General features: G+C 43.9%; 4 protein-coding genes across 7 annotated transcripts in view; 3 read left to right on the top strand and 1 right to left on the bottom strand.

Annotated features, from left to right (window-relative positions):
- The first annotated feature begins 9,263 nt into the window (after positions 1-9,263).
- On the top strand, positions 9,264-36,701 carry LOC105461239 (zinc finger protein 704-like). The gene is made up of 7 exons (XM_011707741.1): positions 9,264-9,340; positions 9,667-9,881; positions 10,242-10,549; positions 13,179-13,250; positions 34,667-34,767; positions 35,977-36,238; positions 36,330-36,701. The coding sequence occupies exons 1-7, from the start codon at positions 9,264-9,266 to the stop codon at positions 36,540-36,542; spliced, it is 1,248 nt and encodes a 415-aa protein (XP_011706043.1). The 3' UTR covers positions 36,543-36,701.
- Positions 36,702-49,145: 12,444 nt separating this feature from the next.
- LOC105458344 (ankyrin repeat domain-containing protein 13D) lies at positions 49,146-54,841 on the top strand. Its single transcript, XM_011703584.1, has 13 exons — positions 49,146-49,402; positions 50,683-50,818; positions 50,933-51,057; positions 51,278-51,323; positions 51,480-51,623; positions 52,193-52,373; positions 52,465-52,690; positions 52,765-52,893; positions 52,976-53,126; positions 53,219-53,380; positions 53,468-53,568; positions 53,670-53,758; positions 54,111-54,841. Exons 1-13 carry the CDS (start codon positions 49,304-49,306, stop codon positions 54,343-54,345), a joined length of 1,824 nt encoding a protein of 607 aa, XP_011701886.1. The 5' UTR covers positions 49,146-49,303; the 3' UTR covers positions 54,346-54,841.
- Positions 54,842-55,292: 451 nt separating this feature from the next.
- LOC105458299 (protein lin-37 homolog) lies at positions 55,293-57,766 on the bottom strand. 4 transcript variants are annotated; one of them, XM_011703511.1, is made up of 8 exons: positions 57,600-57,766; positions 57,396-57,514; positions 57,148-57,253; positions 56,940-57,075; positions 56,660-56,863; positions 56,132-56,315; positions 55,690-55,838; positions 55,293-55,613 (listed from the first exon to the last, which is right to left on the bottom strand). In XM_011703511.1, the coding sequence occupies exons 3-8, from the start codon at positions 57,221-57,223 to the stop codon at positions 55,592-55,594; spliced, it is 771 nt and encodes a 256-aa protein (XP_011701813.1). In that variant the 5' UTR covers positions 57,224-57,253; positions 57,396-57,514; positions 57,600-57,766; the 3' UTR covers positions 55,293-55,591. The 4 variants fall into 4 exon arrangements, with proteins under 4 accessions (XP_011701813.1, XP_011701824.1, XP_011701804.1 ...); XM_011703522.1 differs by having other exon boundaries at positions 57,148-57,223; positions 57,588-57,765; XM_011703502.1 differs by having other exon boundaries at positions 57,148-57,223; positions 57,600-57,765.
- Positions 57,767-57,910: 144 nt separating this feature from the next.
- LOC105461230 (multiple inositol polyphosphate phosphatase 1-like) overlaps positions 57,911-58,833 on the top strand; it is a 2,163-nt gene continuing 1,240 nt past the window's right edge. The window contains exons 1-2 of the mRNA XM_011707735.1: positions 57,911-58,276; positions 58,374-58,684. Coding sequence (XP_011706037.1) covers positions 58,111-58,276; positions 58,374-58,684 — 477 coding nt within the window. The 5' untranslated portion in view covers positions 57,911-58,110. The remainder of the gene's footprint in view (positions 58,277-58,373; positions 58,685-58,833) is intronic.

Genomic DNA, 58,833 nt, shown 5'->3' with positions numbered 1-58,833 from the left:
CCCCCCCCTCCCTCACGTGACGTAATTCCGTGCACTCTCCGCGAAACGAACGATAATCAACGTGCCGGGCGGTTTTTGTACTTTTTCGGCTCTCGCTCGCGATTACACCTCGCTCCGAGCCGCTAGTCCGTAACGAAAACAATCGAGCTTGACGACGAGGCGAGGGGAAAAATAGCTTACCCCGTAATGCTCGCGACATTCGCATGGATGCCCTGCTAATCCGACTCGTACGTTTCCCCTGGCGGGATACATTTTTAGCCGGTTTGCACACGTTACTCGCTCCCGCGTACATCGATAAAGAGCAAAACGCGAACGTGCGAGGAACGCGAGAAACGGGGATTCGCGATCGGTGGGAGAGGCGCGCGCGCGGAGAAACGCGAAAACGGAGAGGAGGACGATAGCCGCGAACGACGCGAATAGATACGGAGGATGTGGATAATCCAAAATATAACTCCGCCGACTGAATAACTCCCGTCTCTCCGCCTGTGCGCCACGTCAACGAGCGCAGTGAGTCAGTAGGTTAGCTTACGTAATTTTCGGACGGCAGTTCTCCTCGGCGCACCGGCGAGGAGGCGGCCCCCGACTTGCGGTGTTGGGAATTAGGTCGATCAATACCTACGCGGCCGCGCTATATAGGTCAGGTGCACTACCACGCTCCGCGTATGCGACGACGAGCGCTGTTTCCATCCTCCCCTCCCCTCCTTGCCGAGCACCTAGCAACCCCCGCGTACCACCCACCCCCTCCGGTCACGAGCCACCCATCCGCCGGGACAAAACCCACCACTCCCGCTTTCAACTCAAAACTCGGCCATTCCCTACTTTCGTTTCTCTCGCGTCCCGCTCCACATATACACACGCCCGCGGCGCGTTTAACGCGTTAATTGACTCCAATCAGCTTGGTCCAGCTGGTTCTTGCGAGAGATCGAATTGGGTGGTCGTTATTTCGGTCGTTAGTGCCGTCCGGAATTCGCCTGGAATGCATGAGGACTGCTTGTATCCCTCTTCATGCCGGCTGGTAATCGGAGAACGCGGAAGTGAAGAAATTGAATAAACGAGGGCGTTTCACTCGAAATCGAACAGATCACCCTGATGATGTAGAATAATAAAGAATAAGTTTCTACATAAAAAAGAACGTCTATCTTTAAAAACGTTCCATTTTTTATATACCTCGGGATATATCATTTTGAATTTTGTTTGAAAACTAACAGCAAAGCGTGATATTAATTAAATATCAATATATTTATAAAATGCGCTGAATAAATAATGATAGTACTTCATCAAATATATATCCAACCTTCGATCGAACGCACATGATTGCCTGAAAACGCTTTTGGAGGAGAGACAAGAAATGCATGAGTCACGTATGGCTTCGTATACGTTGTATACTTTGTGCTAAGACTGCTAAGTCGCGTTAAGCTATTTGCTCCATGACCCACTATAATCGCCAAGGTGTCGGGACGCGGATGGAGGAAGCGTTTTGCAAAGCGAGGAGAGTTTTCTCGCTATACCCGAGCCGGATATATACGAACGTTATAATTCCTTGTCCAAATTGCTCTGCCTCTGAAACGCGCTAAGTCTCCATATTCGGCAATACCTGACCTAGACCAACGGCGTTCACCGTGGGCAAACCGAACCGCGCGAGGTAGAGGTGCCGCGAGGCCGAAGATAGAAACATTAGAGGATTGTCCGTAGCCGTCCGCAACCTAGACACACACTCGCCAAGGTCCCGCGCGACAAAATACGCGCCGGCACCAAGCGCGCGCGCGATCTTGACCTACACAGCAACGCCGCGCGTACATGCAGATGTCATTTTGATCATGTAGCGGCCTCGTGCGCGCGAGACGAGAGAAAAATGCAGATTATACGAGGGAATTATGTAAAACTGCGCATGTATTATCGGCATTCTTCCCCTCATCAAAAAAAAAAAAAATACTCGTAAATCCGAAAGCTGGGAGAAACACCGCGTGACGGCTGCCGGCGCGCGCGGTGGAGAGAACCGGTGCACACACGCGCGCACGTACACACATACGCGTACGCGCTTGCACACACATACACGCCTCGTAGATCATTCCGAGGCGTGTAAGCAGCAAGGTGTAGTGCCGGTCTTATCGGCGTTACACGCCGTTTCCACGCCGCACCCTCATTCATATTTCACCGTTTCGCTATCGCGTCGTGACGTCACCCATCGACCGGAGACAGGTGGACGCACGGCACGCTTCCGGTTTTACCGTACGCCATCATTTGCCTCTCTCTCTCTCTCTTACGCGCCTAAGGAAATTTGGTGACGAGGTGGAGTCGCTCGAGACGTCGACGTCGGCCCCGCGACGGGATGCTCCGAGGGTGTCGTGGCGGCGGTGGTGATATGCGGCGGTGGGTGGCTAAGGTGGCCAAACAAACTGTAGGTCGTGCCAGACTGGGGGGCCGCGGATCTAGGTCGATCGATACAGCTACGTTACCTACCGGCGCACCGGATAAATGGGTCAGGTACACGGAGGGGCGAGGAGGGGTACACGCGCTTCGTTTTCATCCCGCTCGTTCTCGTTCCCTCCGCTTCGTGTCACCGTGTACGCGGGCGCCTTGCATTTGCGCGGTCACGACGGGTCGCTACTTGTTGAAGAAGAAGGGAAAGCAAATCGATGAGGAAGACAATATTAAGGGCGAGCACGAAGGGAAGAGAGGAGAGAGAAAAAAAGGGGAGAAGAAGAAGGATTTTCTCTCGGACAATTCTCGGTCCTTTCTCCCCACGCGGCGCGCTCGGTCAAGGGGTAGGTTGCCGTCTAGCCTAGATGGCGAATCTGGGACAATGAAACCGTTACACGTGCACCAACACCGCGTTGCAGCGCGAGCGTGTGCACGTTGTATGCACAGCGGTGTGAAAGATGCGAAGACCTTGTCCGGGGCGAAACTTTTCTTACGAGGGGGACCCCGCCGGGGCGGATAAAGCGATCTCTTGTTTGCCGCTAAGTGAGTCTACTTAGGTACGAGGGAGTACTCTTCAATACGTTTACAATAACAGTATCTCTCACCTAGCTCTCGCTCTGGAGTATATTTTCTTCATGATAAACTCCTTAAGGTGGATCTTGTTGAAATTAGCAGCAACGGTATCGAAGGCTGTCGGAGAATCTTTCTCTCCGTCGCTTTGAGAAAGCGTCAATTGCAGTGCCCGAGTAAAATTGGGCAAATTGTACGAGTCGTAATTAAAACGTCAAATGAAGCTGTTTTATAAAAATTTTATTCACAGTTGGACAATTCCACCGCGCACTTTTATGCATTATGCAGATGCTTATGTGTGTAATTGTATTCAACTTTAGCCGCGCTCCGCTTTGAAGGTTACACACATTCTATATTTTTACATTGTCACCTGACATTGAGCTCTTTATTATCACATCAGTAACTAGTTCTAGAAAATTGATTATCTTCGAGGTCAATGATAATTTTAATCAGAATGCCTTACGAACGAAGCTAAGTATTTTACTCGAGTTTAAAGAAGTATATAGAGGAATAGAAAATGAAGAGGGAAGAAAAAGGGAAAGATCCTGCCTTCTCGTCGCATAATTCTTCCTGTTGGGGGGGGGGGGAGAGACGGGAGAACCGCGTCGTCGTCCCGTGCTGGTAACGTAGAAATCCGTGCGCATCCCGAGTTCGCTTCCGCGAAGAGTATCAGGCGGGGAGAGAGAAATCCGGCGATTCTACGCGTGTCCTACGGGAGAAAATGGATTTCTAGCACAAGGACGTCGGCAACGGGGCCGAGTCCTTCGAGCGTTCCCGTAACGTAAAGCGGGGAATTGGGTCGCCGCGTGAGGCCGGCGAAGTTGAAATCAGGTTGGCCGGGTTGTCCTGACGCGAAATCAGGCCGCTCGATACAGGCCAGCCGGTTGCCGCGTTCCCGTATCCAACGCGACTGACCCCCCGTTGCCACGACTCCGTAACCCGGATATCGCCGGAAACTGGATCACCCCCGTACGCGTGCACCCCATATTCCGTACGCGCCGCGCGTCTCCCGAGGGAGAGGAGTCGCGCCGCCCCCGCCGGCCTTGCGCTCCCAGGCGAATCCCCAGGTGAGCGGCGATCCACCATCACCGACCGCTTCACTCCACGGAACGGTGTCGTTCTTGCGCACGCGAAGACTTAAGGAGGGCGCGGATCTCGGGTCGCGTGCCCGCACGGTATTTGCACGGTCCCGCTTCGTGCGCCCGCGGGGGAGACGTTACGCGTACGGAAACGGGAGGCGATATGTACCTTAAGCTGCAGCCATACACATGGCAGCTTGTACGCGCATCCACATCATATATACGCAAACCACGTCGCGCACGGTATCGCAACGTGGTTGTATTTTACGCACGCTGCTCGCACGAGAAATGATAATTCCTATTAGATAAGTTGGATGTTAATTGAATTTTTTCCCTGGCGTGCTTCGCGAAAAGTCAGAGTACTACTTCCGAAGCGTGTGTAAGAACGAATAAATATTATAAAAAAACTAATACGTTTATTACGGATAAATGTCTATATATATGATAAATGTCTATATGACGCTAATCTTCGTATTATAGATAGCAACATACATCTTGGTTTACTGACATGACGTGATTATATTTAAAGTTTTCATTTGCGCGAAAAACGTGGACGCGAATGAATGAACAAACAGGGTAGCCGCGGAGCTAAAACGCTTCACAAGGTATCGCGTCACATACAAATGGCGCCACATTAATCCTTATGTGAACGATACTTAACGGCGCGAACGGGAGACCTCCCACCTCCCTCTTCTCCCCTCACATGCACACGTGCGCGGGCTCCATCGGACCGTTGGATGGTAACCTAGTTTTGCGTGCGCTGAAACATTCAGCGACCCAGTTACCCCGCGGCGGGGAGACCGCGCGGCGAATACGGATCAACAAGCTTCCCGACCTATATAACGTCCCCGGATCCGCGGGGCTGCATTTCCGAGCGCGTAAGCGTGCGCTCCGCCGGGATCGATCCCCCGTTCCCACATTGCATCGAACGTCGCGGCGCGCGCGCCGTCGCCGTTCTCCATCCTCCGTTTTCGTCGTCCGTTCCGTCCGCATCCGCTGGACGGCGCATGGAAAACTTTATCTAGCGACTTTCCACGTGAAAAATCGCGCGACCAGCGTGAAACTCCGCAGTTCGGCGGAGATTGCAAAAGCCCGTCGAACTGCGAGAGAGAGAGAGAGAGAGAGAGAGAGAGAGAGAGAGAGAGAGAGAGAGAGAGAGAGTTGAACTCGGAGTATAGAATCCCTACGGGATGTAACTTTTTTTTACGTGCCAGTCCAACTCCGATGCGAACTGAGTTTGTTACAGAGGAGTTACCGTTAACAGTAGCCTTCCCGTCTAACGTTACGTTACAACGCGGAGCGTCGTCGGCGGCGCACCGGTGATTTGCGATTCGAATCTCCAGTCCGCGCCCGGAGACAATCGCTCGAGGGAAAAAAAAGGAAGAGGAGAGAAATTGGCGGACGTGCGTTTAACGATCCATAAACTGGGCGGCCCGTGTGTCTGATGTTGCTGCGTGTATAACGCGTAACTCACGCGCTCGTCCTCCAACTGATCGCGTTGCGTAACGTTATGTCACGACGCTAATAGCACCGCGTGTACACGTCGACTATGCAGGCGCGTGTACCACTTTACGATTTCCACCAACGAGCTCGATTGACTTGTCAGAAGAGGTGCGATACGTATCGGCGCGGCGGCGCATAGCGTGGCGGCACATAGCGGATAGATACGCCGTACCCATGAAGCCGTTCCCGCTAATGACTTTATGGTTTACCTCAGACTCTACTTGTGCAAAGATATATCGGACGTCAATATTCATTCGAATAGCGGATTTCCTTGAGAAACGAATATCTTCACCTTTTTTCTAGGACTATCCTGCATATATTTGTGTAAAATCATGGGAAAAGAAATTATGAAAAATTATGAAAAGCATTTACAGAGGACAACTTATAAGTTTTATGAATTTATAAGTGTTGCAACTGTAAATGTTGTAAACTTCATAAAGAAGAAATTATTAGATATCAAAAGACCCGGCTACGTATTAAATAAAAAAAAAGATTGGAAAAACAAAGTTCTCTGAAAAACAGAGTAAATAATTTTTTTTTTTTCAAATGAAAAAGAAAATATTTCCAAGTTCGTCGTGGCAATCTTGCTCTCTGATTTCATTGAAATTTTATTTTTAATTTTATTTGATAAACATGACAAATCTTTTGCATCGATCTAACATTAAAATTATTTGGACATGAAGAAAAATTGATTTGACGAGTTTGATTACTGATGCGATTTCTGGGTCTCTTCGTATTACAACATTCTTGTCGAGCGAAACTAAGTCGGGAAATGTCGCGGTGAGTGCTACAAACGTGCCTATCGTTCATCGTACATTCGGTGTACAACGGAACTATAAAGAGCAGTTGCTCGCAGTTGCTCCTAGTTGACTCACGGACGCGAGTATATTTGTCTCATTGGAGTTTTATTAAAGCGACAATCAGAGTGAAGGAAAGGAAACGAGAGGTTCTCATCCAAAATCTTAATTCTCACGGTCCAATTTTTTTCTTTACCGTTCGCACGCAATTTGCACGCGATATTCGAAGACGGATACGTCGAAGGATTGGTTCTCGCCTACCGTTTACCGGTACGAATTAATCCATTTAGTGACAAATAAATAGGACCGTGACGAATCAATTTCCTCCTCGTTGTAAAAAAATTCCGCGGTCGCGGTTGACAAGCCTTCCGCCTCGCCGCGAGGACACATCCCGACAAGCGAGATCTATATATGCAACCCTTTTTTTCAGACGGCTATCTAGCTTCTCGCATCGTGCATTTATTAAGGCGTGTTTTTTTTTCATCCGTGTTTTCAAGTTGTTATTGTTTAATAATTGATATTACGTGATGGTATCGTGAATAATCGGTATTATATAATACGATGACGGTGTATCTGTAACGAACCGACTGGTAGGCGTGCGTGCTGTTTTACATGCTAATTTTCAATGTCAGTCCGCTGGAAGTATTCAGCGCTACGTATCCACGTGTCTCTCCCTCACTCTAAAAGTGATAATCCGAAGAAGGTCAGGTTCGTTCGACTTCGTTGGTTGGATTTTCGGATACGATCAGTACCGTGAACTCTCTCTCTTAACGTGTCTTTGTGCGACACGTGCGAGAAAAAGGAAACCGGACTTTGTTGGACTGTGAAATCGCGCTGAAACGTAATTCGCAGTCAAGCGTACCGAATGCGCGCACAGCAAAGACGCGAGCGGAACACAGCAGGGTTAAGGGGGATAGATAAAAATCCGATCCGCGGGAGTGCAGTAATGGACGGAGCTCGTCCGAGTGAGCGGTAAACGATGCGTTTTCCGGCGGTTGCTTCTTGTTTTCAACTCGAGGCACTCCCGGACGAATTAAGGCGCTGCAACGCCGGTGCGGATTCCCTCGCGCAAGAAATGCCGGTTCTTAATTACCACCGTGTGCCGATTATCTCCGCGGTTCAATCCCTCAATCCGTATCGGTGTAATTCGCGTATATACCGCGGGTAACGGTAACAGCTTCGCCTCAAAAGTAAAACGGCTTCGACCTCTCGCTTCCCCCCTCGCGCCTCGAGTTCCAATTAAACTCCTTGAATCTGCCGCTTCCGCGGCAATCATAAGGCGATCGTAATCTCGCAATTAGCGGGCAACGGTCGAGTGTATCGAGTGTATCGCAAGTCCGGGAGACCGTGAAAAAAAAAATACGGGAAAGTCAGAGAAATGAAAAATATAGTGAGCGCGAAGGTTGCCTTTCAAAGAAACTTTTGGAATTTCAAGCGAACAGAACAGAGCGCGCGCGTGAATTGGCGATATTTATATATCGGACGATCGTTCAAGTAAAAAAATTGTCAAATTCGAAAAAAAGGGCGCAACTCCGACTACGAGACGGTTCGCAATAGTCGTCGCGCTAGAGAGACCCGAGCGGCGTTTCTACGTTACTGCTGTGTACCGGCTCGAAGGAATAACCTTCAAGCCTGCCTTCTCGCCTGTTCTAAGTGGCGCGACACATATAACGGTTGGTACACGAAGCAAACGGGACAGCTGTGCAGAAGTGTGTGCTTGGGAGGTGTTGCTTTCGAAATACCGGCTGGTACGTGCGTCATTCTCTATGCCGGCCGGCGTTCTATGTTTCACTTTCGACTCTCAGTGCACCGCTCCCCGAGAGTGGAGCGGGCTGGCTTAAGTGCGACGACGACGACGGCGGCGGCGGTGGCGGCGGCAGCAGCGGCCTTGACTACATCGTCGGTTTTGCGCCCCCTCTCTAGCGTTTTTTGTCCTTCGTAGGCTCGAGAGGGCCCGTACCACCTTCTCCGGGCGAGCCCCGCTATTCCTAGCAGTGCACGATAATCGTCTCGAAAGCTGCATCGGCAACAGCGATGTAAACGGCGCTTCATGCGCTGCCTTCGAGAGAGGAAAGATGGGCGATTCTTCGTCAAGAATTGCAAAAGTTGTTCGGCTGAACAAAGTTCCTCAAAGTCCTGCGAGGACTTTGTGTCACAAGCACAAGATTAACTCGCGTAGAGTCAGACGAAAAAAAGTTGCCGTTAAAAACGCAAGTGTTTAGCATTTATATATAATTGATACAATCCTTCTATTCTTGTTCCCTCTTTGTCGTCTTTTATTTATTATCCTATCTCAAAATAACTTGAGAAGGAAAGGGTATATAATGCTTTAGCATCAAAATGTTCTCTCATGCCAATATAAGTATAATATACCAACTATAAGTATAATACTATTGAAATGAGAAGGCACAATTTTCAACTCCCAATTTTCTAGTAAATTTCTCTAGTCCCGAGACAGATTGTGTCGCATTGTGTATTCTCTATGTCTCTTGTTGATTTACGTTGAGCACACATTTCACCTGGTCACTCCGTCCGGTCGGAGAAAGCACTAGTAATCGTGGAGGAAACGACGTCGACCCGTGCGGGCGTCTATATACGAACGGTACATACTCCACGTGCAGTATTTACGCGGAAATCTATAGTCCTTCCCGGAAAAGTGACTATATCGGCTTATAGGTTCCCTGCCACCGGGTATTACCGTACGACAACGGGCGATCTCGCTCGGGCGCTCCGAAGTGAAACGGAGAGATGCGCGGCGAACGTATCATTTTATGCGGTTTCAGGAAAACGTAATTCCAGAAACGCTGCCCGTAACTCCGGCGTCGATTACCTCCTATGCTGTTATTCGACGTGGGCTCTTAAGGAAATTACTTTGGGCCCGTTTTGCTGCAAGATGTATTCTGTCGCAAGATATCCTACCGTTGTGCCACCGTTCAAAGGCGTTGCCGTCTTCGGTCCAAGATCGACGCTGTACAGACGCGCCCGATTCTGGCTCCTCGTGAAATTCGCGCGAATTTCCTAAAATTAATTGATTCCGCTGAAAAAGCGATTATCGAGAAACCGAGGCGGGTATCCGTTTTCAGAACACACGTGTTTCGCGGAAGAGTTTCCTGGAATATTCATCTCGGCTAATCGAAATGAAATCGAGGAAACTCTTTAATTCGCCATCGGGGAAAAATGGATCGTGCTTGAAGTAGGGTAATAGTGAGTTCAGATTTGAATGTGTGACTTGCGGATGTACGCACGTATGCTATAACATAGCGAGACTATAGCACATGTGGTAATGTATATTTCAGATCCAGGAAACGACGGCCAAGCTCGAACAATGATTCCGAACGGACGTACAGCGGTTGGGGCGGGGAGAGGGTGCTCTGCGGACGTGAGGGTTGTCGCACCAACGAACGCGGTGATTGCATGGACGAATGCGCTGCCGCCCTGGTCCTTATGTCGCTCTCGTGCTCACCTCACAGTCCTCACAACCCCCCGCCACTTCACTGCCAATACAATTACGGTACGGCGTTTATTTCCTTCTGACATTCGCACAAGTACTATATATATAAGCCGTTGAAAGCAGGCACAGAATAAATTCTTTTCTTTTTATTTGTAGTCTGAGTTTTTGTAATCTTTGAGTCTCTCTCTCAGCGTAGCTTTTTTTATTTCAAGTAAGAATTCCTTACAGCAATCTGTTTGTTTTGCAAGTAAGACGATTCTTTAAAAAAAATAATGAAAATATGTGTCAATAAATAATTTTAATTTTTATTTGTTCGTCGTGTTATTACATACGTATAAACACAAAGACAGAATTAACCGCGCTTCCACGATAATCGGCCGGGCCGAAATGAATATGGAAGAAATTGGCTCTGTGCGACAGGTTCCTGGGGGAGTCGTGGAGGCGGAGGTGGCGGCATGATCGCCGGCTCACCAGGAGTCGGCGGTATGTCAAATAGCAGTAGCAGCAGCGGGGCTTCCTGGCGAAGCGGCACCCCGAGTCCACCCCTCAGCGAGGAGGGCGTACCGACGAGGAGTTCCCCGTGCCCGGCGACCTCGCATCCCTCGCACAATCAGCCGCATTATCCCTACAACGCGTCCGGCTCGTCGTCGAGCAGCACCCCGGGCTCGACCACGCTGGACGAGGGGATAGTGCCCGACTATATCGAGGAGCAGCACCCACGTAAGAAGGTGAGTAACCTTTTCTGGTGTTCGTTCACCTCCTCCGTCTCGACGGAGACGTGTCGCGCGACGATGTCGATAATCCGCATTGTCGCACGACAAGTTCGTTGAGTGTGCTAATCGGTTGCCCGGAGTGACGGAGGAGGGTGGAGGAGTGAGAAAATTTCTGGAATCTCCAGAAATTTGTCGGGGCAACTTCCACGGGATCGTTTCCTCGTCCCCGCAGCCGATTAACACACAGTCGCCGTACTTAACCGCGAGAAGCTTATTTACCTCGCGACCGCCCAGTAAAGTATTAGCGACTTCCGCCGCCTCTCTTTATCAGACCACTACCGTGACCTTTGAAACTAGTTTTCAGAGTCGCGTGTTCGCGCCACTTCTGGCAGCCGAACTGCCCTCGCCTCGCCGCGTCTTTGCGCCTTCATTGACCTTAATCTTCGTGAATAATGTACACAGTCGCGTCAACGCACGCCCAATTCAGCTTGCCAAGTCTCGGTGACGAAGACAAATGATTTTTATGAAAATCAATTTTGCTCACCGCCGCGATTCTGCATCAGCGCGCGCAGCGTCGGAGAATTTTCGTCTCGCGATGCAATTGTTCGCCGACGTTTCGAACGGCGTTTCGTCTCGATTCAAGATGAACGTCATGAATTTAACGTCACACGCTGATCGGTTTCTTCCATGCGTAAGCCGTAGCTGTGAGGTTTGGCGCGCATTGATTGAAAAGCGTTTCTCGCACCTTCGCATTAGCGACATAAAGTATGACTTCCGTGAAGCTTAACATTACAATCAACACGTTCGAGCGACCTTCGCGATGGAAAATACAAGTTCGCCGTGATAAAAATCGAATGGCCTTCGGGAAGCCTCCGTCTCCGTGATTAATTCTTTTCGTGTCCGCATGTGTGATAGTATGCGGTAGCTTAATTAACGCCAACGCGTGCGCGCAAATATGATAAGTCTATTGCGTAAGACATTGGGGCACCAGGGTGAGCCTTGCACGTTGCCACGCGTACATATCGTTCGATCTGAATTAGATCTGGATTCGTTTTTCCCCGGGATTTTCTCTCTTGTATTACTTACATATAAGGATTGGAAACCGATAATTGCAATTTCAGGCTCGAGTTTAAAGTCGATTTATAAATTCGATTTACGGACGAAGGATATAATTTATCGCAATCACATCGATCGCATTGTTGTGAACGGTACATAAGTAGAGAATTTGTATCGAAGATTATTTCTGTCGATATTTAAGAAAGTTACAAGTTATATTAATTGGCTTCAAATTCTGTTTATATCAAATTTTGAAATATTCTTTCTTCGAAATAGGTATTCTTTTTATATTTTGTGGCATTATTTGTGCATTGTTTGCACTGTTTGTGGCATTATATTTTCGAAATTGATTTAACGTCACTTGCAAGATAAATACCATATATAGATTTGAAACACTGCAAAGGAATAACATTTTCGATACAATGAACAAATTCGACAGATTTAATCGGCATTGACGAGTAACGGGCACGAGCTTTCGAGATGACGGCGAACTAGTTTTCTCTTTTCGAGTGGACGAGCCAGTGAAAACGAAGTCGCTTTCGATCGTTTCGTAATGTGAAACGGCCGATTTTCCTGTAACGTACTGCAGGAGAGAACGGAATCAGGAAGAGGCCGAGACGTCACGCGTAATTTGACATCTCTCTCAATCTCTGAGATCTCCGAGGACTTCCATTAAAGCAAATATGTACGTCTGCGATTTTTAAGGAAAATAGAATTTAATTTTAAAGTAGCATTTCTATTTTTATTTAAAAAGTATATATAAGTTCTATGTATTTTGCGATTAATTTCAATCACTATATATTAAATTCCATGGTACATTGAATGTATCTACATATATTTCCCAATTTTGTTTCTCGTTCTCAAAATTTTTTGTATGTAAATATTTCTATCTTCTCTCGGAGTCTCCCGAATTAACCTATTTGAGCCAAATGTCTTCCAGCCTCGAAACGGCTGAAAATGCAGAGTATTTTTGTGCAACGCGAATAGAATAATTTGCATATCGCTGAAAATCGGCGAGAGAGAGAGAGAGAGAATACTTTGGATTGTCTCATGGATGTAAACCGCGCCAGTTGCTGCGCGTGCTGGCAGTGATGGCAACGTCCCTGACCGGTCAGAGATGCAGGCGAAAGAGGCTTGCAGAGGCGGCCGGAGTCGTCTTCATCATCATCGTCGTCGTCGTCGTCGTCGTCGTCGTCGCGCATGCCAAGCCCGCGCGCATGATGATGACATAAGCGCGCCGGCCGAGCCAAGGATGTAAACACGCGCGCTGCGATTTTTTGGTATTTCGTAATAAGACGGCTAACAAGCCGGACCTTGAGGTATTATCGCCCCGCGCTAATCTTAGGTACCGGCAGCGGCGGCGGCAACCCGCGCGCTTTTGCTGCTTTCGGCCTGCTTGCAGGGACGGGAAATCGCGCGGCTCTCCGCGCGACGACGACGACGACGACGACGACGACGACGACAGTGAAGCGGATGGCGGCGTTCCGTCCGCTCCCGAAATAGCCGCTAAGATGAGCGTGTGCCCCTTAACTTAACTAGCGGCCGGACTCGCTAAAACATGCCTCTCCATGCTTTATGGCTTTTTCAGATTCGAGCGAAAGTCAGCCAGGACCCGATCGAGACGGAGCCAGGCGCTTGCGCGACTTTCGAAAGCGAACAGGTAAGCCCGATTTCCGCTCTCCGCATAATTGGACACTCGCTTGGGGATCTCGCAGGTGCGAAACTGCAGGCGGCGAAACTCCTCCTTTTTAACCCCCCTAGCAGTGTCGGGTTATTCTCGCGCAAATATCGGCGGGAGGTGGGCGAGGTACTTTGCGCGCGCGCGCGGTGTCAAATCACGTTTCTTGTCGTTAATATTTTGTAACTTCATGAGTTCGTAAAACAAAATTTGCTTCGATAGAAAGATTATTATTTAGTATTTGTATTTCTGTTTCAATAATAGACGATCGCAAAGTATACCTCCCATTCTCTTAATCGTTCCAGAATTAATTCCCCTTCGTTCGCATCTTTGAACGTATCAATTCTTGGAGTTAAACTACCTTTAATACTTCTTTTAACATCGAAAGAACGCAGCGGAAAGAATCCCGCGATGCAATTTGCATTCGAGATACTTTGTTGTTACTACGTCCGTTATCTGACTCGTAACAGAGATAAGTAATCTCGCGTACCCATCGCAACAACAGTTATATTTTTTCCTCCAAATTATCTCGGAGAGAGTGTAGCAACCTGTCGATATCTCTGCAGTTGAAAAGGGAAGCATCTGCGATCGCCGCGTCGTCGTGCGTAAACTGTATATAGATACGACACCCGGGCAAGCCTCATTGTTATCGAAAAAAAAAAAATGTGGAATCGTTGGCGAGCATCAGTCTCCGCGTGCAAACGCGACTCGAATCCACCACTATCCCACTACCACCACCACCACCATCATCACCACTACCACCGCCACCTCCTCCTCCTCCTCTTTCTCCTCCTTCTTCACCTCCTCTCTCGCGGATCAATATTATTCGTAACCCAGTTTACACCGAAGGTTCCTACTTTCACCGGTGGTCGCGAACGGCGATCGTTTAAAGTCATTCATCTCAATTCAATCGACGTCGATGATGTCGTCAGACGAAAATACGCGCGTCATTCGCGATACTGTGGACAGCGATCGTTGCGGCGGCGTCGATCAGGTCCGCCGATGTAATTTACGAAGTCTAATGCACGCGGTTTCGACTTTCACTCGCGAATACCCACATAACGTGGAGCAACCAGATTTCCATGGACGCGTGCCCCCTTTTCTGAACATCGTTCTCGAATCTTTTTTTTTCTTATCCTTTTTTTCTTTTACTTTTTTTTTTCTTTAGGTTTGTTCCTCTAGTTTCGCATCTCAATGCATGATTAAACAGTCAGACGTGACGTTTTCGTCGCCTTGCCTTGTTAAAATTTAAAAATTCCAAGCGAAACGCCGCTGCTGCCAACGCAAATTTCATCAAAATTTATACGTTCAGCGAATAGAAAAAAAAAATTAACTTCTCGCGGAGTAGTCTTGATAACAGAGATTTGAAATACACGTATAGACATTTCGCTCGCGCTCTTTAAAAACTGGGGAACGTCCCAGTTTTCTTCTACCCCATTGTCCCAGTCACACCCCAGAGAAAGATGGCCACCCTACCTGTGAGCCTCGCGCGTATCGGCGCACCTGACCCAATTGACCGGCTTGATATCTCCGCGAACACGGCAACCAAGGTCGTCGGCGTCGTTCCCTAGATTCTCTCATCGCTTAGCGCTCGTCATCGCGAGAAAGGTCACTCGATCGAGATAGGAGAGAGAGACGATGCCACCGTTCCCATATCGCGGCATCCATGAACGGCGAGATACCGACAGGCGGGGAAGGAAAGAGAGATGCGAGAGAGAGGGAGAGAGAGAAGGAATAAGAGGGAGGGACGGTGGTCAGGAAGTTCCAGCCGAGTGTATTGCATTGTGCAACGAGTGCGACAGAGTACTACGCTTCCTCCTCGCTCCCTCCTCCTCCTCCTCCTGCACGCCCGTCCTCCGCCCGCGTGTCAACGCGCGCGCGCGCGCACGCGTGCACGTACGCGCATCCACGTGCGCAGTGCCGTAGTCGAGCGTATCGATGGGAGTATATCGAGTGCATTTTGTGCCGGTGGAGATTTTCCTTTGTCTCCGTCACGTGCCTGCGGCCGTAACGCCTCGCGCGATCGAACATTTACACAGGCATGAGATCACGATCACTCGGCAAGAATCTCCGGGCAGCACACAACGATTTTCAAGGAATTATCCGATGGGCGGTCAAATGAATCAGGCCATATATCGTTTCAAATGAGGAATTTGTATGCTAAAAAAAAAAAAATTACATTCCATCCCAGAAACCTGCGTTTTTCCCAGTGACACGGTTTTTCGGAGAAAAATTTCCCCACCGGTTTTCTTTTGTGCGCATTTTTGTCACTTCATAAACCTCTTGCAATTGACACGGATTAAACTCTATCGAAAGGTCGTGCACGCGCGTTGCGCGACACGTGGATCTTCGAACCACGTGAAAACTGGTTTCTTTTTTCGACGTTAGAATTGAGATCCCATTAAGGTATAGGAAACTTAGGATTATAAAGCCCAAATCTTTAAATATATATGTATAGCTTAGATACGCTTGGTGCAGGTAGGCTTTATGGTCGACGATTTTACCGTATCTTATCGATGTTCTATAATACATATTTCCCAAATTCCGGCTGAATTATCGCCAAAGTGAACGAATGAGAGATGAAGCGAACAGCTTCTGAATAGGAGTTTCTATAAAAATCGGTCCCGCTCGGCATTCGCTCGAAATTACCTTCTCGTCCGCGCGTGCACACGTACCGGATCCAGGCTGAACCCTTAAAAAGTGCGGATTGTGGCCGACGTGAGCCAAATTCTATTAAAACGTCGCGCACGCGCACGCCGGAATATCCTCGTCCGTCGGCATACGCCTGCACATGGACCTAGATCTCGGAGCGGTAACACGCGCGAGGACCCGGCGGCGCCGTTGGTGCATCGCGTCGCAGTGCACACCACGTGACGTCACCACGAGCGGCACGTGCCCCCTCCCCTGTCCGCGCCCCCCGGTGCCCTCGAATGCAGTATCGCTCGTCGGCGAGGGGGTGGGGCGGGGCAGGACGGGGGGCCAACAACGAGAGGGGGAGGTAGAGGTGCGGAGGAAGGTAGTTAAGGTCACCGTGGCCCTGACTGCACGCGCGCGAAATAATATCGGTGTGCTACCGTATATATATATATATGTATATATGTCTCTCTCTCTCTCTCTCTCTCTCTCTCTCTCTCTCTCTCTGTGTGGGTGTGTGTACGCATGAGTGTGTGTGTGTGTGTGTGTGTGTGTGTGGCGTGCGTATGCCACGGGTATGCACGCGCGCATGCATGTGTGCAACGCGCGCGGAGAACGCACGGAAGATTTATTTCTAGTTCCGCGTGCTGCCGCTTTTCTAACCAAGGTTTTGCCGGTTAGATGCACGAGTCGCACGAGTGTGTCCCAATGGCGGACCTTGACCGTCGGCACCGATATGTTCGGACGGTCGTCATACCGTCTGCTGGTCGTCGCAGATCTTCGTAGCGATATTACGGCGAAGTTTTCCGATTATCGCTCGCAATACGTAGCCTACTGCTCCCAGTCATTCGATACACTGTTACGACACGCGATGTATCTTTCCGTGACGAGGTTATTATTTCATCTCAAAATGAGCTTCCCTTCCTCGAAATCAGTAGAATTTAAAGAGAGAGGACATATTCGCGATGCTCGTCAGCATAATCCTACCTTAATTGAAGGACGTAGCTACTAGCAATGCGAGTTTAAATCCACCGGCAAATATTTCGAAGATGATAATTAGAAGTTTGAATGTTTAATTTTGTATTGCTATAAAAATATGAATGAAAAATATAATTTAAGTACTGTTTTTACTGCTTTCTCGTAGTTACATCCATAATATATTTCTATTGTCCAGGTAGAAAACAAGTGGATCCAATGTCTCTTGCGGTCGAAATTGAGAGAAAGAAAAAGGGAGAAAATCTTCAGGAAAGCTTTTCTTTCTTTTAAAAGAGGATTCTTTCCTTCCGTTCCTCTTGCCTTTTTTAAGGTTTCTTCTGGGAAGAAATTTCTTTTAGATTATTTTTTTTTTCGTTGTATTTTCTAGACACAGTTGAAAAGATTTTTTCGTCTCGATTTGTGTCGCTCACGTTATTTCATTAAAATACAAAAACAGTTTTACATAAAAACACGTTCATTCAGAGAAACGGATTTACCTGATTCTTGCTCTCTTATCTCGGATCGCTGCACAGTTACAAGATCTTAAAACAAATTTATTCAACATTTTTCGCCTTGTATCACTATTTTTATTCGTGTTTCGACATTTTCATTTCTCGGCTTCGTCTTCTTTCGCGATATTTATTAGATTCATCCATATAGCGTAAATCTTACATCGCATAACACGTTCGCGTGTTATCTCCCGGCGATATCATGCAAATTGCGGCAGTCGCGAGGCGAGAAAAGAATACTCTGACGCGTACAGCCTGAACTTGAAATATAGTGTCCGTGTATCGGGACGCATCAGCTCTCGACGCCGGTCGTGCCGGCATTTGCGTGCATGCTCCCGCGAGTTCTGGGCCGCGCCGGGTCGTATTCTGATACGTTCGTCCACCTTACGTAATACGCGTTGCGTAAACTTGACGTTAGCCGTAATGCTCGCCATACATATTTCCGCGCGCCCGGCAACAACCCACTGCGGCCGTGTGGGGAGGGATCTCCGGCGGCCTTACGGAGCGACGTAATCATACCCTTTCGTATCGCTTCCGCGCTCTCCCGGTCCGATCTTCATGATGCTCGCCATAAAAACGGATGAACTAGCGTTTAATCGCAATTGGCGTGGTTCTTCTGCCGCTGCGATAGTTAGCTTTTAATTTTTTTTTTCTTTTTTTTCGAGCGATCGGGTCTCCCGCGAAAGCAATTTTACAATGCAAAAGTGTCACGTGCCGGCGACAAGCTCGGCAATAACAATAAAAATCCGAGTCGACAAGTCGATTGCGGAGTCGTTGATAACGCCGCTAAACTAGCGGAGAATTGCGAAGAGTGAGAGAGAGAAAAATGAAATTGATTAGAAATATCCACGTGTCGAGTAGAAGCACATATTCTCCGTGCACGCTACCGTCCTCCGTTCGTGTTGTACAGATTGCAGATATTATCTGCCGCGCGTGCAGAGTCAGGGCCATTGCCTGGCAATACGAGAGATTTCTGATTATATCATTTCAAACAATATCTCTACCGTGTGTAGGATAGTTCCTGATAAAAATTAAGAGAGCGTCACCTTCTCTATTGTTACGAATTCCCGGACCTGCGTCCTCTCGCCGTTCCCACAGCTGACGTCTCTTTTCTCGGTATACGTAATAGCGTAATAATAACACGCGCGGAGATTCCGCGTGTGTCATTAGGGAGGATTTATCGTCACGGCCGGGCCTGTTTCACGGTCCGAGCTTCGCGGTTATCAGTAGTAAACGTTTTTATAACAAAATGTCAAACAGAATGATTCCGTTCGCATGATGGCGCGTAGGCATCGCATGACATAAGTCAGCGGCCATGACATCGACGTTACGTATATAGGAAACGCTCGCCGTCGCGTCGTCTTTCTTCTCTTTGTCCGCGCGCCTCGCTATTAATTCTCGCCAATATAACGCGTAATTGATTGTTTTCTCGAAACACGATAAATTATCGCGATCCCGTCTTTAGCTTCTCATATCGAAATTCGACGAATTTATTTAATTTTTTTTCATACGCGTTTGCGACATAAGGAAAATTTATAGTTATCCTTTTTATGCAACGTCGATGAATCGAGCTCGATTTTCGTCTCGAGGAAATAGAAGCGAGTTTCCGTAGCGCTTTGTAGACACTGGAAATTTCGATTGTTCGCATACTTGAACGGAATAAAGTGAATGAAATCGCGCGTCTCGGTTTGAACATTCTTATCGACATTTTAGTTTTGAGTTACCTCTGGCATTGGATTTGGCACGTTCTGCAATCTCGCTAGAGATTTTCGACTAGAAATAACATTGGAACATCTCCGTCCAAGGTCACGATCAGAAATAAAAAAGAACCGTACTGAGGAAGCAGTGTCGTGTATCATATATTGTTCCTCGGAAGGCCAGCCTCGGCTTTAAGTGCACTTTTAACAGTCCTTAATGACTACCGTTTCGACGACCTTGCTTGACGTGGTAGTCAGTTGGATAACTAGAGAATGGGCACCCTTCCCTCCGAGACCGAGTGACGAGGAGAGCCTAGCAACGAGGAACAGGACTGCGAAAGGACAGCCACTTTTCAATACGAACGAGTTCTCACTTAATCAATTCGGCAGGCCCTATATTACGCAATCCATTGGCTTCGACGAATATTGATCGTCCTCCGTTATATGCCATCCATTCGCATTCGCTTCGCGTGGCCTAAACAATTTCAAATAACAGAATCTCCTCCTTTCTCTTTACGTTAATTTCGAAATGCGTATCGATACTCATCATATTGTTACGAATCGTGGCGATCGAAGATATATATTTTTTACTCTCTCATGATGTATGCTTTCAGTGCCACTTTCAATCAAATACAGGATTGTTCTCTTAATTAATTCGGATTATTGACTCAACGAGCGCGACAGAATCCTCTCTTTCCGCGGAAGAAACGGAACTTCGCTTCGCGGAAAGTTTATTCCCGCGCGGACGCGCGACGGCGGCGCGTCCGCAAATTCGGGGATCGTTCTTATCGCACCCGACAGCTTTCGCGCGAAGAGAAACTGCAATTGTGGCGTCACACATCGGAAGTTCTCGGGGAACGGGTTGAGATAATCCCCGTGCGGCCGCGGTGCCCATATGCCGCTCGCGTACGCGAAACTTGGGATTCCACGCGCGACTCGGATTCCTACGGCGACGAGTATTAGGTAGTACTCGTCGTCGTCGTCGTCGTCGTGTGTAACGCTGGCGAAAATACAATCGACCGGTCCCCCGTAGCTGTCCCGGGATGCCGTTACCGGCCGTGCCGGTTACCGCGCTTCGTATCGAGCGCGGGACACGTATAAATAGTTCACGGAGGTCGTTAGGAGGGACGGCACATTAGGTAGGTAGGTAGGTGGAACGGAATTGTCATTCCGCCGACGGACATTCCGGACTGTCGCTGTCGACGGAGGTATGTCCCGTCGAACCGCCGCCGCCGCCGCGCCGCGCGCCGTCGCCGTGTCAAAGAGTTTCGACAAACGGGATTGACGGGTGTCTGGCGTTTATAATAAAGTTCTCGGCGCGACGGCCACGTGACGTCACGGCTGTGGTAGGCTGAAACTATCGGAGGTCTTCTTTTCGTCATACAATACGGCTCGATGACGTCATATCGATTATTTTTTCTTTTCTGCCGTCATGACGTCATAACTGAAGTGCCGATCTCTCGACAAGATAAGCAAAGATATTCCTATGAAAAAAAATTATATAATATATAAGATACAATTTAGATTCGAATTCTTTAGAAAACGTTAATATGCATGACAGTTATGATAAAATGACGATAATAATTCCATTATAAAGACCATATTGTAGAGCTTATCTGCATCTTCTTTCAAAATATCCAAATGGTGTCAAAATCCATTAATGTTATATTAATATTATATTAATCGTTAACAATACATATTGTAAAAAAATATTAACGGATGTATCAGGCGAGAATGAAAAATTTCTTTGTGTTGGTCAGTGACTGTAGCAATAACATTGACACTAGGATGCTCAATTATTTTAGCTTTCTATAGCGTCACGTCTGGAGCATTGAGCTCTTTATTGCAGTCAATGTTAGACCTGGTGTGCTCTTTCTCTTTCCCTCTCGCTCTCTCGCGTTGTTAGAACTTTTCGGCCGGGAGGAGAGTCAAGGACGCGCGCTCGCGAATTTCAGCTGGCAACCGCCGCGCCGCCGGTGGGGATGAGATACCGTGCCGCGCCGCTCGGCGTGCCGTGCCTCGCCTCTCGTTGTCCTAGGTCCTGACTGCCTTTTTTTACGCACGCCGAATCGACGATAAAAGTACATCGTCGTCGACGCCGTTCGACAGTATGGAGAGAGGGAGGGAAAAGAGGAGAAGGAAAAAGAGAGAAAGAGTGCGAGCAAGTCAGCCTTCTTCCTTATCGAACACGATCGTAACACGACGAGGCCGTATATTCGACGTGTCCTCTCACAATCAGAGAATTCGCCTCTGCTTTAATGAGAAATGACTTAATGGCACAGTCGCGTCCGAGATGAGTTTCGTTACGTCACGAAGTCATCCAATCGAGATCGTATAGTCATGAATAAACTTTTTACAGTTTTACAGTTCTTCGCATCTTATAACTGTTCAACTGAAATACGAAGTATCCACGACGTGTCCCCATTTTTTCTTTACTTCTCGAATCGCATACGGTGAAAGTTTGAGGAACGCTCCTTCATTTCCGCTCATTCCCGCGGATCCCGACGATGGATTTCGTAATTCGTTCCCGATGACTCCCGTCGATTTAGCGCGACGCGTCCCGCTATCTAATAATACACGCTTGTGACAACTATATAGATATATCGTAGCGCGACATTTATTTTAAATTCAAGGTGACGTGAATTTTATCGCGAGCGCAATCTCGGTTCGTCGTGCTTTCGATAGTCGCTTCGAGCAAGCGATAAAGAATAAAGCGCGTTTCTATAATATCTCCGCAACCGAGGCGAACGAAGGAGCTTTCGTTGTCGTTTGATCTCTTGAGAAAAGAAAAAAAAAATCATTTCCAGCCGCGTTATCGAGACGCTTTCTGCGCCCGCGCGCGTGTGTCCGTATCGACCGTATCTCCGCGTGCTCTACCTTGACCTCCAGCTGCGAAAGTATCTCGAGCAATTAAAGCGTTTAAGGGCTCCTGGTAGAACCGGTCGTCGGATGTGTGTGATCGGCGGGTGTCGCGAGCCCTCCCCCCCCCTCCACCCCATCGTACGGGATCTTCGGCGATCGGATGACACATTCTCGCCGCATATGGCGGCGAGAAAAACACTTATTGACCGTTTAGTGCTCAACGATAAACGGATAGCAACGTTATCGCGGTATTGCCCGCCGATTATCATCGCTGTCCGGCAAATAAACGCACGTGAACGTCAACGTTTCTCGAGAACAAAGAGCTCGATTCTCTCTTCTTTTTCCTCTCCGTCTTTTTTTTTCCATCCGAGATACGGAATCGCGACTAATCCCCGGGCCTAAGCTCGTCAACCCGGCCGGCTATAAGGTTTTACATAAGCCGTCGCGTTTCGACATCGGCGTAGACTGCAAGTGACTTTCTCCCGGATCGATCTTAGGTCGGAAAGTCACCTATCTCCTCGCGATTCCCCGCGAGTCCGCCAGTGAAACCGGCGTTCGTGCGATATGATCGATGGGAAAGTACGACCGATAAATACGCAACGTCACTCGGTTCTCCAGGAATTACACGAGTGCCACTTGGCTCGCCCATATAACGGCTGCAATTCTCGAAATTTTTATTAACCGCTCGACGCGGCCGAGCGCAATTGTCATTTTTACAAAATTTATCGATAAGCAGAAACAATCAGGCTGTCGGAGCTGTGCAATAGCGCGGTAAAACCGGTGGAGGTGTTTCGCACGATCGCGAGATATCTGGCAAGGCTTCTGAAATTTTTTGGAGCAGCGAGAGACGAAATGAGCGTACGGTGTATGGCTGTACAACCGGATAAGGAGGAAGAAAAGAAAGAAACCACCGGGCACACAATCAGACTTGACGCGAACGTGCGGAATGTCCGTGAGAATCGTGTTTTGCATTCGCTTCGTTTCTCGTTTCTTTCGACCGCCTTCGACACGTCGCGATCGTGTCCGATGATAAAAGAATTGCGAATAACGTCGTTCCTACGCGCGCGCTCGCGCGAACGCAAAGTACTACGTAACTGTAAACTGGTCCTAACACACAGGCCTCGCCCACTTGGTTGCTCAACTTGGGTAAGCCGAGGAGAACCGGTGTGTCTATGGCGTGGCAAGGCCGTTGACAGTGCTGGCGAATCAATCGCGTTGTCACGCTCAAGCGGCCGCGCTCGCTCGCTCGCACTCCGCTCGTGCGTGCCCAGCTGATTCGCCGCGCCGTCGCGAGAGCTGCAGCCGTTCACCGATCGTGGGTGAGAGAACAAGAGAGAGAGAGAGAGAGAGAAGGCGGGAGGGAGGAAGAAAGAGACAAGTTCAATCCTGCGAAAGTTACGTTACGCTGAAAATCACAAAGCGATTTATAATCCGGCGCGTCGAAACGCAGATGCGAATAGCACGACCGTGTCTAAAAACTGTAACAAATAATAATGCAATTTTGCGGAAGTAGGCAAAAATCGGGAAAGCGGAAACGAGAGGAGGAGACACTGTTGAACTGGCAAAATATACAAGATTCTTGAAAATGTAATTGAAGAATATTGCAAGAGGAATGAAAATTGTGCGATTAATAAAGGAAAGAATGATTTATTTTTTGAATAATTATTTATTCTGGTAATTATTTGAATCAGTAGAATAATAAAAGAGAAATTGAAAAAGTCATCTCGTGTACGTTAAAGACATTGAATTATTTTAATTCGGTTTGCAAGACAGATAACAGAAATGCCAGACGTCTTCTAAGAATTTGGATACGTATAAATCTGTGTAGATAACGCTGAATTTCGTCAACGACATGTCTCGATAATAAGAGGTTTATGATAACAAATTGCATGACAATAAGAGGAGGATACAAAAGAGAGAAAGAAACCCGCGATAATTCACGATCGACGTCTGCAAAGCAGATAGTCCTGCCCTAGGGTAAGGTTGTCCCCCGGTCGTTTTATTTAACCGGCTGGTATTGCCGATTGGCCAACTGGGACTCGTGCCCACCCACTCTCGTCGGCGCGAAGATTCGCGAAAGTAACGACCTTGACTTTGCCGGTACCGTGCCGCCGAACTTACGAATCTAACGGTCATCGAACACGTAAGCCCGGTTCAGTCCGGATTCGACGTCGAGTTTAAATCGCAATGCTGCGATCCTAGTAGTCGTTCACAAAAAAAAAGATAATTCGGTGCGAGTGCATTACCATTTCGCGATCGTTCGCGTTAACGAATACGCACACGCAGCTTCGAATGTTACAGAATGGTACTGTGTCCCAATTCGGGATAGATATCCATCTGTCGAGAAAGGAAGAACGAGGAGGAAGAAGAAGAGGAGTCTCGTGAGTGCGTGGTACGAAGACGAATGATGATTGCGAAGATGACTGTTGCGAATGAAATCACATGACGGACGAATGAACTCGCGTATGTTTTTATATGGCATCGATAAGATCGCTCTGTCGAAATCTGGTCGAAATTCAAGCACATGTAATACGTCTACGGGTTTGCATATGAATCTCTTACTTTCTCGCTGCAATCGAGACTCGAACGTAAAAACGTCGCGTCTACGAAGAAGAATTGCACAAACGGTGATGCTCGAAACGGCCTGTGCCTGTAATTACAATTGCGACACGTTTCGTGGGAGTGTTCTTATTGTGTTTAGCGTACTGGATAATGGGGTTAGCGTGCCATGGGATAAACAAAAGACTTTTTGCGCCTGTGGATATTTTTGTAATAAAATTCAGGAGACGGATAGAGAAAAAAAGGAGACGAGAGAGAGAGAGCACTGTGTCTATGTCGCATTATCATGTTTTATTGCAATAAAAATACGATTATATCTAACTGCGAAGCTCCAGAGGAGTTTGCACGGAACAAACACATCTTTAAAATATTCAGCTATATTATGTGACGTAAATACGTGCGCATTTTCTTGTGATTGTGACGTAGTATTATGGCGCGTAGACATAAACACTCGCCATTAAGTAAATAAGCGAGCGAATTGACGTATACAAAATCAACTACCTTTTATTTTGCTGGAACTTTCATTTGCCGCGTGAAACCGAAATTCAATTGTTTTCTGGCACGAATCTTCAATGTCGCGCGAGATTAATTTCAAAATAACAATTTTTTCGTCGGCTTTAAGTGTCAATTTTATTGAGTCAATTATTTATCTATATGTCCACGTGATTTCTTCGTTTTTAATCCATCTCTTATAAAAAAAAATATTGTGGTAGTAAAATCAATTGACGATAAAATAAAAAGTCACAGCCTTATACAAAAAGAAGTGATTTAAGTCGAATTTCTTTGAATAAATTTTTCATGTAGATGTCACGGTAAAAACTGGACAAAATTTAAAAACACCGCGTCTGACAATGAGATTTGAATTATATTTCTACCTTTGATGATAGGGAGATAGGAAAAGAAAAATTAATTGACCGCAGTCAGCTAACAACGCTGGTGCAACCGGACGTACACTAATTTTTACCGCGCGAGCGAGCGATAACCAGGCGGATAACCGAAAAGTTCGCTTGCTATCGCGCACCGGTTCTCATTTTACGCAATAAAATTAGTCTCTCGCGTGACCTTGAGTCGGTTATTGAACCCTCCTTGCCCGATACGCGAGCGACGCGTCGAATCAGAATATCCGAGTCGAGTTTGGAAACATCACGCACTCGCGTTTTGTCGCCTCGTCGCTGATAAGTGGACTCGAATAAACATTTCTCTCTCTCACTCTCTCTGTCTCGCTTCGCACAAGCGCATACGTGGGTCTTTAAAAAAAAAATGTAGCTTTATCGAGCCGCGCCGGCCGACACGACCAAAATCAGTGAACGGTAACGGCTTCAATCCCTTATTAGTTCGGCGCGCATTATAAGCGCAATGCACGCTAGTGCGATTACGGTGGAACGAATGTTAATCCGCGAAGCATCGGTGTGCGATATTTTCGTAATACGAATACTGACACGCGCGGAACATACGCTCAGCGTTGCGGGATTATATTATTTTTAGTTATCGAAATTCGCGCATATGCAAAAAAGGACTTTTTTTTGTTTATTTTAACATTTTACTTTCATACATTTTTAATATTTGTGTATTGCACCGAGAAACTGTTCGGCGTGCGTCCCGCGTCCGGAAACGACGGTGTAAATCGGCAAGTCGTTTCATCGTGCGCAATTAAAAATTAATGGCGGTGACTCTCGCCGGTACTTAAATCGTATTTTCAGCCGTACCGGTAGTACCCGAACGGTACTACCGGTTTTCGGCTGTAACTTCTCTCTTTCTCGCGACATGCAGGCGGGGGAGGGGTTTGAGGGGAGGGCGAGGAGGGTCCTGGTTTATTGCTTAACGAGACCCGACCGCGCCGGTATTGAATACCGTGTGTGCATAAACGACGATACACGGCCTTGGGGAAAAAAAAGCAGGACAAAATTAAACGCGTGCGGCCGGTGGATATTGGATTTTAAGTGTCCCGTGAAAGTATCTGCCCCTGTCACACGGGATTTCCCTCTTTTCTCGCGTATATATATATATATATATATATATATATATATATCTTTGCTTCTCCACGTACGTAAATTAAATCGCGCGCCTGCGAACAAATGCGATATAAAGATAATACGATTTGGGAGCCGCGTATATTCCCTGGCGCAGTCGTTCAATGTGTATATCGGCCGGAACACGCTCGGAGCCATTTTAATTGCTATTTACCCACGAGTCGTGCAAGATGCGGTTAATGATATATTCAGGGGTTGGGAGGGGCAGGCAGGGAAACTTCGTGTGAATTTTATTCCGAACGCACTGTCGATTCACGCTTATCGTTTTCACGATTGTCACATGTAACACGTCTTACTCTCACGGCTTTCTACCTTTCACCGCGTTTTCGCTGAATTCGCGATTTTTCTGAGAGACACCTTCGCAGATACTTGGCAGGTTTCAACCAGAAAACGTTTCAACCAGAGACATTTTGATATGTCAATTTTTTAAAATTATTTTTTAACAAAATACGTTAAGATACGGAGCTAATATTTTTTTTTAATTCGTTCAAATTAACAGAATACAAAGAAGTACACGAATACAACAACTTTGTGCATTCGTATCCACGGTATATATTCGAAACGATCAAACTGCAAGAAAGGATGCTTAATTTCACGGTATCATCACGGTGATAACATCTTTCAACTAATCGATACGGCCTAGGAAAATTCAAGGTGCCTCGGAGTTCGCGAGGCTCGCAAAGTGCATCGTCCTCATTCGGCGTCACCTCTCATTTTCTCCCATCGGCTCTACGTATATATATCGGCCGTGGGCTCGCTGAACGGGTGTCCTCCACCATTTCAACAAGACGCGAGCGGGGCCACGGCGCGGCGGCGGCGGCGGCGGCGGCGGCGGCGGCGGCGTCCACGCTGCAAACCGGCGACGTAAACAACGCATCTGCGCAGGCGCAGCCGTTCCTCCCGCGCCGCCGCTTCAACAGTTCGTTCGCGCCGTCCTCTTCCATCTCGCTATTTCTCTCTCACTCTCTCTTTCTCTCTCTCTCTTTCTCCTCCTTGCTCCTTATTTCTCTTCCTTCTCTCGCTCGCACGCGTGTAAGTACGATTCTCTTGCTCGTGAGCGTCGGGCGACCATCGCTTAGCAGCCTTCTCAGCGACGACGCTGACCTTCATAAAGTCCAGCGCACAATGGCCGGCCGCACAAGATCCGAACGTTGGAAACTTTCGTACGTGTCTGAAAATGTCGTTTCAGATAACCGCGCCGGGGGACGTACCCGCGAGCCAGGAGAAAGTTATGCGGTTAATTAAAGGGGGTGAGACGTTCGAGTGTACTCTCCGAATGAGAATACAAGCGCGAGCGCGCACGAATTCGAGCTTAATATGGAGCCTACCTCCTCCTTCCTTTGTGTGGCTGAACGCAGCAACAATGTTGGTATTCGCCGCTCGGTGGTTGCAACATCGCGACGGCCTATGTCGCCGGCACGTTTGTGCCGAAAGGCCTACCGGACGCCATTGTTACTTTGGGGAGAAAGAGAGAAAGATAAAGAGGCACTCGAGCACGCACTGGCGGAGTGCAAGTATCGATAAGAGGCGGAAACTGCGAACGACGCCGATTTAATCGGCACGTTTTCAATGAATGAAAAATAAATACAAATATTATAATCCTTCCTCTCTTGCCGCTCTTGTCTCTTGAAAAATTAAAAGAGAAAAAAAGATACGTTTGCTCTCTCTGGAGAAAATTTGAGAACCGTTCGGGCATCAATGTTTTTCGCTGAATTAGCAATTAACTCGTATAATAATGGCAGTGGAATTACGGTCGTTCTCAAATCGTTACGAGTTTTTTAAACGCCCGTGTCCAAAAATACCCAGCATCCCGAGGTTTATGGTGACCATTTATCTCGGAGTGACAGATAAGTATGGGCTAAGATTGTGTGTTTTCCAACTGAGTTATTCCAAAAACGAACGTAGATAATGAAGGTTGATAGTGGGCCCTGAGTAAACAAGCTTTTTCCACTTCGTCATCCGGACGCAACGAAAAGCACAGCAAATCAGATGCGTCGAACATCCTGGTGGAGTCCCGTCGTGACTCACGGGTACCCGCTGTCGTTTCCTCGTCCCCCTCCCGCGCGCATCCATGCCCCTCCGTATAGGCATTTGAAACGATTCGCCGTCTCTCTCGCCTCCGTGTGTCGACGACCTCGGTTCTTCCTTGTAAATTGCACCGAATCGCGTGCCGCGACGTGTCCCAGCTGAGCGTGCTTTTTCCAGCAGTGCGCTTGCTATTTTACGACCGCCGTCCGCGCTCGCCGGGAAAATGAAAAAAAGGGTCGGGGCTTTTGTTCGCCTTTGCGCCTCGTTTGTTACGGATCGCTACCGATCGCCGAAACTCTCTTTCTCGTCGAGCGGTCTCGTTGTCACGTGTCCTCTCGCGTGCTCCCTCCTATCTCGGAATAAATTCGCTGGCTGAAGTTTCCGAGCACTCGCGCACGCTCGTATCCTGGAACAAAGGCATCTCCGGAGCGCGCTTGCGGAGACGATTCCGCTCGTACGTTCTACTCGGCGTGACGCATCGTTACGTCGCAATGAACTGTCTTCTCCCTCGCCTCCCCGTCGAAAGCCCTCTCACAGCTTCGCAAACGGTGCACTCGTCGACGATGTGCGACGTAGCTCAGTGCAACGACGTAGCCTTTGTCGTACCTGCTGCGTCACACGTGGCTCCGCATCTCTCGCCGCGCGCGGTCAGTCCCCTCTCGCCTCCCTCTCTCTTTCTCCCCCCTCTCTTTCTCTCTCTCTCTTTTTCTCTCGACCAGATTCCTCCCTATCGTTTCCCCCGCGTCTACACGCGGCCATATTCTGAAATTTTCTGCCCCTTATTACCACATCTCGTCCCCGCCCGCCGTCGCCATCGCCATGGCTTGGCTGCGGCTGCCGCCACCGCCGCCGCCACCGCTGCCGCCGCTGCGACGCGAAAGTCCCACAACAAACCCGTAGATTTTTCTCCCGCCACCCCGTATACCCCCGTATACTTCGTGCGTGAGGCGCATCGGTGTGTTCGAAGGGTCAACGTCCGACCCTCACCACACGCCACGGATCGACGCGCATCGTACGCGCCAACACACAGAAGTCCGGTTTGTTTTGGTTTCCCGGGCGTTACCCGGACTCCCCACTTCTCTCTCCGGTGACTTCGACTCCTCTTTCTCTCTCTCTCTCTCTCTCTTTCTCTCTCTGTTTCCCTTCTTTCTCTCCTTCCTTATTCGCCTATTCCCGTGTATTCGCGCGTTCTCTCTTTCTCTTGCACTCTCTTTCTCTCTCTCCTTCCTTCCTCTCTCGCACCGCGCGATATATCCCTATGTCCGTGAAACCCATCGCCGCGTGGAACGACGCGGCGTGGTCCCAAAATGGGGATTGAGAGTCGGCAGCCGGCAGTGTGACGTCAGAATGTGTACACGGAACGGTACATCCAGAGTATCGTTATTTACTGACAATGCAACACCGGCGGCCCCTGGAAGCTTGTATTGGATACAAAAATATTTTTTCTATAAATAAGATAAAAATAAAGATCCGCACACGATCCGCAGTACGTTCCAAACTGACATCGCGATATTTATATTTTAAATAGCGTCAGGCAGGAAGAATGCAGATGATACAGATACTTTTTTTTGTTTAAATAGCAGTACTCGGCGACGTTTCTACGTTAAACAAACCGGATTGATATACGTCCGGGTTGGCGAGATACATCCGCCGCGATGCAACAGAAGAAAACGGTTTCGCATGCGAAAATCTCAGTTAGTCGTGGGAAAGGTAGTAGGACGTAGGAAAATATAGCCCTGTACGGCGCGCAACGTTTGTGCAATAGCCGTCGGCGGCTCGACGCGAGTCGACTAGTGCGGAGAAAGCGGGAGGCCGCGTGGAAAGCGGGCTGTCGTAGCGTGTAGTTTGGAATCGATTTTTGCGTCCGCGCTTGGCGGCAGCGTCGGCCGCGTATATACGCGTAACGTTCGATTCGTGAAACAACGTACACAACACGCTACCGGCGAGCCTGCAACCTGCGCGATGAACCGCGTGCAAGAACGGCCTTGGTAAATCGGCGTTCTTTGCGCGCCGCGCCGCACGGCTCGGCGGCCGTGTATAGTTGTCGCGAATTGTGATTAATCATCAATACAATCGAACATACGAAAATGGAATTGCGAGCGTAGTTCTTTCGCTCGGAAGAACCGCGCACGCACGAGCGAGTCGAGAGATCCATTCACTCTAACGAACTTCGGGGCGTTGACTTCCAGCGCATTCCTGCGGGGCGAATCACGGGTAGTCCGTTTCATCGGTCGCGTCTCTCTTTTTTGAAACGATTTAACAACGATTTTTCACGCGTCGCTTATCAAAGACTTGTGGAAACTACGACGACGCAGGAACAACACGTCTCGCCGGGATAACACGTGCGTAATTTTTGTACAACGCTCCTCTCCGGATCCTCACGCATGAAGACAGGCGAGCGAGCGAGCGAGCGAGCGCGCGCGCGCGTGTGTGTGTGTGCATATACACGTAAACGAATTCGCGAGCGAGCGAACGAGCGAGCGAGCGAGCGAGCAAGCAAGCAAGCAAGCAAGCAAGCGCTCGCGCGCGCGCGTGCCGTTGCGCAGTACGCAGAAAGTAGTGGGAGAGAGTGCGCAGGGGGAGAGGAGACGCGCGGTACTACGTTGGGTAGGGGTGGATGCCCGCCCGGTGCGCGCGCTCCGACCGGCAAGACGATGCGATGCGTGTGCATCCCCAACGGGCCGCGGCTATCTCTATCGCCGGCAACGTCGTATCGCACGCGATGCGCCCACGAAACGCCGCACCGCGCCGCGCCGTTCCGCGCCGCACCGCGCGCGGCCGTCTCTCTCGTCGCGGCAACCCCGCGCGGTTCGGCTTACTCATCCCCGCGTGTGCTGCACGGAGGAGAGCGCGCGATGATATTCGCGCGCGCACGCGAACGCGCGGGAGATGGCTTCGCGAGATCTACGTCACCGCCGCCGCGCGCCGCCGCGGGGAAGAGGATAACACCGCCGGGAGTCGGGAGTACGCCGATTTTCTTCTCGGACGTGACTGCCTCCTCGGACGTTCGACCGGGGCCGCCCTCTCCCCCCGATCGAATTTTGCGATAGCACGCTGTCTCCATTACGCGTCACGCACAACGCGTGTTACTACGACGCGACGTGCCCCCGTGCGGGTTCGATAATAAGCGCGTTTGACGATGTAATCTTGATCGTGCTTTTTCAACCGAAACCTTTTATTTTTTCGCCCTTAAAAAATACCATTGTGTTTCGAATACTTTATTACCGAACACCCTGTATACAGGACAGACAATACATGCGTGAAAATGATAAATCGCGGCTGTAATCGCACAAATTGATAGGTAATATTGATTTTGTCTACGATTTCTTCAATAATCGTGGTTGCAGTCCGACGATTATACAGACGCTTTACGATCTTAAAAAGAATATATATATTTTTGTACTTTGTACATTGTCTCTTGCGGAGGATAGAGCATCCGTGAGAGTAGATCCGGTGCCGATCCAGTGGCCGCTATCAAACACGCCGAAGATGCTCACCGGGCTGCGTGGTGCCCTCTAGACTAATGCCATCGGTATTACCGCGTCGTATCTTAAAGGTCGTAGAGGAGGGAAAGGGGAAGGAGCAGTGGAGAGAAGAACTGCTGCGAAGTTCTCCGGAGCACGCCAAACCAACGCCGAGAGGCATGGGCAAGGCAAGGCAAAGGGAGAGCGTTGCCTGCCGACCAGGCATAGAAGGTCTGTGACCTCGGCAATGGCTGAGCCGCGGCGTACGCCGTTCTGGCGTGTGTACCCGGCGTTGTACCGTTTCCAGAGATGATGTCACGTATATACGTCCACCGGGAGATCCGTCCTCGAAATCGCTTCGAAACTTCGAAACTCTTTTCCGAAACGGCACCTTCCTCGTCCGCGCCGGATCGCGTCTCTCTTTCAGTCAGAAGCGCGCCTGCGAACGCGCCTTGGCGGTCGCGCGCTATCGCGGAGGCTCCCGCGGTCGCCGGCCTTTCGCCACCCGCCACCCGGTATACCGCGCGACGCACACCGGTGTATCTCCCCGGTGTACCGTTTCGGAGCTGATGTCACTGCACTATAGCCGAAGCCCTTAAGGCCCGCCGAAGCGGGAGCCACCGCTCGCCACCGAACGACGCGATCTCGCTTATCACGCGCGCGTCTTTCAGCCGATACGCCCGCGAATGCTTATCGATATTGGTTCGTCTCTCTATCTCTCTCTCTCGCTCTCGCTCTCCCTTTGCGTCGCTGTCGTCAACCACCGCATCACCCGGTATGCCGCGTGAGAATCGAAAGAACGTTAATGGCGCATAGTAGAGCCGAGCCACGCAAAATTGAGGGAAGCGATCGACGACGGCGCGGCGCGGCGCGATTTCCGAGATCGTGTCTTAAGTGCAGTCGTTAAAGTCACTCGTAAATATTCATGCGCTCATTAGCTAGACCGTATGGCCCGGCGACGTGCTATCGCGCGAATGCGTACTTAAAGGAATTATTTTCGCCGTAGTCCGACGGCTTATTAATCCGGAATGCTTTTGAAGGGGCGTCCTTCACTACGGCGCGTTAACGAGCTCATGATTGTCTTCTTGGTTCAGACCGTTACGTTGGAAAGCGTTCGAGTCGCGTGTGTGCCAGCCGGAATGAGACGTGAGACCGTTATAGCGAATGATTAGCCATGGTGCTTATCACGGTTGTATCGACATCCCCTAAATCCGTAAACTCACAAGCCCAAATACCGATGTAACAAAAACCGACGAGATCGATTTTCGGCGTGTCTTGCCAGAAATAAACGTAGAAAGGCAACACTTTCGTGTCTTCGTTAATAAAGCATCGACGTCCGTTTTAAGGCAGCGCGTCTCGCGTTGCAGCTATATACTAAAAATACGATCAAATGATTAAAAGCTAAGACTAATCCGCGCTTGTAAATGTACTCCGAATCCCCTCTTGAGTGGACTCTCGAGCGGGGTACAATTGTCATTCTATCCGCGTTGGACGCGCACCCGGGGGGATAAGAGAGGATCCGGATGACGCTCGCGGTAATCGTCACTCAGGTAGAAGACGATTACACGCAGGTGAGGGTACGCGTTCGCGCGCGGGGGGGGGACCTGACTCTCCGCTCGCGAGAGATGCCGGTCGCGCGTCGCGTCGCGTCGCCGCGCCGTCCTTCGCGCTCAAACACGCGATCATCGCGGACCGCGTGGGCTTGTATTCCTCGCTCTCCTCGCGATCAATACCACGTGACCGTATCGTCGTGACCGGCGCGGCGCGGCGCAACGCGGGCGCCTCCGCCGCGCCGGCCGGCCGATGTAAACAAAGAAACGTGCGCGCGGCGCGGCTGCCGCTGGCTGCCGCGCGCGGCATCGATTTTCCTATTCGGCGGCTTGGCTTGGCTTGGCGTGACTCCGACAGCACACACAGGGTGCCGTCTTAAGACTCTCGGACTCTTACAGATTAGCGACGCGACGTCTCACCTACGATCATCGTGTAAGACAGCTCCCGTTTGATGATAATTGAAATATATACAAATTAAAGTAAATTGAAGTAAATAAATACGAAGGCTGTTGATACCGGAGCTTTTTGAAACTTTACAGCATATTGATGTTAAATAAACAGTAAAAAGTTTCTTTTAATAAAGTATAAACAAACGCGAAAATAAATGGATTTCATCTATTAAAGTATTAATGAAAAATATTAGAACTTGTGATTTTAATAAAACGAAAATAATACAAAATAAAAGAATAATAATAATGTAAAAGAGAAGATAAAATAATATAACATAAAAGAGAATAATAGTAATTTATTTTTGGGATAAAAATGGATTATTCTAAAAAAGTCACCGGACATGGCATTTCAATCGATGGCTGTAAACTGTCTATTCAGCTCGATGGTTAAAGCAATTTTGCTGTCAGCGTAAAACTATGCGAATTGCATCACGGTGTGCCGATTAGTTCATTAGTATCGGACAATGCAGGACAGTATGTTTGCCGTAATAAATCATAGCTGTCCATTTCCTACCCTTTTCCCTTTCGTGAAGTTCTCCCCGGACATGCGAAGTCCTGTTCCCATCGGGTCTATCATCACGTAATACACACCGCTCTCGCGTCAACGATCATTAATCGGCTATCATCTTTCTGTTTTCAGGCGAATGCGGCAGTGGTCTTCAAATGCACTTGGCCGGGTTGCATGGAAATCAAAGTTACCGTCGCGCTTATCGAGGAACATGTACGCCAGTCACATCTGGGGTAAGTGAATACCCTGGATGTAATACACCGCGTGTCTCGCACATGAGCGTAAGACGCTTAGCGAGACCGAGGCGGAAACACGCGAGCGCGAGAGGTCAAGCTGGTCCTGGCAGCCGAGAAAAGAGCTGTTGACATTAAATATTTTCCATGGGTCGAAGCGCTGACAATCGGTGCCGTTGTAGTAACGTCAGCACTGTGTGTATACCCTCGAGTGTGCAACTCTCTCTCGAGAGCGTAAAATTAACTGCCGCCTGGCTCGTAACGCATCATTTCGATATCGGGGGTTGTTGGAACAAAATGATCGTACCTATTCCGTAAGGTCAGCATAATATTTGTATAAATTGAGTCACGTCAATAATTTCCACGGTTCTCCTCTCTTCTCGCGACGCGACAGTAAATCTTTCTCCGTCGACTATTTTTCTCATCTATAAATGGATTAATCAAATATAATACCAACAATAACAATTTTATTGAATACACATATAAAAAACAGATGTAATAAAAAATTGCATGTCAACGGGCGAGATATTAGCAATAACATGATTCATAAGATTAATCTTTATGTTACTGAAGTTTTACTGCACATTAGAGTTGTACAGAATTATCTATATGTATGAAATAAAATTTTTTAAACACACAAATTTTGAGGAAAAGAATATTACTCGTATTAATAAAACTAATCAAATAAAATTAATAGTAGAAACACAGATAACCGATATAGATAATTGATATATCAAAAATAAGTATTAATAAACTCATTGGCTTGGTTCTAATAAGATAACAGTAACGCTTAGTCTAATATTGTGCGCATATTTTTATTCAAATATATGTATAGATACGTATACATATGTTTTGCGCACATTTTCACGACTCGCATAATGTTTTTTAATAAATACATAAATCCTGAAGATAATTATATGTAGAGAAAAATACATAAAAATGTGGTAAAAAATAATAAATTATAATAAAATATAATAAAGATAAATATTATTATTATAAGAAGTAACAATAAATATAATAATTAAAATGATAGAGAAGTTGATTTGAAGAGCGAGAGAGGGAGAGGAGAAAAATGAACTGAATATCAGAAAGTAACGAAATAAAATATTTTACTGCGAGAAAAAAAAACAGCCTTGAAATTTTGTTGCTCGATCAGAAGATAAGAAAACAAAAGATTGCAAGCAAATTGAAATCATTTTTCTTTTACAGTCCAAAGAAGTCCAAGGGATGCGACAGCGAGGACGATATGTCCGTTCACGAGGAGGAGTTCTATTATCAGGAAGTTGCTATGGATCACATGAGCTCACCCCCCACGATGTCTCACCGGGACATGGCAAGACCGCCGCACGAGGATCCGGAGTATCAGAAGCAGCTTCGTCTTGAGGCGACTCCTGCCGCGAGTAACTACATCGAGAACGTAATGGTCGGTGTGAGGGAACCGAGCAACGCGTTTACGATCTCGCAATCGCCGGTAGGTAATCGCGCGTTCAGGCTGTAAACCACCCGCGCCGGTGCCGGTGAAAAATACATTCCGACTAAACTTGCCCTCCATTTCGTTTTAGGGTACGCCCAATAAACACATCAAACTGTCCCCACGGCCATTGCAGGCGTGTCATCAACAGAACATGACAGCGTCCACGGGCAAGCCGTCCTCCCCGCGGCGAACTCGCAGCGATGTTAAGAAATGTCGCAAGATCTACGGTATGGATTCACGCGACCTCTGGTGCACTCAGTGCAGGTGGAAGAAAGCCTGCACCCGTTTCTGCAGCGAATAGGCCAAGCGTCCGCCCCGTTCGTACGTCCGTGGGCGGAAACCCTTGTCAAGTCGACCCCAGAGTTTGCCAATGCTACGTTGAACGTTAACACCAACTGCCAAATGCCAATCATCGTCGAAGATACGGCGTCGAGAAAAAAAAAAAACATAAGCTCCCGCATTCGGAGCGCGAGACGCGAAACCGCCAATTATCGCCGGTTGTAGCGAAAATGTGTGTCACTCCTACGAGCTACTTCACAGCGTATGCCGCGGGACTTCTCATGAAAACGTAAAATGCGAAGCTCGTAAAGCTCGTAAAAAAAGCAGCATCTCTTCCTCTTCTCTATGTCTCCCGTCGTCAAGACGGTTCATGCACGAGTATTCGAGGAGAAACATCAATCGAGAATTAATCCGTTAACGGATAGCTCTGTAGAGTCGATATTCGTGCATGATGTAACAACATCTTTCTAGTGCTCATATAGAGGAAGTTAACGATGTTAAGGATTTATCCGAACGATTTCCGCCCGTTCGTGTTTTGCACTTGGCAAACTCCGACCGGGTCCCTTAGCCGTAAAACGAGGGACTTTTCGATTAATAGATAGCGAATAATTGGCGTGCGGAGCGAGGAGAGGCGCGACCTCAGACCGTTGCACACTCTCGCTCCCTGAGACTCGCCCGACAAAGAGAACCTTTTGGTTCGGTACGAATGCGATAGCGCACTCGCACTCGAAGCGAGCATGCATGTCCTTCGAAGTGCTGATTCCCGAACCGTCTCTCTTAGGTCATTGCAATAGATCTTCCTTCTTCCGCCAAGAGCACGAAACGTTAACGTGCTCTCGGTAATGATGGAACGAAAGGCGTTAGATCGAGCCCCAGGAACGCCATTCGGCCGATCCCTGGGGAACGAGCGATATATATCGAATCTAACGGACGAAGGAAAGACCGGCGGAATCGATGTTCGGTCTGACCGATGTTCAAAATGCTAAACGAACGCAGACAAGCAAGATTGGTAAGTCTCGCGTGGAACAGAGCTGCTAATTGTGATATTGTATCTAAATTTATTGGATCTGCCGCGAATCGAGCAGGAGAGCGCAAAGGCGTGTGAAGAAATGAGAGAAGGAAAGATTGAATAAAAAAAAAAAAGAAGAAACCAAAATTTTATACACCAATTATACTGCCAGATAAATAATTCAAAAAAATTGTTGTTCAAGCCTCTCTCTCGCGCGTTAAAGAGGCACTATATGTTGCACGGCATTGCGTCGCCGTATACCGGACTTAGCCTTGTTAGCCTTCTGACGACCTAAGACCGTGTTCGCCAACAAAATGAGCTGCACGCGCGTATTGGGGTAGGGCTACGCAGTTGAATCGATCGATCTAACATTTAATGAAGATTTCGCTCCGGATCACACACACGCGCACTCATTAAACACACATGTACACTTATTATACATACATGTACATCGCGAGCGCGAGGAATGATGACATCACATTTGTATATAGTCTAATTTTACAGTCATTTCTTATACTCCTTTCTCGCTTCGGATCATTCGCGGGACGATTTATCCACTCGAATCGATTTATTTCGAAATACATTTGATCTCGATAATTTTTCTAATGTAGCGATAACGAGAATGGACTCTTGCAAATTTTATATATTGACGGAACTTGATGAAACAAACTTTGCGAGTAAGCGCTATGTCCTAAGAGGATTCAACATTAATGACTCCTGATCTTTCATCACAGTCGACTGAATTATGTTAGAAATAAAATAAAATATTCGATTATTATTTCTAACCGATCATGCAAACGCGTTTTCTCGTATACGCCAAAATATTTTTTTAGACATAAATCATATTCTGTAAAATAAATTTATAAATATATTATATACTTATTTTTTGTACGTGTATTTGTACATATTTATATATAGTTATTAATATATATGTTATTTACAAATTTATTTTAACTATACAAATTTATTTTAACTATGCATTACGCTTTGCGCGCGCTATTTTTAACATTTTTCACTTCTTACTATATTTGTTATATACTCTATCAATCTCAATATACACAATTGTCAAAATTTCGACGCAAGATGATGCAAGAAAAAAATTATGATTTATAATTTTTCATTTTTAATGTAATCCAATACGACTGCCATGAGCGATCAGGAGACATTAAGATTTTAATGCAACAAATGACAAAAGTATTTCGTATGAATTTTGACGGAAGAAAATCGGCGAGATGTTAAAAAGCGACACTCGCCAATGAAAGTTTCTTCCAATTTCCCGATCGTTGTTCGTACGTTAGTATAATTATCTTGTATATTTAATATAATTATATCCTTGTATATTATGTCTTGTATATTACGTGTTATTATCTTGTATAGCCCCTCGTTTTTTTTTTATAATTATTGAACTTAATGTATTAAGAATTAGTATATTACTGTTGTTTATTAATAATCACGACACGGGGTTTAGATTTTATTAGCATAATAAGTGTCAATTCTGTTGACGAATTGCGCTAATTTAAACTCAATGATTCGAGAGTATAACTCGGAAAAAGAGATCGATAATTCTCGTAAAAAGGTAACGGATTACCTTTGTGTTCAAAACCATAAGGCGTGATCGCGTTGTCAGTATTTCCCGACTTTTTACCAACGTCATCGTACTTTTTAAAGAAAAATCGCGGGTTTTTTTGTTTCTTAATTGCTAATGGTAACGATTGCTATTTAACGCAATGTTGTCGTCGCACAGAAAAGATTCGTTTCTTCCCAAAAAAAATTTAATGGCGAACAGCTCGTATGTCAAGAGACTATAATGGCTGATTGTATTTGTTTATCGAAAACTTGTCGCATTTTATGAATTTATGAAACCAGCACTCGCAAATGATAATCACAGTGTTCATGCGAAAGTTTAAGGTGCTGTTGAGACCTTGATTATCAAGTCAATTTTTTACATCGTGTTCATATAATCACGTAGAGGATCGTTATAAAGTATACTTGCAGCATAGAACAGCATACAATTGCAGATAGCATAGAAAGTAATTGCCGTCCATGTAGGTTCCTTACTGCTATCAAAATTGTTACGCTCGATTGTATAGGCACAATTTACCGAGGACAATACGCAAACGGAAACTGCTGAAGAGTGATACTATCACTTAATTATTAATGTGACTTTTATGCCGTAATTTTATTCTATGCAATCTGTACATATGACATTAAACAGTGCGGCGGTAACATTGAAACTTTTTAATACCGAGGAGAAATTATTTTTAAAATCTTACAAGGCTCTCATCGTGAAGTATTTAAAATATCATTTTTTAAGAACTTTATACGTTCTGTATACGATATTTTTAGTGGAATACTTTTTGAGATGTCTAATCCTTATTTATATTTAAATTTCGGCATTTCTCGGGTTTATCTTTTCATTCGTGTCTTCGAACGCTTGGCGACACGTATGGCTTCGCGTCTGACATTGGATATTTTCGAGCTGAACACATCAATTGCATCGCGATAGAGAGGTGTGTTTTATAGCTGACTGATGTATGCATTTCGACATTAAAAAAAAAACAAAAGAACATAACAGTCGTGACGCACGAATATCTAAATACGATTCGTTCGACGCAAAGACCATACATGACGCTGAGTGTACTGCAGTGCACATCGGGCGAACTTTAAGGAAAAAGCGTTGAAACGAGGTTCGATCAATTAAAACGGCGAAACGATAAATAATTTCGCGGTAGTAATAATCCAGCCCCTATAAACCGATCGTTTTAAGCTTCCGACTCCGTTAACACGGCGCGATGCGAATTCGCTACGCGAATATCTCGTGTCTGGTCGTCCCAAACACGAAACACAAACACACGAACACACGCAGCAATAAATTTCCGATGGTCTCTCAGAAATTCAGTATATGATTTATTGTTGATCCCACTCTGCACGATGACACGAAACGACGGATCGCGTGCTAGGATCGTGTGTGTCACTCGACAGAGGAGAGTGTCGACTGTCGCGTTGAAGAGAATTTTGGCGGACATATACACCTAATTCCCGCGCGGGAATGGCACTTCGCGAATGTATAAGCAAGTACAAGTTTATTATACTGTGCCATTACGTATGCCAAATGTTCTCTAATTCTACCCTTAGCTTATCGCGTGAACAACAAGCGGGAAACGAACCGAGCCCACTCCTCCGCGAGCGGGATGAAGGGCGTGGGAGGAGGGGGGGGGAGGAAGAAGAGGGAGCTCGACGACGCGAGTAAGGGAGGGTGGGAAAAAAACGACGGGCAAGGAGTTTCAAACATTCGTAACGAAAGCTTTACAGACTTAAAGATACCTCAGGTTTATTTCATATAATTACGAACGTACAGCATACACACCTCGTCGTCCCGTACGAAGCGACCGACCGGTTCGAGATTACACGTTCTCTCTTTCCTTTGCACCAAAAACGGCGTACGATCCGGCGATCCCGCCGTCCATCCGTCGCTTCGGCCCGGACGACCGACTGACGAACACCGAACGTTACAAAGTATATAATTATGTATCTCTCTCTCTCTCTCTCTCGCGCGATGTTAAATGTCAATATATATTTACTTAGTCAAAGCTCCCGCCGCGACGGGGTCGTCGCGGCGCGGTACGGGACACCGTGTAATATACAGTAGGTAGTTAGTAACACCGCGGGGCTTAATCGGCGGCCTGAAGAGATTCTCTCTCGTGAGAGTCGCGAGAGTCGTCCGGCGGTCGCCGCGGCCGCCGCGCAGCCTAAAAACCAAGATAACTCCCCGCCGGTGACGAGCAACGCGCGAGCCCATCGCCCTCCGCGGCCGTTTGATCGTTGATCGCGCCGCTCGAGACGAGGATTATTTGTCGCCGATCGATCGACAAGCGGCCGGGGCACGTTCGCGTTTGCCGTCCGGGGAACAACCGAGCGCACACCGAGTTCGAGTTCAGGATAAAAAAAAAAACACGCGTCTCTATCTCTCTCAAAGCCAGCTGCTGCAATACGTTCGCGCTGTAATCGCAAATTTCCCCGATTCAATCAGATCAGGATCGGGGCTTTCGATCGATTCGACGGGCGGGCCAGTCGTTATGCGAGCGATCGTATGGTCCGGGAAAGAACGAAGAGGGTTGTCCCATTATTTGTTGGGAGAAGGGGTGGAGGAGCGGGAAGAGGAGGAAAAGTGATTCTGTGGGTACATGACGATCGCTTCGCACGGGGGGGGGGTAGAGAAAGGGGGTAAGGAGGGAGGGTTGATTTACCATTACGGAGCTCTGTCCAGCACGTTCGCCGAGATACCGAAAGAAAGAAATTGTGTTGCGGGTTAGAAAGCTAATGGCCGGGATTATCATACCAAAACGGATCTCATATCGATTTAATGAAGTGTAATTTTTTTTTTCACACGGTATGGTACGGCCGAGCCCCACTTGCCGAGCGGCAGCGTCGCCGTACTCCAGATTGTATCGTGAAGAAAATTGTTTAGTGACGCGAACGGTAGAATCTGCTGTACGCGACTCCGGAGGGGGGAGGGGTGGCGTTCACGAGGGAGAGGTGGCTTTTTTTTTTCAAGAGATCGTAGCTCAACGGGCTTAGACTATATGCGCTCGGCCGGCCGTACAGCGCGAAGACATTATTATATTAATATTATATTATATATTATATATTATATGATTATATATATATTATTATTATTATTAATTTTTATTAATTATAATTAATAATTATTATTGCATTCATCGTCGTCGTCATCTTCATCTTAACCCTTAACACAATGATTAGCGTCACTCACAAGTGCGTTAAGTAATTGTTAAAAGCGCGAAATCTTTATTAATATTACGTTAAGTGGACCGTTAATAATATCGCCCCGCGATTAAGAGGGTAATATTTCAGGACGGATCGCGCGTTCGGAGTGATCTATATAGAAACATCGAGCAGACCATGAGATCGGAACAATCTCGCAAGACGTGCAACCAGCGACTCTATCATTCTTATAATCCGTATAATCGCTGCAAAAGAAAGCTTCTATTTATCGATAATGCGTATAATTATAAACGCTGCGATTATGTCGCATTATTTGACACTCGATTATTCTAACGTATAATGACTGAGAAAATTACGATGCAACCACGTTAATTACGTTTGAGTGTATAAATTTTATCGTTAAGTCATCGTAATAAAGGTATCTAACAAAACCGTATTACATCAAGTTATTGTTTCATCTCATCCGTATGTATGCGTATCGTCTCTCTCTCTCTTTCTCTGTAGAACACGACATTCGTATGCACAGGTAAACAGCGTGAATCTCTCATCTGAAAAAATTGTGTTCGATACGCGCGCGATTTACACATGTGTGTCGTATGAACGATACCCATTTTATATATATATTTATTTACGCCCGTAAATATACGTTTACCGTCCCACGAGAATGTGACGATAAAAAAAATCGACGAGAGCTTGGATTTGAAAAAACAAGAAAAAAGACGGAAAAAAAAGAAGGAAAATTTGTAACGACGATTCTGAGCGACTGCTAATCGTATCTTCACGGAAAGAATATAGCTTTGCTGCAGTACATAAAAATTAGGCCGATACAGATTTGAAAATAATTCGGTTGGAACCATCAAAATAATTACGTAGGCCTCAAACTCATTGCCGGAATGTCAAAGTTTTTTGCAGCATAATTGTCATCATGCTTGAACGTTCTCTGCACAATTATTTTGACGATCCAAACTATAATTATTTTCAAATTGGTATCTGGTTTAATTTTTCGTATACTTCAGCAAAACCGCTCTTTTCGTGTTGACTTTTATCCTGACGGGACGTCATGAGAGATCCTGAAAAATTAAAGTCCCGGATCCGTCGAGTTTTCCGCTGCTCTGCAGGCAGACGACGGATCCCTGATAGCGCAAATGATCCAGATGATACATTGGCGCGTTTTTTGCGGTAACTTTCAGCGTTTCTGTCTTTCCCACCCCCCTCCCGGACATTCCGCGCTGCGGAGTCTCGCGGTAGTGCTCTCTTGCTCAATGCACACACCCACACGACGAATTTGCGTCCGTCCGTCCGGGCGCAGATATCACCAAAAGGTAGTTCACGTTCTCGTCGTCGCCGGTCGTCGGATATATATATCTCGGGTGCTCGCGCGATATATAATGGGACATAATCGCAGCTTCATTCTGTCGTCGCGTAAATCTTTACACTAGGTAACTGTACGTAGCGTATAGCCGACTCGAACACCCGTTTTACGCGAGAAAATATTTCAAACGCAACCGAACCGCGGTATAGCTTGATAATCCCAGGCGGAACCGCATATATAGGATTTTACGATTGGCCCGGAATTAGGTCATTTACTGCGGCTACCGAGTTTTCGATATCGGCCCCCAGCAGTCAGTGTCCCAACATTGAATGATAATTTAGACCCAAGAACAGCAAATAATAACGGTGACAAAAATGACAAACGAATATAGAAGTCTGTGTCATGAAATTTCTGTGAAATTAAAAATAATAGGTGACACACAGATTATTTTTGCATATGAAAAAAACTAGATATAAATTTAAAAAAATATTTACTGTTTATACTTTTAATACCTTTACTGCAATTATCGGTATAAAATTGTATATTTGCTAATAGACATATGGCCCACTATAATATTACATTGGCTATAACACTGATCCATTATCGTACGCCGTGTTATCACGAAAGTAAATATAGACATTCGATTATTCGCCCGGTAATAGCCCAGTATTGTATGACAGATTCCTGGCCAATATGATTAACCGCCGTAGATCGGCCAAGCGTTAGCTCTATTGTAATGTCCGATCATCCTATATATATGGGGCGTCTGCCCGGGATCTATATCCCTGTGCGCGTAGTCTAAACGGCGAAATTCGCCGTGCGAATCGCGGTTCGCAGATTGCAAAATCTTTCGTAGACGATTTCTATATGCAATTTACAAGAGGAGGCGCGCAACCACACAAAAGGCACGCGGGCGCAGCCGAGATCGTTCGCCACTCGTCAAATGCATATCTTGCAGATGTTGGGTCTCGCTATACTGAAATCAAACGCGTCCCGAGGCGCGCCGCTCCTCGGGGGCGTGAACCGCGGCATCGCGACCGTGCTTTTACAACGGCGATGCCCGTTCACGGGAGATCACTGTACTGCCGAAATCTTTGTATTTTATCCGTTCGTTCGAAATTTTCCTGTCCCTGTTGAGCGTCGTCTGTTTTGCGAGTCGTGCGCGCACGGTAATCGACGCGCGCGCGGGGCGCGTCAACGAAGCGCAACCCGGACGCCGCGTTATTATACGACGAGCGATAACTCTCGTGCATTCGCATTGCGTGCGAATTGCGTGCGCGCGCTGACTCGACTACGGAAGGATAGAATCGTGTTTGTCGTGTAGCGTCGAGAAAGACGGACTCCGACGTCGAGCGGAGTCCTAATTTAGGAGGAGTCGTTCCAAAATGCCTGTCCCTTGCAAGCTAGCGTCTGTCTCGCGACGGACTTAAATGCCGTCGTTTCGTTTAAGAACCTAAGTAGCGTCTCTCAGCATGTTAACCGAAATACCGTGTAGGGAAAAATAAAAGTAGAAAAAAAAAGGAAGAAGATTGTAAAACGCTGTAAATTGCCTTCTGCGGAAAATAAAACTGGCATTCTCCGGCGCGTTTAAGATTTAAGCCGGTATAGCGTAGGTTATCACCGTAGCCGGCCGTAGGGCCGGGGAACCGCATAATCGCACCGCCGTTTACTGAAAAATAGAGAAAACGTATGTACACACAGCTAAAGGCGTGAAATCCGTGTATATAAACGCAAAGTAGTGTATTGCGGTGTAAAGTGATCGCGCAACCTTAGAGAAACCCCAGATTTGATATTTTTTTCGCCGTACACATGCATATATATATATATAAAATATATTATATATATATATATATATATATATATATATTTGAGTGCGTATATGTACGCCTCGCCGCAATACGCGCAGCACACGCGCGGATTAATGGTTATTAATTAATTAATTAATAACTATTAATTTTTAGGATCATGACACGGAAAATTTGCAGAGATTCGTGTCGCGCAAACGAACTTCCGATCTTTCCTTTATAGCAAATTTACAACATCGATTTCGAAATGATTTCGAAAGGGGAGATCGATATAATCTTCCAAAATTCTAAAAAGAATCTGATTTGGAGCGAAGGATACAAAGCAGCGCATTTACATGTTCAAAGCGATAAAAGAACAGATAAAAAGACTTGAAAAAAAAATTTCTTTAGACTTTAGAGTACAACACTGGAATTTCGCGAATCGGGAGTCTTATATCTTGCGGTACGAATCTCGCGTCCAATTTTCCTCAGCGCAATTGTTATATCTTTTGCGAAAATTACAAGTTACGTCGCTGGTAGCACTTTATGCCTCCACTACGCATACTCGTATCGTGACAATAGAATATTTGCCGCCGATGAAACGTTAAATTTGCTCACACTCTTTATTTGCCGACGATCAGTTTGCTGAGTCTTGTGGTCCAACTTTCGGCGACGAGCGTCTAAGATTTCCAATGAGCACATATACACAAAAAAAGGACGGCTTTCTCGTCCGCTCGTCTCGGAGGCGGGCGAATATTCTGGACTTATAGATGACGATTATAGTTTCGTTCGAAACTCGAGCAAAAGAAAGAAAAGAAGATATATACTTTGTATTTTTCCGGAGAAATTGTCCCTTTGTCTATATGCTATAAGAATCATTATCGCAAAAAAAACTTTTTCGTAATAAAATCTATGCGAAGGTCAGCACGAGTATTTGAATCCGACCGTCTCCTGGCCACCGCCGTCAGCGGCGAGATTTGCCGCTACGGTGGAAGCGAAATCGACGCGAAAAAACCGAATTCTCTTGCGACTCTTGCAACCGACATTCCCGCTCCCGTACATCCCGTGTCACACACTTTTTGCGTAGAATATGTAGAATTATCATGATTTCCATGCAAAATTCACGCAGGATGAAACGCCAAGATCACACGTCGGGACACAAAGTCCTTAAACATATCGCGAATCGTCGAATCTCGTTGAACTTTCTCATGCACCGATCATTCTCTTTCGCGAAAAAGGAAGAATTTATAATAGATATTCGCGACTTATTACTCGCGATATCTTAAGTGTATCTTTAAATATCCACTTTTCATTTAAATTTCAGACATTACTGCGCTTGTGAAAATATAAGATAATCTCCCTATTTGAGGTCAATATACATATAACGATAATTCAAGGATCTTTTTTAAAACACAAAACACGATCAAATTTTCTACTCGTACATGCCAAATGTTCTATATTTGTACAAAATAGAGACGCTTACTTTTTGTAGACTAGCGCGTGAATAATTGAAGAAGCGTGCTGCAGAATATTTCATAGCTGTATAGTTCGAAATTTTGTAGGAATGAACAAAGCAATAGACTCTATACTACCGATTTTGCGATTCCCGGTATTTCGAGGATATAATTCAGAGATCTCAAATGAGGATACACGCTATTCAAAAGAGCAATATATATAACTGTCGTTTTTAATTGTCACGTGAAGTGGATTTGTCCGTTTATGCTAGGACCAAATGCATGAGAGGGTTAACGACGCGTGTAATAAAGCTTAATGTGCATTGAAAATTTATTTTTTTTTTCGTGTCGTTGGCCGACGCAAACATTGCCGTCATTCTGAGTAAAAATATTATTTTACTTAATATATGTACGTCATATTCTTCATTAAAGAAGGAAACTCATATTTGTCATGTACGTTATTTTTTAAATGTATATCATAAGTACAATATTTTTAGTTTTTCACACATACACACATACACACACACACACACACACCGAGCGTTTTCCTTAAGTTTCTGTTGATATCCGATGTGTAACATCAGCGCATGTGATTCACGCAAAAGCTTATTCTTTATGCAAATATGTACTGCCTTACACATGCATCTATATGTCAATCGAAACAATACAAAAGTTTACACGGTAAAAATGTCAATAGCTTTTTAGGCGTCTTTACGACACCTTTTAAACTTTTGTGTTGTTTGTAAAGAGAGATTTAGAAAAAAAAAAAAACAGTCAGTCACATTAAAAATTAAAAGAACATGTAATATACATCTATAGATTGAAAAGTTATACAAGATGTAATGTCATCACACATATATCTTGCTTCTGCGATTCTCTGTAAACTGCATAATGACGCCCATTCCTAATCGCTTTAAGAAATAATTATTGGACGGATTAACAGCAGCTTTGACGTCTCGCTTAGCGCAAGAAAAATGTCGCGATGAATTAATATAAAGTGAAAAGAAAGGAAAGATTTTAACGAGAAAGGATTAAGACGGGATGAATTGAATGTCCAAGAGTGTCGTGCGTTTAAGGAAATATGCGTTTAGAAAGTTAACATAGTTATACGACTCAGAAATAAAGGAGAATATATTATATTATAAAAATATTTAAAATTATGAATTTTCTTTCTGAGATTGATTTTTGTTTTGAGATTTGTTGACGGTTGATATTATATTAGGTACTTGAAAAAATTAACTCGATATTATGCTTTTATTCTCATTAATTTAATTCACGATTAACGAGAATCTTGACTCGAGCATTAATTCTATCTCTTTGAAACGCAAAGGCGAGTAATCGGCTGTAAAAAAACTCTCGTTTTTCTGTAAACAAATAGATATCGATATTTAATGACAAATAAGAAATTGCAAACTATCAGAGCGCTAATCGAATTACTGTATAAGCCTGAAATCATTATTGCTACAAATATGCATATTAAAAGTATAAATATATCAACCTAGGGCGTAGTGGACAGTAAAGTAGTTAAATATATATTGTTGACGACGACGATGACGACAACGACGATGACGCGATGACGATGATGAAGAGAGATAATAATAACAGACATATAATTAATATTTTATTGAACCTTATATTTTACTAATTATTATATATATTATACACACACACATAAAACTATATCGATACGATTATGTATAAATGCTACATACGTATAGAATATATGTTATTACAAATTCTTCTGTACATTCACTTGTTATTTTTATTTTCCTATATTTGAAACAATTTTGAATATTTTTCAATCCTATTAATTAAATTACTTGACACTGCATATTATTTTAGATCCTTTTAAGCAGATTTTTTATAAACAGATTATTGATTCATGAATCACTATTGTGAGAAATGAGAATTTAAATTATTTTATCACAGGCAATTATCAAACTATTTTAGTGCTTATAAATAATTTTGACAATGATTAATTAATTATAATATTTATAATAAAACAATTATAATTATATTAATATTTTATAATTAATTTTTCTAATATGTCTCAGAAATAGTTTAACATACATTTAATATTATATATTAAAGATATATAAATAATACAAATATGTAATAGATAACATATAAGACAATATAATAAATATATAATAAGAAAATATTTTTAAATTTTATACGTTTAGGGATTTTTATATTTTTTTTTTAGATTGCCAACATTGGATTAAAATGGTCTCTTTGAATTGGCTCCAAAATGGCGGCACCAATCAGAAAACGAGCATGGATTTCTCCCTCCTGGAGGACGGGATGACGCATACGCAAGACAGGCAGTTTCCCCACTGTCGCGTTGCGTATACTCGATGGTACTTCTTTCGTCTGATGTCATGTATCGCGCTGTCAAAATTTCGTGTCGTGCGTTCGACTCGTGGTACTCGTTACGATAAACGTGTTATATGTTAACGTCAATCAGACCCGGTAGAGATGGTGAATGTAGATACTATACGAAAGAATTATCCACTGCACTGGCTTGTCTGGCATAACAGCCATGTAGAACTCGACAAGGAACTGTCCACAAATCAGGTTTGCGCAGACCTGCTGTTTAACAGGCTCATCTCATTTGATATTAATTAACTTCCGCCGTTTACGCCGCACACGGGACACGTACACGTGATTACACGCCAATTGTGCGTTTTATTTGCCGTTTTTTCGCTCCGCGAATTTCGTCCTCCAGGTATTACGTGTTAACAACTTTTTTGCTATCAGCAGCGATAACGAGTCTTCTCCACGTAATTGATATAATATTGAACGATAATTGCGTAATTATTCGATGTAGACAATTAACGCGGTATTGTATATACGTGCATTCGTTCTGCGGCAGTGACGCGTTTGTCATTTCAAAGTATTTTCAGTGCATCCTTTTTTTTGTACTGATTTTTTTTGTTATAATTATTATGATTCAGCATTTTTATCAGATGCCCCACTCACACACAAAAGCCTCTCAAGTCAGCCAGTAGCATACATTTAATGATAAATATGTATAGAGCTGATAAATTATATAACAAAAGTAACATTCACCAACAGACATGAAAGTGCTTGAAACAAAAAGGTTAAAAGTGATTTTATATTGCAGCATCTATATTTATAAATGAGAGACAGATAGTATTTATATAAAAAAATCTATAGATATGCATGTTGGAAAGAGAAAGAAAAATGTGAGATCAAATATTATTATGACAGAATTAATGTTCTCCTTTTGTTAATAACAGTAGTCTTGTTTATGAAATAGAAAAAACAAGTAAAAGGATATAATAAAAATATGTTGTCAGTTTTGTGTCATCAAAACAAGAATCTCTTCTATTAACTAATTATTTCTTGATGTGAATTTATAAATTAATTCTAAAAAATATGTTAAAACTTTACATTTATAATACGCAGTGTACAGATGACATTATTAAGTATAATTTGGAAAGCAATTTATGTGATTTAATCTTTGCATGCTATATTATCCATGAAATTATATCTTAATTATATAGACCTTTAAATTTATGCTTGCACAGTTGACTCGGGCTTATAGTAGTAATGCGGGTTAAAAACGTCTGAAGCCTTTCATAAAAAAAGAGAGAAACCTTATACATGTGTGTATCTTAGATATGTGGATTTGCGGCTCCTGATATACTGCTGAAGCAGAGTCCAATCTACATACTTCATAATACATATAAGGGATACACTTAAAATCCTATTTTAATTATATAACAAATGCAAAGTAAATATATGCTGAGAGGAGAAACTAGATGCAATATTGCCACAACAATTGTCTTACAATTAGCTAATATAAATTGTAATATTTAAATATTTTCTAGCATGACCTAGAAAAGCATGACAATCGAGGAAGGACACCATTGATGTTAGCGGTAACCTTGGGCCATATAGATTCCGCTGTAGTGCTGTTACAACATGAGGCCAATGTTAATACAGAGAACACTCAAGGATGGACTGGTAATTTCTCTTTGTACTTTGTTCGCCTGTGATCTGTCTGGACTGTTTATCTTTTCGATAGTTTCATTTGTTTCATTATAAATTAAACAATCAGTTTAATTTATTTCGATGTAGTGGTTCAAGAAGCAGTTGGTACAGGAAATCCTGAATTACTGCAATTGGTACTTGCTAGGAGAGATTACCAGAGGTATTGCAATCGGGTGGCCGGTATACCAGAACTACTTCATAAACTCAAACAGGTCAGTTTTATGTAATAACTAATAATATATCATTAATTCAGTACATTCATAGTTCTCACATATGCAGTCTCTTCTATTGAATATGAAATTCTTTCCTGCAAGTTCTATGAACTAATATTAACCCGTGTGTTTCTCTTGTGTGGAATATTACGCTAATGATATAGACTTTTTCATACTCTTCATTATTAATCCGAGTCCTAGTAATAGAAATCCTTTTCAGGCGCCTGATTTTTATGTAGAAATGAAATGGGAGTTTACAAGTTGGGGTAAGAAACAGAGGATTCAATGACATCTGCTTTTATTTATAATCTTCAAGATCTTCAAGTTTAATTTATATAATTTGGATCTAACTGCAATTTATACACTTATCTAATTTATTTGAATAAAACATGTGGTTAACTGTTATTATTTCTGTTGACCAGTTCCTCTTGTATCTCGGATGTGCCCAAGCGATACATATAAGGTTTATAAACAAGGTAGTAATGTGAGGATTGATACTACATTATTAGGCTTTGATCATGCAAATTGGCAACGTGGTAATCGAAGCTATGTCTTCAAAGGACAAAGTAAGTAGATATCTTTAATAAATATTAATCCTGTTAATGTCCGTGCATGAGTATCGTATAACTTAACATTTTTTTAAAAATTGTAATTGATCATTATGTTTTGGGAATGTCAATTATTTGTTTATTACTAAATTTCATATGTTAATGCAAGCTGCATCAAAACCACCTATGGCAATTAGATGTGTTCAGTTTGGATGGTCATCACACAGATGATACAATCCCAACATTTAATGTCATGCATTGCATTGTCAAAAATTTAATGAAAAACATTTTCATATGCATAAGCACAAAAGAATTTTCTTAACACTAATACTACATACTTTTTATTATATTCTGATTTCTCATAGTTTTCTCTTTTTCATTATTTGTTCCCGTTAATTTATATAAAACTGAATAAATTGACAACTAAACAATATGAGACAAGATATTATTTTTATATTATACACAAATATGTATAATAAATGTATATATAATAGTTATCTAATGTACATATAATATGATATAATATCAGCTTTTTATTGAAATAATTCAGTATAATAAACAGTTTATAAACTTTGACATTTTTGTAGATGATGGGGCAACGATGATGGAAGTGGATCATGAAACGAGAAAAGTTTATGTTGAACATATGAAACTTATAGAAAATGATAATATACAACTATTAGAACCATCTGAAGAAGGTGTGATAGCCCGACTTACTAATCCTATAGTTACAACATATATAGATACAGATAAAATTAGTTTTGAACGGTAACTATTTGTCACTGTAATATTTACAATAATGACATATTTATATGTATACTTTGTATTTATTTCAACAATATTGTTTATGTTGAATTAGGAATAAAGCAGGTCTATGGGGATGGCGTTCTGATAAAAGCGAAGTAATAAATGGTCATGAGTGCAAGGTGTTTAGCGCAAGCAATGTAGAATTAATAACTAAAACCCGATTAGAGCACTTATCTGAAGCAGATAAAGCAAGGGCTCGAGCACCAAGAACACCTCTACAGTCATTTCTTGGCATTGCAGAACAGCAGCAGGAGAGTTGCAGCACTGTCGCTGCTAGTGTAATTTTCCTTTTTATAATTAATCGATAATGCATGTAAAATATAATTCTAATCAAGCTGTGTATATATTTTAGGAAGAATTTAATAGTGTAGGCAATTCTTCTAACATAACTGCTGAGGAATACTTTGACCCAGCTGTAGATTTAAATGGAAGAGATATAGGTAGACCAAAAGAAGTGAATACAAAAATACAAAAATTTAAGGTATTATATATATTTTTTTGCTTGAAAATTGTGCATTATATATTATATTGTATACTAATTATGGCAATTTCTTCACATTCAGGCAACTTTATGGTTAAGTGAGGATTATCCATTAAGTCTTCAAGAACAAATCATGCCAATTGTAGATTTGATGGCTATATCTAGTTCACATTTCGCAAAATTAAAAGATTTTATTCAAATGCAACTTCCAGCTGGTTTTCCTGTTAAAATTGGTAAGATGTTAATTTCAATATAATATGTTTCGATCTGAAATGTCTATACATATTGCATACAAAACATGCTAAAATAATCGATTCTTTCGTAGAAATCCCATTGTTCCACATTCTTAATGCGAGAATAACATTTGGAAATATATTTGGCTTAGATCAAGAGGTACCGCATGTAGATCATTTACAAGAAACTAATCGTGTAACTTGCTTAGTGGACGATATTTGTTTCGAAACACCTAGTGGATATACCAAATTAGGTAAACTTTTTGTCCTATATACACGCATATATGTATATTCTACAACGAATATATACAATTTGTTTAATCCACGTTGGTTGAATGTAGGTGCGGAAGTTAGGACACAATTCAGTATTGAAGAAGAGGACGATTTACTGCAGTTTGCTATCCAGCAAAGTCTCTTAGAAGCTGGTAGTGAACGAGATGAGGTATTGCCTTTTTTCTTTATATTTTGTTTTTATCGAAATATCATATATTACATGTATAGTGTATATTCCCCTTTGTTTTACATGAAAAATGTTTTACACAGGTTGATATATGGGAAGCACTAAGAGCGCAAAAACCATCTAGGCCAACTACACCTAATATGACCACCGAAGAAGAAAGGCAGCTTCAGAGGTATGTGATAAACATTAAAGAGAATGTTATCGATGTTCTGTTTTCAGTTAATTTTATCATTGATAAAATTTTATTATTAATTTTGCATGTATTTTTGTGCTACACACAATTTATGTTCAGACAGGTGGGTAATTCTAATGCAAATATCAATTTCGGGTTAATTATTCACACAGTAGAAATTACTTAATTTAAATTAATATAAACATTCAATGTTTACATTATAAAGTATGATAAAAAGCGTATTTAAAATGCTTTAGAAAGTGTTGTCGAGATAAATGTGTGTTGTTAATATAAATTAAATTTGTCAATATATTTGTCATATCGCTCAAATAATTTTTCTTTTTCAACGTAGGGCGATTCAGGCTAGTTTAGTGCTATATCAAGAGACAGCTGGATCGATGGAAGGCACTGCGAATTCAACGGGTATAAATGAAAACGAAGATAGCGATTCTCTCGAAGACACTGCAGAACAATTGAGACTAGCGTTGAAGCTTTCCGAGCAGCAACAAATAGAAGAGGAGCAACAACGGTTGTTGGAAGAAGAAACGTTTCGTCACGTGCTGGAACTATCTTTGACGGACAAGTAAACTTCCAAAGTGTAATAGTGATAAAAAAAAAAAAACAAATTTACTACACAGTATACTTCCAGAAAAGTGAAAACTTTCGCAGTCTCGTCAAGAAACGAGACCGTACGAAAAATCATTTCCTACATTTCATAGATTGCAAAGTGCATTACGGAGTAATAATGTTGCTTAAGATGAACAGTTGTTATTGAAGTATGTAGTTAACGCAAGTCAAAAGATGGAAATAGTATAGTAGTAGTTAAGCAAATGAATAATTTAAATTACGTTATTTATTTCTTAGCTACATTTTATATGAGACGAAATTCTTCAATACTATAGAAATATCAGCAAGCATGTAACGAAGTCTTGAAAATTACAGCTCTTTAAAAAAAGATGCAGTCACAATCGACAAACAATCAAATAGTGTTTGTGTAAATCCTATTAATTGAAAGTAAATAATGTAAGTTACGACTGTTGATATCTAGAATAAATGGCATGTAATTCTCAAGCCTTCAAAAATTATTCGTCTGGTCCTTTCTCCTTGGTCTCTACTTCTATAAATTTATAAGTGCATATTAACGATTGCAATTAGGATGAAACAGAAAGATAACCAGAACCTTTAATCAAATCAAACATTTTTACAAAAAAAAAAAAAAGATCTCTTCATATCTACAATAACATAATTCTATATAGTATTTTAATGCAATGGCATGTAATGAACTATTAGGAATATATAAGAAGCATTTATAAATATTCAGCCCTCCTTCCAAAATTTTTCATAAAAAATAAAATGATGTAAAATTAGTGCAAAGATTAACAGTATATTATTTATTATTTTAGATAAGTAAAGTTTATTTTTGTATGTTATTTTGTTGATATTTTAATAGAGAATCAGATATATTTATATATATTTAATATATATATAGAATTTGATATAAAATATTATTTATGCACTTAAAAGAAGAAATTAATTATGTTCCATTATTTTTATTGAAAGAAAAATAATTACAATTTTCTTTTGTATTACATTAGATAATTTATTATCAGAATATTGTTAAAACATGATTTCCCCTCTCTGGGCATTATCAATAAAAAAAATGCATTCATATAAGACATGTATAATCACTTCTGCATATACGCATTCACTCACCAATGTGAAGATGTAGAAAAAAAAATAGCAAATAAGAAGTTATTCCCTGATGAGATAATAAAAATTACCAGAATTATTGGCGACGGAAGAACCGGCAGTCATTAGACTGCCACATTTCTGCTATTCAAACTCCGATTGTGCCCTGAAATACAATTAAAAAAATCGTAAGCATTATAATTTATCGAAGAAAAATCTATATCAACATCTTTCACACAAACTTTGTAAAAATGGTGCCAAGTATACTAGCACTCTGTGAATAACGTTGCTCGTTTTTATGCGCTTGCTGATGCCATTTTTTGCGTATAGCATTCCATCGTTCAGAATGCTCCTTCATTAATTGCTCTCGCGTTTTGAGAATTTGTCCCTCCTGTAATTACGTTACATACAATTTGTATCTGTTACAATAACAGTTAACACAAAAATTGTGTACAGTATACATCTTTCTTATTTGTAAAACTTCAATAACAGTAGCAACGAATTGTTTTAACAAGTCTTTAATGAGCTTCTTATATAAACCGTGGTATACATGTAGGATGAAAGTTGGGATTAAACTTAAGACCTGCCGACTATAAATCAATTGCTTCTACATGGAGTCACGAATCACGAATTGTTTCAACATAAAATTAAATGTCACATCTGTCGAAATTATTGATTACTCACGTAATCTAAGTTCAAATCATCTTTCTCTCCAAGTATAGGGGATGGAATGCGATTCCTTGGTATGGCTTCTACACGAGGCAAAGGAGGTGGCAAGTAATGGACATCATTTATTTCACCATCAGCACCAATTAAATTTTCTGCCATGCTAACCTCGTTAATTATTTCTGGACTTGGACTACGTACTCTATTCACAAATTAATGTATTTATTTTAGTTTTGCATAGATATATAAAATTGTGTGCAACAGGAAAAGAAATTAAAAGCACTTCTACAATGATTTAATTCAATCACGATTAATCACTATAAGCATATCTTTTTTTATTACAGGTTTTTTTAATTTAAAAGAAGAAACGCAAAAAGTATATTGCAGTATAATTAGGAAATATAATAATACTATAACTGCCGTAACACAAAAAATTCTACAGTATAATAAAATATTCTAAAATAAAACAATCACCTTAAACTTTAATATAATAAGCAAATATGAATATATCAATAAAATAAACAATATCGTCACAATTTTACTCACTTAGGGACCAAATGAGGATTCCTTGGTTGATTGGCCATCCAGGCACGACATATCGGATACAATGGTGTGTCTTCTTGAAATTGGGCTAAATCAACACTGCGATCGAACAATTTCATCACATATGTATGATGAAACGCTGTGTCAGGTTGCAAGGGCCGGCGACGTCTGACTTTCCGTGGCTGAGAGAGATTCATAGATTTCGTCCTAAATGTCATAATTATTGAAAAATTAGTTCGTCTCAAATAGGCAATGCCATATAATTATGAAAGTTGAAATTTACATTTTTTTCATGGGATGTTTGTAATCCGAAATGGGACTGTCGTCTGATTCCGCCGATGAGCCGGTGTCGCTATGCTGTAACAATTCTCGAAGAGCACCCTTCAAACGATCTCTCGCTACGAGAACATCATTGTCTCCTGTATAAACAAAATAATATTTAATATATTAACATAACTTGCAATAACTTGCTTCTTTGCATCTTTTGTTACCTATTTCGTCTTTTATCTCTACTTTTATCCGTCCGGGTACTATTGGTGGCGGTTGAATATTTCTTTTCTTTCCCATCTAATCACCAAAGTTGTAAATTAATCTATTCTAATGTCAATATATGTTTATTTAAGTATCGAGCTACGTACAAACTACTAATAAATTTGCTAACGTAACAATGATTTATTAATTTGCTAATGATTAATTTATCAATAACAAATTTATATAGAAAATTTAGAAAAAAAATTACCTTTAACGACACTTGAGCTACATAGAAGAATTATTGAACAGTTGACGTATTAAATTTAAATTCATCAGTACTTCGGTTCAGGCTCGTTCAGCACGGGAAACGTATTTTTTTTTAAATATCTGTAACGAATTGTTAAATATTAGTAATAGCTTGTATTGTAAAAAAATGTTATTAAGATATTAGAACGCAAACCTCAATTCTTACTTTTTCCTACAATTACATTTGGGAAATGACACAACCGTTTGCACAACCGTTCAATCGCATATCACTTCCATATATTTGTAGCACTAAATTTAGCTCTGTTAAAACGGTTTTTCGAAGTAAACCATGATAGCCTCACTCTCGAATGTATTCTGTAATCCTAACCTGCACGAATGTCGCTATCGCTGTTCACATCTGCGCATTGGCGGTTGCGACGTATGATCAGACATTGGGTAGAAAAAAGATGAACGATACGAAAAGTTCAGCTACATTGTACTTTCTGTACTTCGAGTGAAATATACGTGCGATGTGTGTACTGCATCAGCTGCATGGTGTATACAGCACTGTCATGACGAAGTTATCACTTACAAGATGCTTTTGCCGCAGAGACAGAAAGAAATGATCATTACACTAGAATGTATTGTGTCAAATAATTGAGCCAAACGAGTAATATACACGTTGAACGTATTTGTGGACTGTGACATGGTTGTGACACTGTAGGACTCTTGACAGAATGCTCTGGAAACTATCTGCTGAGATTTTTATATTTTGCATCGTAGCAGATATTTCTCTTGCTTCTGTTCATTCCAAGCGTAATGACAGCTACGAATGTAGACTGGGATCGAACACTCCTTACAGATGCGTAGCTAATTACGATGAATCGCCGTTGGAGTATCCAGGTATACACATACCGCGTTACCATGCATTAATCACCTTCCATGCGAGCATACATGGAGCTGCTAATAACGTGCGCTTATATCACTGCTTGATTTACAGATTGTGTGGAGAAAAAGATTTGGTTGATCTTTCGCCATGGAACTCGATATCCAGGCAAGAAGTACATACCTCGTATGATAGACGACTTGCCCGAGTTGCAGCACGTGATACTAAGAAATTATGAGAACGGAGCGACAAGTCTGTCGGCCGACGACGCGGCTCTGCTTAAGAAATGGAAACTGTCGTTCGTCCAGGGGAACATGATGAAATTGGCATTGGAAGGGGAGAACGAAATGATCGATCTCGGAGAGAGGTACCAGGCGAGATTTCCATCCTTGATGCCAGAGGCTTTCGACAATCAGACATACAAAGTATGTACGGCAAAATATCCGAATGCATTACCCAGATAGCACACGGAGTCCAAAACAATTCATTCGTCTATTCATCACTTTATGTCATCAATTCTGAATTTATTTTTAGGTGCAAAAAGAATCCTTTTTCAGAATTTTTAGAAAAAGAA

Source organism: Wasmannia auropunctata, unplaced genomic scaffold (assembly GCF_000956235.1).
Source record: "Wasmannia auropunctata unplaced genomic scaffold, wasmannia.A_1.0 LD336101.1, whole genome shotgun sequence".
Lineage (NCBI taxonomy): Eukaryota > Metazoa > Arthropoda > Insecta > Hymenoptera > Formicidae > Wasmannia > Wasmannia auropunctata.
This window is presented reverse-complemented; position numbering and strand designations above follow the sequence as displayed.

Coding starts and splice junctions, on each gene's coding strand:
- LOC105461239 (XM_011707741.1), top strand. CDS start 9,264: ATGTATTCTGTCGCAAGATATCCTACCGTTGTGCCACCGTTCAAAGGC. Junction 9,341..9,666: donor TTCGGTCCAAGATCGACGCT/GTACAGACGCGC, acceptor TGTATATTTCAG/ATCCAGGAAACGACGGCCAA. Junction 36,239..36,329: donor TTACGATCTCGCAATCGCCG/GTAGGTAATCGC, acceptor ATTTCGTTTTAG/GGTACGCCCAATAAACACAT.
- LOC105458299 (XM_011703511.1), bottom strand. CDS start 57,223: ATGGGAAAGAAAAGAAATATTCAACCGCCACCAATAGTACCCGGACGG. Junction 56,864..56,939: donor AAACATCCCATGAAAAAAAT/GTAAATTTCAAC, acceptor TATGACATTTAG/GACGAAATCTATGAATCTCT. Junction 56,316..56,659: donor AATCCTCATTTGGTCCCTAA/GTGAGTAAAATT, acceptor ATTTGTGAATAG/AGTACGTAGTCCAAGTCCAG.
- LOC105458344 (XM_011703584.1), top strand. CDS start 49,304: ATGGTGAATGTAGATACTATACGAAAGAATTATCCACTGCACTGGCTT. Junction 51,624..52,192: donor CTATGTCTTCAAAGGACAAA/GTAAGTAGATAT, acceptor ACATTTTTGTAG/ATGATGGGGCAACGATGATG. Junction 52,691..52,764: donor GCAGCACTGTCGCTGCTAGT/GTAATTTTCCTT, acceptor TATATATTTTAG/GAAGAATTTAATAGTGTAGG.